Here is a 70811-nt window from a genome sequence, read left to right on the forward strand (position 1 = left end):
CCATGACTTGTCACTTCCATTTGTAGGCCAAATCTTAGGCCATCATGAAGGGTTTTTGGCTTGTCAAGTCTATGGGGAGGTTGCTTGCAAGAAAGAATATAATCATGGGCTAGCTTTGTACTTTGGAAGACTAGAATGGGTTGGCAAGTGGTCAAAAATAGGCTTAAGGCTATAAATGTTGCTTGTGTAAGTAATCAAAACACAAGCACACACTCCACCTCACTCTCTCACTTTCGGCCTCTCTCTCTCTCTCTCTCTCTCTCTCTCTCTCTCTCTCTCTCCTAGGTATATATATATATGTATAAGTACATGTATATATTCATCTAGGAAAGTAAAACCTATGATAGTTAGGCTTAGGACATAGGTGTGCATGCATGGCAAGGCTAGTCTTGCTTCCTTTGGAAGCAAAATGATGGGATTCCATGTATGACTTGTCTTGTTATGCATTTTGGCAAGTCAAATGTCTAATAACCAAGAGACAAAAATTCCCCTAACAATTATGGACCAAAGAGTAAAGGAATATTGGTAATAATTTGATATGACTAGTCATGAAAATCTATTGTCCAAGGGATAATATTTTCCCTAACATTTATGGACCAAAGGTTAAAGTTTTCCCTTGCCTTTATTATCCAATAGGTAGGGTAAGTAATGATGCTAGGTAAAGTGAAATGACTAAACATAGGAATAAAATGATTACTCCTATAGTCTAATGGTTCAATAGGGTTCGGAGGGTTTCATAAGGCTCAAAGACGGTCAAAAAGGTCCATCTAGGGTTAGGAAATTGTAACTAGATTGAAACGGTAATTAGGGTTTTCTAACGAATTGGTTGGAAACTAATTCTACTTGCCAAGTAGGATTTCTAGCCAAGAAATATAATTTAAAGATTTTATTTAACTCACTAGAAAAAAAAATACAAGAACTTCTACAAGCATACTTGTCTTTAGAAAATGACTAGATTGCTCGGCGTGAAAATATATAATTTTATAAATCTCAAATCTAATTATGACGGATTATTAAAATTAAAAAGAAATTTTTAGTAACAAATCCAAGTAATTAAAATAAAATTTAAATATTTAACGAAATTTTTATTTACCAAAAATCAGGGTCGTTACAAATAACCTTAATTCCAAATGAGATTAGGAATGAACAACCCATAAATCTTGAAGATTTTTAAGTGTTTGATGTGCAAATCCAAGGATTTGAGGGAGAGATTGAAGAGAGAGGGGAGGGAGGCGAGAATTAGAGTTTGTTTCGAGGTCTTGGAGTGAGAAAAAAACATAAGGGGTCTATATATAGTTTCTGAATCGCGTGCTGAAAATTTAGAATTTTTGCAGGGTATACTGGTACTGGGAAACTACGGTACAGGTACATCATGGACAGATTTGAAAATTTTTGTCAACGTTCATCGAATCAAACCCCGGTCGCTACCAACACTTCCAAATATCATTTCAACACCGAAACTCAAAATTTAACTATCTACCGAACGTCCCATACATAACGACACGTCAATCTGTGCGATCACATCAATTAAATGACCAAAGTAAACCAAAGCACAATTTTACTAAAAATGAAATTATTGCATGGATCTTCACATAATATTCCCATGAAAGATCCATAAAAAAACTCAACAGACCATTCAATCTCTTTAAGAGACGAGAGAGGATCCCATTCCTATGCTAAAAAAATCATCACCTAAGACAATGTAACGAACATAGACACAAGAAGAGACAGCAAATGATCAAAAGCTTTGATAGTGCACAAGAAATTCAAGACGATTCATCAGACAACAACAAAAAATATTGAAATTTCTTTGTTTGCAATTGAAGACAAACGAATGTTGAGTTGATTTTAGTACAATTTTCGTGTGAGAAATTCTTGCAGAATTTGTTAGGGATCCTGACACGAAGAACTCAATGATAAAATTTTTCAATCTTAAGTAGCCTCTGTTTGTAATCTTTTTGTTTGGTTTTGTGCAGTGTTCCTCGTAAAACTGTTTGTTCTTATTGTTCCGCTATGTTAAGGAAATAGAATCCCACATTGCTTGGGAGTGGAATGGGTGATCACTTAATAACATCTGGGACCTCTCCACTCATTGCCAATTGGTTTTGAGATGGACATAAAGTTTTCACATGGTATCAAAGCGGGGCCCGTTCCACCCCACATTTTAAAAATTAACAATCCACACTCCACGATGACAGATCAGCAAAAAGGCTGCACAATGATAGGACCCAAAAGTGGCCACACGTGACAGACCTCAAATGCGGCTGCACGTGAGGGGGATGTTAAGGAAATAGAATCCCGCATTGCTTGGGAGTGGAATGGGTGATCACTTAATAACATCTGGGACCTCTCCACTCATTGCCAATTGGTTTTGAGATGGACATAAAGTTTCCACACGCTATGCCTTCTTAAAAAATAAGTAGTACTAGTTATTTGCAATTTTTAATGTTAAAAATAAAAGACTTACTAAAATAATTTATTTATGCAATATGGATATTGTTGACAGATCTCGATGAGATCTTTTGAACGATGCATGTGTGGTGCCGGTGCATGAATATTGGGACAGTTTTTTATAGGAAAATTGTCCAGAAAAAAGACAGTGGTGTACAAATCTGTCAAGCACAAGCAAATCTGTCAAGCACGAGCAAAGGAAATAGTAAGATTCTGAATGACAGTGGGGTACATAATTTTCCATGAGAAAATTATGAAAGAGTAGAAAACCAAATGGGGAAATTTACTTCACCGACATATGGGCCAAGACGAGACGACCGAGCTAGAGAGAAAAAGCCTTTGTGAATTTACTTCATTGACATGGTAGCGACAATTTTGTAAATTTATACATGAATAAAAGACCAAAAAAAAAAAGTATCATCAATGAATAAAAAGGGTGTGAAAATCATTTTCTGCGCTAGCAAAACCTGACCGTGGTATAAAAAAGGTCATTGATAAAACAGAATGCGAATTGTTCACATAACTATGAATATAAAATGAAGTTGATTTTATGTGGATATTTTGGTGCGGTCCAAGTGATCGCAGTCATCGGATGATGTTTTTAAGGGTCTAAATTTGTTTTAAATTTATGACCAGTGATAAACAATTATGACCGGTAATAAATTTAACAAATCTGAACCATTAATTTTCAAGATAAACAATTCAGATAGAACTGTACGCCCTTCTCTGCAGTTGACTGACTGCCGATGATTCATAGAGTAATGGTGAGGAGGTTAACCCCACAAACAAAAGGTGGGTCCTTTCAATTCTGATCAACACCCACACACCCACATACACACAAAAAAAAATAAACAGTTGAATGTTTACACAAAAATACAATACAATACAAATAAATCTTCACTAGATGAGAAAAAAGCCTTTTAAGTTTTTACTAGCATATTAGTTTAGTTATACTTGCGCCATCTCTTCCACATGCAATTTCCTTGGCATAGAGTGTAATTGTCGTACTAGCTCTCAAAAGTACTCTTCCTATTCCGATCCTTCCAAATTTGCCAGCTGAGAATGATTCAAAGTAGGGTTTTTCCATGGCACGTTACAATTAATACCAGAAATTTAGACGAAATCCAGTCAACAAAAGAGCATTCCAAGTAGATCCCTGACTTTGGCACATCCCCTGAACAGGTGGTCGATGTCTTCCGAAGAGGCATTAATTACACAAGGATCAGCAGAAGTGATGGGCCTGGACATGGAGGCCCTGAATTCATTCATGTACCTATAGATATCCAAGTAGATTGATTTTTTTCGCATGGAGAAATTTTTGGGTGCCAAGCGGGCACCACGTGGTGCCCGAGGAGTGCATCTAGGTTGTTCATTTCGATTTTAGATGGCTCAGATTTGGAAAGAGAAAAAGGAGAGTGTTTGACGATTTCCTAGTCCTAAATTAATGGGTTGCCCCAAGCGTAGGGTGAAGCCTGACATAGCACAATATCCAGTAAGACCGGAGTCAAATCCACAAAGACGGTGATGAGCGCTGACTAAAAACTCGGTTGTTATAATTTGAACTGGTTCTTAGGTAGCCACCACTTGTCGTTTGATGCTGATATTAACTAAAACCTGGGAAATTTTTTGATTTTTATTTTTTTCTCAAATAATTAAAAGGAGGTACAGTCGTAGGGTTCTTAGCACTCGCACCCAGTCTTGATTAACTTGCTCCATTCAGTATTCTTAAAAACATTCGATTTTAGAGAGAAAAAGATACCCTGAGAGATGCGAACCTTTATGGTCGCCGTTTACCCATACGCAGCGGAGAATAAGTTTTGGTCCCCCATTCTTCCGTTCACATGGGCTGCGACAATGTCCGGGTTCGTTTAACAGATGTTCTTTACTAACCTAAAATTGTTTTTTCTTTATTGTTTGAAAATATGAGCAGTGCCCGAATTGGTCACGGCATGCTAATCACCCTGCAACCCTACCTATACGACTACTCACACATTATTAAGCAAGAAACGGAAGAAACCCTAGTTTGAAACATGCTTTTATTTCGCGAGATGAAAAATAAATAAAAAATATCAACTAATCAAAAACCAACGAATAACTTTTATAAAGAACAAAAATTAAGAACGAGTTACCAAAATACGAGTATTTGAACAAAGCTTCCAATAAAATTTGAAACACAAAGAAATTCAGAAGAAAAGTCTCCACAGCCTCCTCCTCCTGTTTTTCCGTGGGAATCGGTCCTCCTCCCTGTTGTGTCTTCTTTTCTAAAATATATAACTCTATTCTTCTACTGCTGTCAAAGTCGTGGGCCAAGCCTAATTCTTTTACTTAGTCCAAGACTAAGTCAAAATAAGATGTAATGAATAGTAGCCCTATGGCCCATCATAAAAACATGCATAACTTCTATTCTTCTGCTACCAATTACGCTTTCACGATCACGTGCACAATTGGAACATTTTTAAGGCCCAATTCTTGTAGCTTGTAGCTCTAGCCATGATTTGGAATGTATTCTAATCTATTCTTCAGAATACCTACAACACAAAAATTGAGCATTAAAACACTAAGTAATAAAATAAATAGACTTAGCAATAATAAATTATGGGGCACTTATGTGAATATTTACGCGCGTATCACACTCCCCAACTTACACTTTTGCTAGTCCCAAGTGAAGAAAAACAAAATGCAACTAAAAAAACAAATTAACTGATAGTTCTTTTAATACCCCCATGCGGCTCAGGTAAGACGAGTGAAGTCCCAAGGGGGTTTTCAGCAATGATTGCCTACAAAACACCGTGAAACCTTTCCACATGAAACCTAAAAACCTGTAAGATAGCTCAATGATATCTCAAGCAAAGAATATGAAGTCATGGCAATGAGATAACGGCATAGGCAATTCTAGATGATATCAAGTCATAAAAATGAGTCACGACACCTATACTTAGCATGTGTGAACAAGGGCTTCGGTCACAAGTGAAAAATAACTAAAAATTCTCTCTGGATCGAGTCTTGACTTCAAATCTCACTATGTCATGCACTCAACGTGCATGTTAGATACTCTCAATATGTGTGGGCGGACATTATGTAAATGAAAACAAAATACTTAATGACACGAAAAGAACACTCTATATAGTGGACACACGATATCATGAATGGAATGCCAAGTATTGGAAACTCTCTCTATCCACCAATTCATAGCCCATTGCCCCTAGCTAGGATCAAATAGGACTTCAATTCTGGTTATAACGTCAGGTAAGGGAAAATATTTCAAAGCTAGGTAAAATATTTAAGTGTTCGAGAATGATTTACAACAATAGGGCAAATAAAATAATGTGTGCCCTTTCTTTTCTTTTTTCTTTTTCTCTTTTTAACTTCGCCATATCTCTCTTCATAACTCTTTAATACAATCTCATATAAGAACAAATATTTCTCCTTTCCACAATGATTTGGTGTCTTCCATTTTCGCTTTTTTTCCTTATAAGTGCATTCTTTTTGTTTTTTGTTTTTCCCTATTTTTGAATGGAAAAGATCACCACCAGTCAAGCATAACTCTCAACTCTACTCATCTCCTTCTTTTCTCAATAATTCACCTTCACATCATTAACTAGCCCTTCTCAAGATACAAATATATGTGGAGTTCAACAAGAAAAAAGGTTTGCATGCAAGAGGCTCAAACGGGCTCATAAGAGATAAATATATGAAAGAAAGAAATGAACCGGCTCAAAAATAGTAAAGATGACCTATAATCCTTTCCAATGGTACAATCATGCAAATTCCAAACCCAAGGCAATTTAAAATATTTCCAACACTTGACAACAAAAATAATGAGATCAACAATGAACATGCTCTTTTGTGACAAACAACAGTTCATTTGACACAACTCAAAGAAAAGGTAGGCTCTAAGCTCACATGAGCATAAGTCTCCGCTAAACAAGCCATCGAGAATAATCAAGTCACAGCTCACAAGCAACCAAAGCCCAAATAGACGTGAAGTGCAAAGATGCTAGAAATAAATGTCATGACCAATTCTTCGCAACAAGCTAGCAAAAAGAACTAATATGCCACCACAATATCAAAACAATAACTATCACATTTCGAACTCAATCAACCAAGAGCTAATCTCAACCGCCTTCAAGTCTCATGCAAAAAGAATTTCACCATTTATTTTATCAACAAAATAAAGAACAAAGTAATCCATCCCCTCAACTTGAACTATTTAATGTCCTCATTGAAAGCATGAAAAATAAAGATAGGACAGAAATGTAAAAAAAGGTGAGATCACCTCGAAAAGGAGGGGCTAAGCAGAGTAAACTATAGAGAGACGGAAACCCTCCAACTTGGATCGAGCAACCTGCAAAATGTTAGCCTCTAAGACAGCAAGAAAAAAAAACTAAAAGAAATAAATAAGGCAAGAAAAAAAATGAAAGACAAAAAACATCAACTTTCTCCACGCGAAAGACACGGGTACTACTTTTCTCCCCATTTCTCAAGCGAAAAACGGGTGGCTATACCAGACCATCAAAAGGGGAGGGGGGTGGGAGAGATAAAGAAAGAAAGAGTTTATGTACAAGCACCTAAACGCGGGTACCGAATATTTATCATGCCAACGAGAGTTAAGACAATGAACATAACATTCCATTCGATAGCTTTTATCAAGAATTGAATTCGGCTATGCCATAAGATAAGATACTTCGAGTAGCGCATTTGCCGAATTCATTTTAGACATTTAAGTACCACCAAGTATACAGCCCAAACTAGATCAATTTTCAAATTGTTGACAAAATCCACAAAATAGGGATGATAAACTAAATTAAATTCATCAACACCAAGAAAATCAATCAGTTCCACATTTAAAAACTCTTATGAAAGTGGAGACCCAGTAGGAGGGGTGACACCATCTAGAGCTAAGAGTATTTGATTATTCAGTGCAACTATTGGCAATGACTCCTCAAAAAGCATATAGCCTTCACTAATAAAAAGCGGCTCTATTTTCTCTTTTTCCCTCGCATCAGAATTGGTATCCTCAGAAATTTCAGCCAACTCACAAAATTAGAGTTTTTGGGCTAATTCATCTAGGTAATCCCAAGCCTCTTCAGCGTTTTTATCCAGGAATTCGTCAATTGACCTAAAATCAACTTGGCATATTTTAGGATTTAAACTATGGCAAAAAATAGCCAGAAGACTGCCAAGTTCACAATTAAAACTCGACCAAGAGAATACAGAAAATTTAAATCGCTCCCAACACTGCGAAAAAGACCCATCATCTTGTTGATAGAAATGTGATAGTTCTTGTAAAATCATATAAGTCTCATAAGAGGGAGTGAATGTTTTGAAAAATTGTATTACAATCTCACTCCATGTCGATTTTGGACTCAAAAAATTAAACCAATCTTAAGCACTACCACGCAAAGATACTGGGAATACATGTAAAAGAGCCACTTCATCACTAGCAAAAGCTTTCTCAATGTTATCAACATGCAAAAAATGATTTTCTGAGGCCAAATCATAAAATATAGAAAGTGACATTGAAAAATCAAATTGTCTTGCATAACCTCTATACCACATTGCAAAATAGGCCCTTTTGGTTTTTCTTTTCAACAATAAAAAAAATAGGTTAGAGGTGATTGTTGTCATACGATGGAGGATTGCATGCCTCTACCTATTATGACTCAAAACAAAGAACTAAAAGGAAAACAAAATAAAATAACTTCCCGAATTCCTAACACACGTTACTGCCCCCAGCAACAGCGCCAAAAATGCTTGACGATTTTCTAGTCCAAAATTAATGGGTTGCCCCAAGCGTAGGGTGGAGACCGATGTAGCACAATATCTGGTAAGACCGGAGTCGAATCCACAAAGATGGTGATGAGTGCTGACTAAAAACTCGGGTTGTTATAATTTGAACTGGCTTTTAGGTAGCCACCACTTGTCATTTGATGCTGAGATTAACCCTTTTTTTTTTTTTTGAAAGAATGCTAAGATTAACTAAAACCTAGGAAATTGTTTCGTTTTTTTTTTTAAATAATTAAAAGGAGGTACGATCATAGGGTTCTTAACACCCACACCCATTCTAGATTAATCGTCTCCATTCAGTGTTCTTAACGTTCGATTTTAGAGAGAAAAAGATACCTCGAGAGATGTAAATTTTATGGTCGCCATTTATCCATGCGCAGCGGAGAATAAATTTTAGTCCCCCATTCCCCTGTTCACATGGGTTCCGACAATGCCCGAGTTCGTCTAACAAATGTTCTTTATTAACCTAAAATTGCTTTTTCTTTATTGTTTGAAAATAGGAGCAGTGCCCAACTGGTCACGGTATGCTAATCACCCGGCAACCCTACGTATACAACTACTCACTTATTATTAAGCAATAAACGAAAGAAACCCTAGTTTGAAACATGCTTCTATTTTGCGAGGTGAAAAATAAATAAGAAATATCAACTAATCAAAAACCAACGAATAACTTTTATAAAGAATAAAAATTAAAATGAGTTACCGAAGTGCGAGTAATTGAACAAAACTTCCAATAAAATTTCCTACCATATATAAAAAGAGGCAATTTGTGGGTTGATTTTTGCCAATTTGGGACACATTTACCCCTCAATTGCAAACAGTGCACACTTAGGGGTCTGGGTTTTTGGTCTTTTCGATTTGATTAAGAATGGGTGAATATCATTAGTCCACGTTCCCCCCCCCCCCCGGGGTCTGTTGGGTACAGGTGGAGGCATCTGTGGAGGGAGAGAGAGAGAGAGAAAGAGAGAGCAGTAACCTTCTCAGGGTCTCTCCCTTCTCCCACTTCTTTGCTTCTCACTCTGGAGGAATGATAGTCGAGCATCGCCGAGCTATCACAGACAGCAATGATCGCCGCCGCCGGTAGCGCCTGCCACCACCTCCAGTGGCCACCGGCGCATCCCTTCTAGTAAAACGCCTCCGCCGGTCACAACCCTTCGGGACCACCAAGGCTAGGCCTGCCCGGAGCCAAGGTATCCCTCTCTCTTTCTCTCTATTTCTGTACGCTCCTCCTTCTTTGCGTTTGGTCAATTTGCTCTGTCGACGTACGGATGTCTTCGTTGTGCTTTTTGTTTATGATGGTTTCCCTGTTCTCTATGGTTTGGCGGTGTTTGTTTGGGGTTTTTTTTGGGATCAGTGCTTCTTACGCTCCTTCGTTAAAATTCAGACATAAATGGCTATGGTGTGTGGCTTGGCTTTATTTTCGTTATTTTCCCTCAACTATTCTAGCCGGTTTGATGCTTTTTGGCTGTGTATTTGCTGTTTTCGTTTACTGCGTGTGTTGTGCTTTCCTTGTTCTGTGTTTGGGCTAGGTGCTTAGTTCGATTTCTGTCGTTTGCTTAGGTTTGCTTAGGTTTGTGTGTTTTGTTCTTTGTTGAGTTTTTTATGCCCAAAAATGATGCTTGTTATGTATTCTGCATTTTCCCATTACTTTGCGGTATAGGCTCTCTAAGCGACATTTTTTTTTGTGCACGGTGCTGTGAGTTAGTATTTGTTTTCTATAGTGTGTGCAGTCACAGAGTCTACCAATGTGATTTCTGCGTATGTTACAAAATTAACCATTTAGGGAACTTGAACTGAACGTGATCCAATTTGGCTAAAGGGAGCACCAAAATCCTGTCGAGTTGGTTCAGTTATGTAATAGAACTAACACTGTTTGCAAGTGAGCATCGACATAGAATGGCCATTGCATATGAAGTACGGAAAATGAATGCAAATGAGCTTCTTTTCAAGATGGCCAGTGGAGCAGTTTTAGCTTGCTCTCTGCCATTCTTCGGGATCAAAGTAATGCAAATGGAAATAAATGTTTCTCCTTGTTCAAGAATCAACAAATCCTTTGTTATTTGGCTTAGTTTTATAGATCAAAGCCAATTCAAATATCTTTGTGTGTGTATTTGAAGTCTGAAGGTGCGCACACCTGCATGCAGGCAGCATTGTCTTGCACATAGGGATTAGAACACTGAGTGTAGTTGGGACAGAGCTCATCGAGATGCAACTTTTGCAGTATAACCAAGATGTCTTCCAGGAATCAATTTTGTTTGATTATTAGGAGGTAAAGTGTCCATGCTAATTAAATCTTAAGGTGTCTTTGCATCCAGAATTTAGAAGGATGATGTCCAGTTTTCCACGTTCCTAACAAATAAAACGATGCATCTTTACTATTGCAGATGATGAAGAAGCGTTTGATGTTCTATATTGTATAGTTTTCGCAATGGTGGATGCTCAGGGGGCTTGTACACAATCACACTGCTTCGAAACTCATCATGTTGTAGCTCAGTGCATGTTTTCCACCCAGACAATAAATGGCTTCAATTATCGCAATAAATTTTTACTCTTGGGCTTTGAGTTTCAATAATCAATTTTGAAGTTAAACCATGATATCTTACACTTGCAGTTTTGAACTGGTTTATGTTTGCAACACCACATCTTTTCTGTTTTGACAAGAGTTCTAAGTTTTGCCTCACCGACTCCGTTTTTAGATGCAACAATAGTGAATAGGGAGAACTGTTATTCATCGTGTTAGGCTTGGGACATCCACAGATGTAATCTTCTTTATCTGCTATACATTGAAATGAAAACTGAAACATTGAATGAGATTGGTTTGGGAATCAACTTACTCGCAGAACATGGAAAAGTGTTTGAAGATGCCATTTTCTACTTCAATATTGTCCTCTTGTTTATGTGCTTGTATTGCTTATGGTTCTATTGTTTCTCATCGATGCATATTGCTTCTTACTTGATTTATTATCCCTTCATTATTCTAGGTGTTCTTACCAAATTTTAATGTCAACTCCATAATTTAATTTACTTATACTTCTAAAGTTCAAATTATTGATATTGGGGAGCATTACCTGAATTCATTTGTGCTTGATTTTGTTCGGTTTTGTTGTCAGATAGAGAGGATTTTGAGAAAAGAATGAAGGGTGGAAATGTGTGTAGAATTGGAGCCGGTTATGTGTTCTACTTGAGGAATGCTACAAAGAGCCAAAGGTCCCATGTCATTTGCAGTATTGACAAGTGTGATGGCTTTGGATGGGGTAGCTTCCACGTACTTTAAAAGTCATTTCATGATTGTTGTGAGAACATCATTTGCTGATTTTTTGGATGCTAACATTGTGTTCCCGATTTTTATTTCATAACATGTGTATGCTAGCGTTTAGAGAATTCGTTAATATTAGTTTTGTACCCTTTTGATTTGTGCAATCTTTCTTCATCGGTGGAGGAACGAATCCCGTGTCTGTGCTTTCTGGTTTCGACGCTGTGACTCTTGCAATTGCCTTCAATATAAGCATTATGTACTAATGGTTAGACCATAGTGCTATGTAACTATATGTGCACTAATTCATGCAATCCTCAAATTTAACATGGCATATGAAATTCTTGTATCGAATTGATATCATTAGCACTGTAGTTCATAATCTCATAATTCAATGCCACCCTTCACAACCTTCTCCCTCTTTCAGAATTTAAGGCCATCCTATCATTAAAATCGCTTTTCCTACCCGCTTTGAAATGCAATGTTCTAAAATCGCAACTCAGCTGGTTGTGAAAGTAAGCCAGCTTTCATTTTATCCGCTTGTGTTGAAAGGAAAAGAGAAGGTTGTTATGGTTACAATTTTTGCCAACTATGCCCAGTATTTCTTTATACCAGCTTGTGCGCCCAGTATTTCTTTATACCAGTGGCGCACGGTTGCCTCTGGAGCAAATAACATGCACATTCAAATATGCTATTATTTGAACTTCAAATAGTGCAGTTGAAGAGCAAACAGAAAGATTGAACCTCACTTTGAATTTTTGTAAATAAATTACGATTCCAAATTAGACAATTAGAACTTTGATTTTAGGTGAGTAATTTAGATCAATCATTAGTTACTTTCTTAGAACTAATTTCTTTATGCTAACTAGCAACCGATTGTACTGGTTAGATTTGTCAGGAAGGGTGAAAAGATTAGCAACTAGCTATGACTTGGTTTGAGGATGATTTTCAAGTTTTGGTTTAACTTTTGTTCTGATTTGAGATTTTTTCCCTCTTTGCAGATATGATCCTATTGCTGAGTGGCCGTCCATTATACGTCTTGAATTAAGTAAATACATTTGCTTCCGCTTCGTCAATTGTTATACTTCATGTTCGTCTTCTTTCCCCTCAACAAAATGGCGGTGGTGTCTATTTCCTTGTCTTGTGTTTTCTCTGTCATGTCTTTCTTAGCCTTTCTCTCTTCCACTCCTCTTTTGCGAGGGCTAAGAGATCTGGTTGTGCTGCTGTTTATCCATGAGCCATGCTCTTATCAACTCCAAATTTTGTGGAGGGCTTATGTGTCTTGCTGCTGTCAAGGGTCGAGCTTGAGTTGCTAGCCTTTTCTAGCCTTGCTCTATCCTTGGTTAATGTCATTTGTCAATATCTAATGTTGAGGCTGATGTATAACTCATGCTGCATAGGCTATGCTTGCATATCTGCTCCTCAGTTAGCTCCTAATTCATCAAGGTCTAGAGGGTCGTCGTTTGGTTTTTCTTTCTTGTCACCTCTCAACGCTTGGGAGGACTATAAAGTCATTTTTCGATCCCAATTCCAACTTCTAGATGCAAATTTTATAGCTCTGACCCTCTCACAAGCATGCGTTCACTCAATGGAAAAAAAAAATGATGTTGCTGAAGTTTTCCCATTGATGCTCTTTCATTCCTTGTGACTGTCAACTGTTTTTGCTACACCCCTACATTTCCACCCTAACAATCAAAAACAGCATCAATTTCTGCCCTCAAACAAAAAACGTCCTCTTCAACGGACATAATTCTTGTGCCTTGCATGAGGCAGGACCTAGTGAAAGAAAAAGAAACTCAGAAGAAAAGTCTCAGCAGCCTCCTTCTGTGTTTCCGTGGAATCAGTCCGCCTCCCTATTGCTGTCTACTTTTCTAAAATATATATATAACCCTATTTTTCTACTACCTATCAAAGTCGTGGGCCAGGCCTAATTCTTTTACTTAGTCCAAGACTAAGTCAAAATAAGATGTAATCAATAGTAGCCCTTTGGCCCACCATAAAAACATGTATAACTTCTATTTTTCTGCTACCAATTACGCCTTCAAGATCACGTGCACACTTGGAATGTTTTTAAGGCCCAATTCTTTTAGCCCTACCCATGACCTGAAATGTATTCCAATCTATTCTTCAAAATACCTGCAACACAAAAATCAAGCATTAAAACATCAAGTAATAAAATAAATAGACTTAGCAATGATAAATTAGAGGGCGCTTATGTGAACATTTACGCGCCTATCAAAGAGAGAAAGAGGAGAGAGTGGTGGGGTGAGAAGAGAGAGAGTATTTCAATCTAGACGATCCAACATCCTTTTGGACGGTCCAGATACGCCGCTCGGAGACCATGTGGGTATGGCCTCGTAGTAGCCACTCTGACGCCCAAAAATTTCTCAAAAAGAAAAGAATCTTGTAGATATCAAGGAGTCAGATGGGACTATGTATGGCACGATGATAGGTTTGTAAATACACCTATTTACACTCCCTAACTTAGGCTTGTTATGTCCATTTAATACGCTACTTAGGATTTGATACTTGTTAATTGTGTTTTAGGATTCTCGGAACCGATGGTTAACATTTGAAGCTAAAAGCATAAAATCATATTTTACACAAAGTCGATGTCGAACCAATTGATCTAGAGACGACCAAACTACATTGGATAGCGAGAAACACCCAATCAAATTCCTCGCTAACTAATGGAAATTTGAAGCATAAAGTTCTACACGTGGTTAGTGGCTGGGAATTGGGCCATTTATTTGCCATGATTTGTAACGGAACGGTAGAGTTTGGAAAAAGTGGGCCCATTAATTATAATTTGGGAAGGACTTGGGCTGGAAATACAATTCTCGGTGTGCACACACGGCAGCAACTATATATTGAAGGGAAGGGTTTTGTTTCAGGAGGACTTTCACACACGGACGAAACAGAAAAAAAAAAAAGAGGTGGAAAAAGAACGGGGGCTGCCATCAGGAGGATGGGTTCCGAATCTTGATTTTTGCAGCTTTAGAATACATAGTTTTCTTAAGTTCTCTTTTCCTTTCAAGTTTTTGATGCTTTATTCAATTATTCGCATTTCGATAATTAGTTTTAATTTATGTTCTTAATTAAAGTTATTCGTTGGTATTCAATTAGTTATCTCTCATTTATTTTCTTTCTCCAGTATTAGAAGCATGATTCAAATTAGAGTTTCTTCTTTTTCATACATAATGATTAGTGAGTAGTCGTATAGGTAGGATCGCAAAGTGATTAGCACACTGTGGCCAGTTCGGGCATTACTCCTATTTTCAAACAATAAAAAAAAAGATTTTAGATTGGAAAAATACTTTCCGTAGACAAATCCGGGCATTGTCCGAATCCATGTGAACGGGGAAATGAGGGTCCAAAACTCATTCTCCGCTGCACATGGGTAAACGGCGACCATAAAGGTTTGCATCTTGCGAGGTATCTTTTTCAATCTAAATTGAATGTTTTTAAGAACACTGGATGAAACAGGTTAATCTGGACTGGTTGCGAGTGCTATGAACCCTACGACAGTACCTCCTTTAAATTATTTGAAAAGAACAATCAATTTTCTAGGTTTTAATAAATCTCCGCATAAAACGACAAGGGGTGACTACCTAAGAGCCTGTTAAATTAGTAAAACCTGAGTTTTTAGTCAGTACACATCACTTTCTCTGTGGATTCGACTCCGGACTTATCGGATATTGTGCTATGTCAGTCTTCGCCCTACGCTTGGAACAACCCAATAATTTAGGACTAGAAAATCGTCAAGCACACGACTAGACTTGCCCCAGTTTGCTTGCTTTTTGTTACACAATAAATCAACTCTAAATGCTGCCTCCCAAAAGTTTTACGTTCGAAATCTTCTAGGAGCTACCATGTAACTCATTTGGAATCAGTTCATATGGTGTTTTGCTCCAATTTTATTTGGGCTTCCGACAAGTGTTCGGTAAAATGTCTAGAACAGGATGTGGAAGTATTAGCTCAAGTGATGGAGTGTCGTGTGAGATCTCTTCCATTGAATTACATTGGGCTCCCACTTGGTGCTAATCTTAAAAATATGGGGTTCTTGCTGGCCGGCCCATTTTTGTCTCTACATATTCATCCAGCCCACCCCACGTTGAACCCATTCCCCACAAACCCTATTTTAAGTGAGGAACCCAATATACCCCTATTTACTAAACCCGCGCAGTAAGAGATGAAAATTGACTTCTCGGTACTGTAGCCCCTCTCTCTCTCCAGAAATGGCCTAAGTCACCGCCCACCCCGTCGTCTCAGTCCAAACCTTCGACTCCCACATGTCGACCGACAAGGACGCTCTCCCCTTGCCCTCCACCATGATGGCCCCGATCTGGTCCGAAATCGTCACCCACGTCCACTCCCTAGTCTCCAAGAACAACCGCTTGCCCTACGCCAACAACCAGACCTCCGCCGAGCCATGGGGCATCGGCCATGCCGTGGCATGAATCTGAGGGTTCCCGACAATGGGACCCACCGGGTCGGCCAAGGAGCGTTGAAGAAAGAGAGAAAGGAAAAATACAAGTATTTAGCGCAACAAATTGGTCGTTACGTTTTTTTCCAAAATGTATTCATGAATTACTTTTTGCTGGTTTTATAGGCTTGAAATTAGATCACGAATCTGTGATCTGCTTTATACATGCAGAATTGTTGACGGTGATTTTGATTTTTGGTGATTGATTAGGTCATGCGCGATTTTAGATGGAATGTTCTGTGCGGGCCTTTTTTTTGTATTGTGAATTTTTTTTTTTTTGAAGGTGTGAATTTTTTTTTTCTCGAAGGTGTGAATTCTGTCTTTTTCAAAGATGTGAATTCTGCAAAAGGGTATAATATGAAATTATGGGGATGTGAATTATGCAAAAGATTTGAAAAGGACTGCAAATTGATATGTAAATTTTAGGGATATGTGAATTTTGTAAAGGTGTGTGAATTTTGCAAATGGTGTACTAGGGCCAAATTCACACACTCAAGAATTCATATCAATAATTTACCCAAAATTTTGAGGGTGTGAATAGTGCAAAGGAGTGTCAATTAGGGGGTGTGAATTCTTCCAAATGAGTGTGAATTTTGCAACAAAAAAAAAGAAGATGAATAGTAAAAATGAGATGTGAATTCTGTGCGGTGTGAATTCTTTGGGTACGAATTTTGTGAGGTGTGAATTCTGTGGGGTGTGAATTGTGTGAATTTTGTGATGTGTGAATTCTGTGCGGTGTGAATTCTGTGAGGTGTCAATTTTAGGAGTGTTGAAAAGTGACAAGGGTAAAATAGTAAAATCATCTTTAAAAAGGAGCTGAATGGGATAGCTCTACAAAAAATGGTTTGCATGAAACTCCAAGCAAAAAATGGGACCAGCCAAGAATTTCCCGTAAAAAAATTCAAAGTTGGCAGCCTGTGGTAGATAGGGTGGAGAAAAGATTGGCAGTGTGGACACTTATCAACTCTAATACAATCAATCTGCCTATAAATAAATAAATTTTTATGTTAACAATTGACCAAACTTTTTACCAATTTCTTGTGTCATGATCAATCGGGTACACATACCCTCATCTCTCTCTAAATTATTATTATTGTTCAGTTTATCACATTTTCTTTTCTTTCCAGAACAAGATAAGAATCATCAAAATTATACAGAAAACTCTCAAAATGTGCCAGTATTACTATTATATCCAATATGTACTCATGAAAATACAGATACACATTTCATACATATTACCCCCTCCATCTCAATTAATTTAAATGCTCTCTACGGGTGACCATGTAGCTTTGACCTCAAAAAATAAAGTGCTTTTAGAATTAATTTTTAACTTTGTTTTGCATCATTCAAAAGATCTCAATGTATACTTTCAAACGGTAAAAAAAAGTTCCAAAAAAGATTATAAAAAATATGATTTTTTTAAAAGTCAAAATGACACGACTTTACACAAGGAGCATTTAAAAGAGATGAAGAGAGTGCAATAATAGGAGCTTTAAGTACTTTCACATGGTAGTCCAATTAGCAAGACCAGGGAGTTGCAATAAGAAGCAAAGGCAACTTTTTGTGAATAGTGATACCAGCAACTTCACTCACATCCAACTCCACACCATCAGGCAATGCAAAATCAAACTTGTGCACAAGATTTGCGACGACCAACTCATTGACCGCCGCCGCGAACTGAATCCCCGGGCACCCCCTCCTCCCCGCTCCAAATGGAATCAACTCAAAATCCTGCCCTCTAAAATCGATCGGACGGTTCAAAAACCTCTCGGGCCTAAACTCCTCGGGCTCGTCCCACGACGCTGGATCCCGGCCGATCGACCAAGCATTGACAACCACGCGCGTCCCGGCCGCAACATCGTAGCCCATTATTCTGACGTCTTTGGTCGACTCCCGAGGCACGAGAAGGGGAACCGGAGGATGGACGCGTAGAGTCTCCTTGATCACGGCTTTTAGGTAGGGCATTTGGTCTAGATCGTCCTCGTTTATGGGTTGGTTGGGTTGGGTTGTTCTTCGGACTTCGGCTTGGAGTTTTTTCATGGCTTGAGGATGTTTTAGAAGCTCTGTCATTGCCCATTCTAGGGCTGTGGATGTAGTATCAGTTCCACCAGCAAATACATCCTACAAGACAAAAAAAAAAAAAACAAACAAACTCCTATGAGTTTTATTTAGTATACATTTCTTGTTTGTTTATTTGATAAGAAGAACCGTAATGCTACTTGCACATACACTTTTTACACATATCTTACACATACATTTTTATAGGGCCCACCTCAGGTCCGACCAATCTGATCCGAATCGCTCATTATTTTTAAAATAATTTTTTAAGAGTTCCTGTAAAAAATTAACTCGATAGGATATCAGTAAGGATTTTTTTAGAAATCATATGGTGAAACAGTCTAATTCGCACTGCGATTTCTGAAAAAGCCCTTACCAATATCCTATCGAGTTGATTTTTTACAGAAACTGTTAAAACATTATTTTAAAAATAATGAGCGGTTTGGATCATATTGGTGAAACCCGAGGTGGGCCCCATAAAAGTGTATGTGCAATATATGTGTATAAATGTATGTGTCCTTAGCATTTTTGAAAGACGAATCTCTTTGACAGCAAGTTAAGAATCTCTTTGACACCAATTGTACACGGATCCTCCGTGTAGAAGGAAGTGCCCACCAACTTAATAAAAAGAAGACAAGTGAGTGTGGGACAATCGGCAAAAATGGGACAATGTTGAAAAAATGATATTTTGGGATTCTATGGATCCGAAACTTGATTATGAGAGCTATAAAGACAAAATTTAATTATGACTCTTTGGAATGATATGGTCAAAATAAAAAGATTTTCGCACTGATTCAAACGGATTAAAAATTGGAGTGCTTAATTTTTTATCCATATATTTTAATATATGAATATTTCAAGAATATTAAGCACTTTAATTTTCATTCCATTTGAATCAGTGCGAAGATCTTATTATTCTGATCATATTATTTTTAAAAGTCATAGTTAAATTTTGTCTTTATGGCTCTCATAATCAAGTTTTTGCTCCCAAAAAATCATTTTTTCAACATTGTCCCATTTTTTACCCTTTAGAATAATATGATCAGAATAATAAGATCTTCGCACTGATTCAAACGGATTAAAAATTTGAGCACTTGATTCTTAAATCATATTTTCTAATATATAAACCGTTCAAAAAAATAAAGCGCTCCAATTTTGAATCCGTTTAATCTAGCACGAAGATCTTATTATTCTGATTATATTATTTCTTAAGTGTTATAATTAATTTTGTCTATAAGGCTCTCATAATCAAGTATCTGTTCTTTATTTCAAACCCTGTAAAGTAGAAACTTGGTTATGAGAGCAATAGATACAAATTTTAATTATGAATCTTTAAAATAATATGATTAGAATAATAAGATCTCCACACTGGTTCAAAAAATTGAAAATTGGAGCGCTTAATAATTTTGAACGGTTTATATATTAAAAAAAATATGCTTAAAAAATTAAGTGTTCTAATTTTTAATCCATTTGAACCAGTGTGAAGATCATATTATTTCGATGACATTATTCTAAAGGGTCACAATTAAAATTTGTCTTTAAAACTCTCATAATCAAGTTTCTGCTCCATAAGATCCTCCAAAAAAATACATTTTTCAACAGTGTCCCAATTTCCACGCTGAGTTGTCTTCTTTTTATTGGTCCTTCTACATGGAGGGTCCGTGTATAATTTATTTCTCTAATCCTCAACCTTGTTCAGAAATCGAAGAAAGTAATTGAACAAGGATATAAAATAACAAGGCTACTAGACAATTGGTCAATACTCTGAAATAAGGTTGAGCATGTGAAAAAAACTATAAATAAAATGTGAAAAAAATAATAATAAAATAAGGTTGAGCATGAGAAAAAAATAAAATTAAAATAAGATTAGCACGATGTATAATTTAGATTCGAGCTCAACATTAGCCCAAGAGCATTGAACAATTCTTGAGTAAACAGTCATGAAGAAGAGATATTCAGGCCTTACCAAAATAAGAGCTTTGACGCTATCTCTATGAATAGGCATCCCAATCACGTTCTCTCTTTGGACTTCAAGCAACACATCCACAAAATCCTGATCTCTCTCTCCTCCCTTTCTCTCTCTACCCTCATGCTCTTCCACCACACCCTCCAAAAACTCATCCAACTCCTTAGCAAGTCTCTCCGCTCTCCCGTACACCCCATTTACTCTATTCACCCACTTCAGCCATGGGGCAAAATCTCCAATATCAAAAAACCCCAGTAACTCCACGAACTCTCCCAAAACCTCCTTAAACCCCCTCCTGCCCCCTCCTCCTTCTCCACGCATGACGCCGCCGTATTTCCGCCCCAACGCCACCCTACACACCACGTCCCCCGTCAACTCCACAATCAATTCGCTCAAATTCACCACATCAGAACCAAAACCCGAAATCTTCTCAATCATGAGCGTCGTCTCTTCTTCCCTAACACCGCGAAAGGATTGGACTCGCTTGTTGCTTAGTAGTTGGAGGACACAGATGCTCTTCATCTGCCTCCAATACTCGCCGTAAGGGCTGAAAGCCACATCCTTCCCTCCGTACATGATTTTTTCCCAAATGGTCGATTTGGGTCGGTTGGAGAAGATAAAGTCGTGGCTTTTCATGATGTCACGGGCCGCGGCGGCAGAGGAGGCGATCAAGACAGGGGCAGCGGCAAAGTGGAGGAGCATTAAGGGGCTGTGGGCTTGGGAGAGGGAGTGGAGGGAGAGGTGGGGGAAGGGGCCAATTTGGTGGAGGTTTCCGATTACAGGGAGCTTTCGGGGAGACGGCGGTGGATTTTTGTGCGGTGGTCGGGCGGTGATGGAGAGCCATTTGAGAAGGAAAACTAGGAAGAAAAACAGGGAAAGGAGAGAGAAGATGAAGGGGTGTAGTGAGAAATGCATGGCTGGTTGTTTGATGAGTCTCGGCAACAAATTTTGAAAAGCTGTATGCAATATGCATATGTGGTGTGGGTGTGCATGAATATTGGAACAGTGTATACTTTATACCACGGTCGGGTTTTGCGAGAAGAAAATGATTTTCACACTCTTCTTTATTTATTGAAATTTTTTTTGTCTTTCATTCATGTAAATCTAAAAAATTACTCTTATCTCTTGAGCTATTTTTTTCTTTATAAAGAGCTATTTGGTACTTTCTGGTGAATAAAAACAAAAAATATGTCTCAATAATTAAAAGCAGAGCGCTTTTTATTTTTATTTTTATTTTTATAAAGAGCAATCATTTCCTTTGGAGGAATTTTTCAGTGTCGGGTGGATATCACGTGGTGTCCGTTCGGCACATTCGAGTTGTCAATTTCGGTTTTGGACAGTTCAAATTTGGAGAGAGAGAGGAGAGAGAGTGGTGGGGTGAGAAGAGAGAGAATGTTTCAATCTGAGTCGTCTAACATATTTTTGGATGATCCGAATGGGCTGCTCAGGCACTACGTGGGCACAGCCACTCAGTATTCAAGAATTCCTCTTTCCTTTGCCTAACTTTTGACAAATTGGCTAGTTTTTGTCTTTTCTAGATGAGTGTTGGTGATTTCTAGATTACTCCACTATTTATTTCATTTTTCCAACTTTTATACTATTCTTTTATTTTACCAATTTTGTGTTTTTAATATTCTTGAGTGCACACGACATTGTTGAGAGGAATTTCCGAAGAACCCTTAAAGTAGTAAAAAGACAATGAGTGGGAAGTGTATGTACGGTCCAAAATAAAAGGCTAAAAAATGTTGGTGATTTCTAGATTACTCATTACTCCACTATTTATTTCATTTTTCCAACTTTTATAGTACTATTCTTTTATTTTACCAATTTTTTGTTTTAATATTCTTGAGTGCACACGACATTGTTGGGAGGAATTTCCGAAGAACCCTTAAAATAGTAAAAAGACAATGAGTGGGAAGTGTACGTACGGTCCAAAATAAAAGGCGAAAAAACAAAGGAGGAGGCTAACAAATTCAGATTGTGTTTTTGCACAAAACTTTAAAAGATATGTGTCCGAAGACTCTAAACCGTTAGTTGGATGTGGACTCACGTGCATTGAAATGATTCTAAATGTGATTGTGTATTTTTGAGTTGTGTTTTAAGTTGTATGTGTAACCCTGGTCTAACAAAATTCTTCGTAAATTTTTTTTAAAACCAAATACATACACACAAACACCTACACACTCTGAGTGACCTTTGGGGTGTTTTCATTATGGAAAATTTTGCAGAATTTTTTTTGTTGAAAATTGTTTGTTGTTTTCGGTGGTGAATAAGTTGGTAAGAAATGTCAAGTTGTTTTCACTAGTTAATAAGTTATTAATGGGTATATGAGTGAAAAAAACTATTGAAGAAGTTGTTGCTAACAACTTTTTTGTTAGTGGGAACGAGATGGTAAAATGTTGAAACTTGTTGATGACTTGCAAAAAACGCCTACGGTTTTTCCGCTTTTCCTTACTGGAAACACGGCTTATTGGTAATGAATGGAAGACTTGGACACGGGGGGCTGCTGCCTCTCAAGGGCAGCAGCAAACTGCTATGCCTAAAACTACGCCGTTTTATTCCTGACAATGCCCACACCCTTCATGACCCTTAATTCCTGTTTGGCCAATTACTAAACATGCAGCTATGCACTTTTCGAACAAGTAGTTGTGCACCTTTGTAACAAATTAAGTCTAATTTTTTTTAAACCATATTGGTTTTAATTTTTTTGACGGTTTATATTTTTAAAAATATGGTAAAAAAATTAAGTGCTCTAATTTTTAATTCATTTGAACCAGTGTGAAGATCTTATTTTGCTGAACATTTTATCCTAAAAGGTCATAATTAATTTGTCTCTAGGGCTCTTCTAATCAAGTTTCTGCTTTGTAGGATCCCAAATAAAAAACAGATACTTAATTATGAGAGACATGGAGACAAAAATTGATTATGACCCTTTAGGATAAAATGCTCAACAAAACAAGAACTCCTCACCGGTTCAACCGATTGAAAATTGGAGAACTTATTTTTTTAACCATATTTTTTACAGTAATATATAAACAGTTTAAAAATTAAGTACTCAAATTTTTAATCCGTTCGAACAGGTGCGGAGATCTTATTTTGCTGAACATTTCATCCTAAAGAGTTATAATTAATTTATATCTCTAGGGCTCTTCTAATCAAGTTTCCACTCTACAGGATCTCAAATAAAGAGCAATGCTTAATTATGAAAGCTTTGGAGACAAAAATTGATTATGTTCTTTTATGATGAAATGATCAAAAAAATAAAATCTTTGCACCGATTCAAACAGATTAAAAATTGGAGCACTTAATTATTTTTATCATTTTTTTTTAGTAATATGTAAACTGTCTAAAAAAATTAAACAAATATGTAGTTAAAAAAAAATTCGACTTAATTTGTTCCAAAGGTTCACAGCTACTTGTTCGAAAAGTGCACAGCTGCATGTTCCGTAATTATTTTTATCATGAAAAGTGTGGACATTATTAGGCATAAAACGGCGTAGTTTTAGGCATAGCAGCTTGCTGCTGCCTCTCAAGGGCAGCAGCCCCCCGCTTCCGGAAGACTTGGAAGGAGGAGGGAGACACTAGTGAGGTCAGTTTTTAATAACGGAGATGCTGATAGGATTCTTTGCCTGCCAATTAGCACCACGGGTCAGTGCAACGATAAAATTTGGAACTGCACGTACGTCCAATGGAAGGTTCTTAGTGAAATCAGCCTATGTGACTGCTAAAGATGTGGTCATGTGCGACGACGTATTCGTAACAGGCCGCCACGAAGACAAAGATGTTTATGTGGTGCAGGCCGCTCACTTTTAATAGGTGCCCGTGAAGATGATCGGTCCTGTTTGTGGGTTGGAGGTTGAAACCACCTCACACATGCATGCTGTTTAGCCGTGATATATAAGGCGTGTATAATGTGGTTACTATCCCCGTTTTGCTACGTATAGACCGGATCGGAGACAATGGTGGAGGCACGGTTGGAACTTGGGACAAATGTGGATTACGGTAACGGAATCAGCCTCTGGGGCTAAGCGCAAAGAACTGCTGGGTCTCTTTGTTGTTATTGGTTGGCGTATACGGTTGGCACGAAACGCGGCTCTATTTGTTTGGAAGAAAAATATTTTGCCCAGGTATTTGGATCGATGGATACACATGAAGTAAAACATTTTTTTAGTGCAAAATGTTTTACTTTCGAAATTTTCGTAAGTTGTTTTTGGAAATGTGACGAAAAAAGCGAAAAGATGTATTATTGATTGTGTACAAAACTCTAACATGTCTTTATATAGACTACGGGACTTGGTGATTAAGAAACTAACAAATAAAGAAAATACGCATATATAACAAGGAAACCTAACTAATTAGGAAACATAAATAACAATTGGAGGCTTAGCCAAAAATCCCTCATATTTACATTTTTTGAGTTAAAGGACAAGCACCTTTTGCAATCAAATATAAGGACAAATGTGTCTATTAAAGTATCTAAAATCCTATGGTACCTTATGAAAGTGCCTAAAACTCTAGGGGTATCCTATGAAAGTGCTAAATATCCTAGGGTACCCTATATATGAAAGTGTTTAAAACCCTAGAGTACCTTATATATGAAAGTGCCTAAAACTCTAGGGTACCCTATGAAAGTGTCTAAACCACTAAAACCCTATAATAGGAAAGTGCATTCTAAAATCTTATAAAAGAGCTTAAATATGTTTTGGCCTTATGACTAAAAAACTCAAAAAATTGAAAGACATCCACTGAAAACTATTTTGTTGGCGTCTTTCTTCAAAATGAAAATTATTTTACCGTTCTTATGTCTAATTTTCCTAATAATGATCGGCCTAAACAGGTTTAAAAACCTTTTTGATGTACTTGATCATTTGGACGATCAAAGAAGTTACTTTTAGAAGATAACACACAACTTTTGGGTATAACCTCATTCTACCTCCAGCAGCATCTGAGCTGTCACGCCCTCGATTTTTTTAACATAAATATAAATGATTTTTGAAATAAGAATTCTCTCATTAATCCATATGATACCCAAAAGAGTTCAACATTTTCATTTCCATAATTGTATTTTAAAGTCCAATAATTTCCAAAATATTACATCATTGGCTCTACGACCCCAAATTGACATAAGTATCGAGTGTTAAGAGAGTTAAGAGTTTACATATATCCCATCGTCAAAAGAATTATAACTTGAGTTACAAATACATCTTTCAAAAGAAATTTACAAAGATGAATAAATAATTCCTTTGGTTAGCTTTTCAAAAGTAATGTCCACACTCCAAGCACTCCAAGAATGCAAGCTATGATTCTGGATTAGCACATGAAAATAATATAAAACTTAAGCTACACTATCCCAGTAGAAAAATTTACACAAACTCTATATGCAAATGAGCTAAACGAAAGAACAAATGATGGGAAATCAAATGACAACGAAGAAAGCACGTACAACTACCATGATCAAGTGTCCCAATATCTCCAATCCTTCTTTTATTCAAGCTCGTAAGTTGTATTTGTCCAATTTGTGTCTCAGCATATCGTATCTTTTGCGTGTTTGAGCCGAAGCTCCTGCCGGACCAATTATGGGACCCAAATATCCCCTGCCAAACACACACCTTGTAGGTTAGGCCTTGAATATTCAATATGAGCATTAGCTCCTGCCGGGCGAATTATGGAATCCCGATATCCCCTGTCTGCAGGCACCCACCCATCGATGAGCCCCGAGTGTTCGTGCGGCGTTTACATACTCAAGTGTACCGTTTGTACAAATGTCGTGCAGGTAACTCATACTTATCATGTCATAGTTCCATTTATTTGAACAAATTCATTAGATATTTTCCATTGATCAAAAGGACACGCATGATTGCTCAATATTCTTATTATATACCATAAAATAATCATAATAACTCATTGAAATGGCATAAGGCTTTGGAAAGGTGGAATTGCAATGATTGCCCAATATTCTTATTATATACCATAAAATAATCATAATAACTCATTGAAATGGCATAAGGCTTTGGAAAGGTGGAATTGCAACGACACAGGAAAGTTGAGCATTTTACTGGTGATCTATCGGTAGGGGATGGAGGACTACCGGTACAAACCAAAAACAGAAGAAACAAACTTTTGGTCCACAAGAATTCTACCGGTAAGGAAAAAAAATGGTACCGGAATAGAAACACTCAAATAACATATAAAGAGAGGTAGAATTTTTTATCTCCAGTATCCAAGCCAAAAACAAAAAGTTTGAGCAATCCCTAACTTTCAGAATCCAATTAAATCAAGCAAAAATACACCTAACCGAGTTTTATCCAACGCGATACGAGCCAAAGTACGCAAGATGAAGATAGAGTTGAGGTTGATTGTTGTGGATTTTGAGTTTGAAGATGAGTTTTTGGGTGAGAGAGATGGAGAGAGCTGAGAGACGAGGGAGAGAGCCGAGAGATGGGGAGCAAAAATGGAAAAAAATCCCCTGGTGTACACACATATACACATATGCTATATTACACCAACACCCCTATTTTCCCAATCCTTGCATGTCTAACCACCACATTCACTTTTACGTCATTTTCATCCTTTTTCCTCAACTACAAATGTTAAAATTAAATAAAAAATTTACGGGTCTCTACATGAGCAATGATAATAGATCTAACAACAAGAAAGTATGATCAAGACAATCAGAACAAACGAACCAGAGGCTTCAAAATACCGTGCGAGGTTGCATCCTACATCGTGCGGAGTACGTGAACATCGCACGGTGTAATGGGTTTGACACAGTGGTTGTTTTAGTTTCTGAAAACAATTTTTCGAATCATAACTTAACAAAAGGTCAAGCCTGACTACAGAGAGTCCCCTCAGGGCAAAGTTTAGCTTGGCCGAAGGAAACTTATTTTTACCTTTGGTTTCGAGCTTGATCAAGGATGGATGAGTGTAGATAAGAGTGGATGTCGATCTTGAGAACTTAGAGTTTTGGAATATCGAAGTTTCAAAGCAAGTAAAATACTAAGTTTTGAAAAGAAAAAGAAGGGAATGTTTGGTAGAAGGAGGAATGCCTAGAAAATGCTAATGATAACTTTCTCAAGGCTTTGAGGAAAACATAGGTGAAGAAGGGGAATTTCAAGAATCAAAGGGATGTGTGTAGAGGATGGAGTACTAAGTGTGTAAGAATGTAGTAGCGGAGCCCTTTTCTTTTAAGAGGAGGGGTGTATTTATAGGCAAAGGCCAATAATTATCAATGCAAATGGGGGAGGTGACTTCCAGGCCGGCTTTTATTTCCTGCCAAGCCGACTTTGAGCTATGGCTCAAGTGAGCGTGGCCGACAGCTTTCCGAGCCAATCAGAACTTTCCCCAAAACGTCGTGCGGGTTATTTCGTGACCGTGTGCAGTGTAATGAATTTCATTGTCCCGTGCGGTGTAGAAGTATCTCGTGCGGTGTTCCAGGTTCAATCCTGAGCTTTTGGGTTTTTCTGGACTTTTAGGCATCTTTGGGCTTTTTTGGTTTTATTGGGCTTTTAGGCTGTGAGAATCATTATTCAAGCTCTTGAAGGTATTATTTTCTTTATTTTATCATTGGAGAGTTTAAAGAACCTTAGAGGTCCGGATTGGGGTGTCTACAAATATTTAAACGAAAATACAATAAATAATTAATCTTCACTAGATAAGAAAAATGCCTTATGTTTTTAGCGATTTTTATCAGTGGAAATGGGGCCTTAACTTCCCATAGTATCCCGGGATAGAGTTCCTGTAGAGTTTTTGAAAATGCCGTTGAATCCTCCTCCGTCACTAGCTAAAATTATACTAACAGCCATCCGTATTAAGTTTGACACCACCTACACATGGAAATTCCCAGCATAGTGTAATTAATTGCCTTGTAGCTCTCAAAACTCTTCCTATTCCGATCCCTTCAAATTTTCCAGAGAATGATTCAAAATAGGATTTTTCCACGCACATTACAATCTATACCAGAAATTTAGACGAGAAATCCGCATTTATTCCAAAGAACAGAATGTGATTTATTGTTCACATTTATTCCTAGCCGCGTCTCTTCCATCCCCTCTCGCCCCTAGGGTTTTTTCACTACTTTTAAGCGGCAGCAGAAAGGGAGAGCTTTGTCCTTGATGGGTGTTTTCTTCCTACATAATGATGATTTTTTTTCATTTTTAATAACCCCTCCTTTATAGTCATGAGATTTTTTTCCCCGATCTCAAATTTGAGGGTTTTTTTTTTTTTTGTTATTTGTTCTTTTCCTTTCTTCTGACTTCTTCTTCATCATTGAAATGGTGATCAGAAAGCAGTGGTGGTGATGGTTCTATGACAAAGGAAGACAATGGTGGCGGCGGTCCAATGACGAATCAAATCGATTGGTTTGTTGCAACAGTTGTTTGGGTTTCTAATCAGTGTGAATTTTCTTTTGTGCGTAGGAGTGCAAATGGAGTGGCTCATTCTATCGTTAGGAGAGGTAGTCGTGATTTGTTTGTAGCTTTCTAGTCCTTTGATTCAGGACGGATGCTACTTCTAAGAGCAAGGATCCAATGGGAGGGATGTATAGTCATTTTCCATCCCCACATGCAAAAATCAAGCCTCCAATGGAGATGAAAAATGCATTTGATGGATATGGAGATGGATATATCCATTTCCAAATGACTAGAATTATAATTGTCACATCAACCGAACCATTTTACCAGCAAACCAATCAACCCGACTGATTATTTTGTATATCTATGTTTCCTATTAATGAAGCTATTACCATTTCATTTTGGTGGGAAAAAAAGAGAGCATTCCAAGCTATTTCTCAAGCATCTGCAACTTTTCGAAACAAGCCCCTAACTCCCTGACTTTGGCACATCCCTTGAACAGGCGGTCGATGTATTTCTCTCTCAAAATTTGAGCTGTCCAAAAATATAATGGACGGCTCGAAAGCACAGAGCGGACATCATGTGGTACCCACTTGGCACTGAAAAATTTTCTCTTTCAAAGAGGCATTTCACAAAGATTAGCAGAAGTATGTTGGTAAGAGCCCCTGGTGCAGAAGTTATGCCCCTAGCCCTGGACCTGGAGGCCCTGAATTCAGTGGCGGCTCCACATAGAGAGCACCATGGTCACATGACCATCGAAAAAATATATATTTTCTATAATACATGTAGAAATTTTAGGATGGCTCATGCTTTGAAGTAGTTTGAACATCCAATTCATACAGCAATAAACACCCAATTCACAAAATTTTGAACACTCAGTCCATACATCAATGAACACCCAAACGACGCCATTTAAAAGACGGAACCCGAACGGCCAGAAATTCTCCGTCTTCTCTTTTGTTTTCAGGTACCGTTTCAACCCAAAACCTCTTCTCAAGACTCAACTAGGACAGCTATGTCCATCTACCAAAAATTTTCTCAGTCTTCCCGTCGTTTTCAGTTTCTACTTCTGATTTGGTCAGAAAGAAAAATGGAGGGTGTTGATTGGATGAAAATCATAACCTAGGTGGAAAAAGAGAGAAAGATAATTAAACAAACATTACGGAAAAGAATCATTAATTTGTAGATGAGGAAAGTTGGTTTCCAACTACGCATTTAAATATAGGAAAATAATTTTCGCACTCTTTTTTTATATATAAACAAACTCATTTTTTTGTCTTTTAATAAAAAAAATACTCACAAAAACTCCGCTAAAAGACAAAAAAAATGGAGTGCCATTATCAAAAAAGAGATTGTGAAAATCATTTTCCTAAATATACAGGAAGGGTTTTTAGAGTTTGGAATGACGGTAATGACCGAAGATCAGATTGAGACATGCAGTGACTTATTTATTATTATATTTAGGTTCCGTTTTCTACTAATCCTTTTTTTTAAACAACAACCTTTTTTTTTATTTAATTTTTTTTTGCATTTATTAGTTTTCCTCAAAAATTTTATGTATTATTGGTTCATATCAACGAAATGAATCGAAAAGGCAAAAACTCTAGATTTCTACCCATTTTCTTGGAAAATATGCAAGAAAAGGCCCAAATGTTGACTATTTGGACTTTTTCTGGGATATTTCCAAAAATACCCTTGTCAAAAACATAATTTTTTTCTTTTTCGATTCCTCTCATCGGTACGAAATACATAAAAGTTTGGTGCAAAAACTAACAAACAAAAAAAAATTAATAAGAACAAAACAAAAAAGTTGTAGTCCACAACTTTTAGGTTATTTGGAAATTAACACCCCTTCTAGACAACATAAGTCTCATTAGTCACTTTAAAAATCATGTTGAATGGATATATCGAACACATCTATCTTTCAATGAAGTGTTACAAAAAAAAATTCTCCTCAACACCGATTTGTTTTGAAAACAAATCAAGCAATAATACAGTATTGCTATTTTTTTCTACGTGGGCAATGTCCTCATCGTGATAAATCAATTGACGGTTTGCGACTACTGTTCCCATGAAAGATCCATGAAGAACTCAAAAGAACCTTCATTCTATTGATCGAAGAGACGGGAGAGAATTCCATTCCTACGCAAAAAACATCGGCACCTAATTAAGACAATATAACAAACATAGAAGTACGGCAACAAATATTGAAATTTCTTTTGCTGATGACAAACGAATGTTGAGTTGATTTTAGTACAAGTTTCGTGTGAGAAGTTCTTGCAGAATTGGTTAGGGATCCAGACATGAAGAAGAACTCAATGATGAGATTTTTCAATCTTAAGTAGGCTCTGTTTTTTTGGTAAGTAAAGATTTATTTCACCAAAACAAGCACGAAGCTTACAACAAATCAACAGGGGCATCCCCCTGGTAACCAATACAACCAATACATCAAAGGTCCAAACAATGACCAACACCCCAAAGCCAAAACTGAAAATGACCTATCAACAATTGTTAATAGCAAAAATGTAAGAATCTAAAAGCCACTCATCGCACAACTTCCTGTTTTGAGCTAAAAGTCTAACAGAGGACCAAGAGCTAACCTTAGCTCGGACAGAATTGAAAATATCCAGAGCAACCGCACCTTCATTCCTGGATTTACCTTGAAATATCCTCATGTTGCGCTCGCCCCAAAGAGTATAAATGGATGCTGCCAAAGAGAGTTTATACAAAGAGTCACGTAAGTTTTTCCCCTTCCTATGATGGACTACCCAATCCAACTCCTGGGCTAAAGGCTCAACAGGCCTAGCAATCCCATTCCTAGTCAAGACTTGCTTCCAGACCAAAGAAGAAAGTTGACAGTCAAAGAAGAGATGGCTATGCGATTCCATATCAGCCAAACAAAAAGAACAGAACGGGGGAACCACCAGCCCCCAACCAACTAACCTATCCTTAGTAGATAGTCTTCCCAATACAGCCAACCACACAATGAAGCTCCATCGAGGCACTCCCTGACCAGACCACACAACAGAATACCATGGTTGAAGGGAATTCCTGTGCCGACAAGCCTCCCAAGCAGACTTTGCTGAAAACTTACCATCCGAGGTTAAGGTCCAAACAACCCTATCATGAAAAGATGGATTAGGGAGTAAATCCACTGGAGTATGCCTTATAATGTCCATAATAACTCTATTACGTTGCCTAGGCCATTTCCACCGACCATGATCAATGATAGATGACACTTTAGCTTTTAAAGCGCTGCCCCTATGCATACAGAATCCCCAAACCGCTGAAACAAAGCTCCAAAAGGGTGCCAATTATCAGTCCAAAGGAAGGTATCCCTGCAATTACCAATAACAACTTTAATCCAATCTTTATAAAGACATCTCAGCTTCAGCAAATTCCTAATTACCCAAGAAGTTTCATAGGAATCCCCCACAAACTCTGACCTTTAAGAATATAAACATGCACCCATTTGACCCATAAAGTGTCAGCCTTTTGACTGAGAGCCCAAAAGTGTTTCATAATGACAGCTCTATTCCATTGCTTTATGGATCTAAATCCTAAACCCCCCTCATTTTTAGGAACACACAAGGAAGACTAGCTGACTTTGCACCAAAATGCTTCAACTATGTTCCAGACCAAAGAAAGGCACAAAGCACACTTTCAATTTCCTTAGTGATTTTTTGAGGACGAATGAAAATAGCACTCCAATAAGTTTGGATATTGAAGAGGACAGATTGGACAAGTTGAGCCCTTCCTCCATAAGAAAGAAATTTTTGGGTCCAGCTTTGGATTCTAGCCAAAATCTTATCTTTCAACACAGCATAGTCGGATGAGGTGAGTCTGGTACTAATCAATGGCACCCCCAAATACTTTATTGGCAGTTGTTCTTCAGAAATTCCCAAGAGGTCAGTGAAGGCATGCTTATCAGAGGTAGAGACACCAGCAAAATAAATGGCACTTTTAAGCAAGTTAGGTTGCAACCCAAAAAAGCCATGGAATTCCCTCAAAGACTTCAACACAATTTGCTAAGTAGCCTCTGTTTGTAATCTTTTTGTTTGGTTCTGTTTAATGTTCCTCATGAAACTATTTATTCTTATTGTACCGCTAAGCCTTCTTAAAAAATAATAAGTACTTGTTTGCAATTTTTTATGTTAAAAATAATAGACTTACTAAAATAATTTGTTTATGCAATATGGATTTATTGGATAGATCTCAATGAGATCTTTTGAACGATGAAAAAAAATTGAAAAATTATTTTCGTAAATACATTATTTTTAAGTTTGAAAATTATAAATAAGTGCTTATTTTTTAGGTAGGCTCAACCTCTTGTAGATATCTACCAGAAGCACACAAATCAAACAAACAAAGTTTTGTAATAATAATTTACATAATTTATTATGGGAACTAATTTTCACACTCCCCTTTTTTTACAATCCACAACACCCGATTTTGGCAGCCAGTCCTAAACAAGCGCTGAAAAGCCATTTAATTGAAATTCGATAAAATTGGGCCGAAAATAGTGATGTATTGGACTAAAATTAATGGGCCAAGAAAGTGTTAATTGATTGGGCCCAATTAGTTTTAATCCGTTTACAGTTGAAATTCTGAAATTATGGGCTATGGGTTATATTATTATTTAAATTGGAGCCCAAAGAATACAAATTTTGGCCTTGGAAGGTGGAAGTCCATGATGGAATTGCACGAGCAAAAATAGGAATATGTTAATAGGGGATTCTGCCACATGACCATTGACCCAGTCAAAATGGCCCATTCTCTTTCAGTCTCACGAAAATTACCCATGATTGAAGAATCACATGTGCCATATCCTGCCAACTTTCAATAACCACTGCTTAGGAGGGAAAAGCTCAATCATGGGACACATGGCGTCACAAGGAGGAGCCAGCAGATACCCTTACATGCAGAACCGTGGAAGCTTTTGGCCTATAAATACAAGATCCGAAGGAGAAAAAAGGGTTCTCATACCAACCAAGTCCAGCGCTTAACTAAAGTCTTTTCAGCGAAGCAACTATATTAACTTTTTCAACATTCAACTCAATTACTTCTTCAAGTAATTCGGGTTTTTATTTTCCTTGTACCCGACTTTGTTATTCCGATATAATAAAGTCCTTTTTTTTACGTTGCTCTCTTTCCTACACAGTTAGGAATTTACGAAGTCCACGCTCGTAATGGCAAAACTACGAACTGTCACTGTGATCTAGCCCTTAGGCTCACAGCACTTTTGCTGCTACAATTACAAAGTCAAAAAAGGGACATCCAGTCCTTACGTTAGACGCGACAAGTCTTGACACGCCCGCACTCAGTCCTTGAGCCATTTCGTGACCAAACAATATATCTCGCCTTTATCCACATAAATTTACTATGTTACCCTTTTCTCAATACACTTTTGCACCTATGCAAAGTCTCTGGTTCAAATAGATGGATTTACAGTCCGCTTGTAGTTTAACTACTGGTCTACTAACATCTAATGCTGCCTGTGCTGGAAAATATGTTTCGGGTCAGCCCAGTATCACTATTATTAATATCCAATACATACTCATGAAAATACAGACATATGTGTCATGCATACTACCATAATAAGAGCTTGAAGTACTTTCACATGGTACTCCAATTAGCAAGACCAAGCAGTTGCAACAAGAAGCAGAGGCAACTTTTTATGAATAGCCAAACCAAAAACTTCACTCTCATCCAACTCCACCCCATCAGGCAGTGCAAAATCAAACTTGTGCACAAGATTTGCAACCACCAGCTCATTGACCACCGCCGCGAATTGAATCCCTGGGCACCCCCTCCTCCCTGCTCCAAATGGAATCAACTCGAAATCATGTCCTCTAAAATCGATCGAATGGCTGTTCAAAAACCTTTCGGGCCTAAACTCCTCGGGCTCATCGCACGACGCCGGATCCCTCCCAATCGACCAAGCGTTGACGACCACGCGCGTCCCGGCCGCAACGTCGTAGCCCATTACTTGGACGTCTTTGGTCGACTCTCGAGGCACGAGAAGGGGAAGCGGAGGGTGGAGGCGTAGAGTCTCCTTGATCACGGCTTTTAGGTAGGGCATCTGGTCTAGATCGTCCTCAGTTACAGGCTAGTTGGGTTGGGCTATAAGTCGAACTTCGGCTTGGAGTTTTTTCATGGCTTGAGGATGTTTTAAGAGCTTTGTCATTACCCATTCTATGGTTGCAGATGAAGTATCAGTTCCAGCAACAAATATATCCTGCAAGACCAAAAAAATTACTCCCTCCGTCCCAAATTGAATGTCAATTTTTGATATCCGTGCCAATTTCAACTCCTTATATCTTTCAATATGGATCTCAAAAAATATGCAATATGGATCTTATTCGATAGTTCTCGATTAATTCAATTATACAAAGTTTTCAAACTCATGAAAAACATTATAGATTGAAAGATATAAGCGATGAAAAATAACACGAATTTCAAAAATTGTCATTTTTTTTGGGACGGAGGGAGTACAATTTAGTAAATATTGTTATTTGTTTATTATGTATTTGATAAGGATTGAGACAAATAAAGGATAGATAAGAATCTCTTTGACACCAAGTTAATCCTTACCCTTGTTCAGAAATCATTGAAAGTAATTGAATTATAAAATTACAAGGCTACTAAACAATTGGTCAATACAAAAATAAGAGATTCGTGCTCAACATTACCCCAAGAGCATTGAATAATTTCTTGACTAAACAGTCGTAATTCCTAAAGAACAGGAATTCAGGTCATACCAAAATAAGAGCTTTGATGCTATCTCTTTGAAGAGGAATACCATCCACATTTTCTCTCTGAATCTCAAGCAAAACATCCACAAAATCCTGCTCTCCCTTTCTCTCTCTACCCTCATGCTCTTCCACCACGCCCTCCAAAAATTCATCCAACTCCTTAGCAAGTCTCTCCGCTCTCCCATACATCCCATTTACTCTATTCACCCACTTAAGCCATGGTAAAAAATCTCCAATATCCAAAACCCCAAATAACTCCGAAGCCTTCCCCAAAACCTCTTTAAATCCCCTCCTCGCCCCTCCTTCTCTGCCCCCAACGCCGTCGTATTTCCGCCCCATTGCTGTCCTACACACCACGTTCGCAATCAACTCCACAATCAGTTTGCTCAAATTCACCACATCAGAACCAGAATCTAAAATCTTCTCGATCATAAGCACCGTCTCTTCCTCCCTAACGTTGTGGAAGGATTGGACTCGCTTGTTGCTTAGTAGTTGGAGGATGCAGATGGTCTTCATCTGTCTCCAATACTGATCACCGTAAGGGCTGAAAACCACATCCTTCGCTCCGTACAAGATTTTATTGCCAATGATCGATTTGGGTCGGTTGGAGAAGATAAGGTCGTGGGTTTTCAAGATGTCACGGGCAGCGGTGGCGGAGGAGGCGACTAGGACGGGGGCGGTGGCGAAGTGGAGGAGCATTAAGGGGCCGTGGGCTTGGGAGAGGGAGTGGAGGGAGCGGTGGGGGAAGGGGCCCATTTGGTGGAGGTTTCCGATCAAAGGGAGCTTTTGGGGAGACGGCGGTGTGTTTTTGTGCGGTGGTCGGGCAGTGATGGAGAGCAATTTGAGAAGGAAAACTAGGAAGAGAAACAAGGGAAGGAAAGAGAAAATGAAGGGGTATAGTGAGAAATGCATGGCTCTGGTTGCAACAAATTTTGAAAATACGTATACGCTGTATGCATGTGTGGTGCGGGTTGCATGAACATTGGGACAGTTTTTTATAGGAAATTTGTCAAGCAAAAAGACAGTGGCGTACAAATTTGTCAAGCGCAAGCAAAGGAAATAAGACAGTGGGGTACATAATTTTCCATGACAAAATTATGAAAGAGTAGAAAAACAAATGGGGAAATTTACTTTATTGACATGGGCCAAGATGAGACGACCGTGCTAGAGAGAAAAAGCCTTTGTGAATTTACTTCATTGCATAGTTTTAAATCGCGGTATCGGTCGCCGTCGCGGTATCGGTCGCGGTATATTGGTATCGGGACATATCGGTGATACGTCGCGGGAATCGGGTGTCGCGGTCGTAAATTTTTAAAAATCATCAGCAACATGTATAAAACTTGAAAAATATACTTTTGCCCCAAACATTGGCTTAAATTATCACATTTTAATTAATTTAAGACATGTAATAGCCCATTCTCTTCATGTGAAATATCCGATAATTTATCAAAACCCGCAAGTCAATAAGATTTTACAAATATGAGAAAAATGCAACATTATAAGTTTCGATATAATTGACATAAATAGCAAAAATAAGATAAAGACATTAAAATAAACATTGAAGTTTCAATAAGAAATTTTTTTTTTTCCGAACCGATACGAACCGGCCGTACCGGCCATACCGGTCCAAAAATTGGTTATATACCGATACGTATCGGGAACCGGCCGATTCGCCTGTGAATTTCAGTCTCACCGATATATCGGCCCATATCCGAACCGGAAGTCCAAAATACCGGTACGAACCGGCCGATACGTACCGTATCGGCCGATATTTAAAACTATGCTTCATTGACATGGAAATGACAATTTTGTAAATTTACATGAATAAGAGAAGAAGAAAAAAAAGTATCATCAATGAATAAAAGAAGGGGTGTGAAAATCATTTTTCGTGCTGGCAAAACCTGACCGTGGTATAAAAAAGGTCATTGATAATGTCACTCTCAAAGGGGAGACATGTTCGTACCTTTATCCTTGATATGTACTTGATTTTTTTTGTCAGACCGTTTTTCCACCATATATCTCTCCTAAAATCAATTGGTGTAAGGGAGCACTTCAATTAAATCTTTTATGGCATTCAATATTGCACCCGCAAGTTTATTTTTAGAGTGATCATTGGGAATGACATTGTGTAACCAAATCCATACGAACACTCCGGATCCAACACTTTTCTTTAGTCATGTTCTGAGAATACAGTGTGGAAGAGACACATGCAAAAAAATCAATCCGGGCCCAACAGTTTTCTTTAGTCATGTTCGATGACTTCCGAAGAGGCATTACACAAGGATCAGCAGAAGTGATGGCCCTGGACCTGGAGGCCCTGAATTCATGTACCTATAGATATCTAAGTAGATTGATTTTTTTCGCATGAGAAATTTTTGGATGCCAAGCGGGCACCACGTGGTGCCTGAGGAGTGCATTCAGGCTGTCCATTTCAATTTTAGACGGCTCAAATTTGAAAAGAGAAAGAGGAGAGAGAGTGGTGGGGTGAGAGGAGAGAGAGTGTTTCAATTTGGACCGTTCAATATCCTTTTGAACAATCCAGATACGCTGCTCGGAGATCATGTGGGTACGGCCTCGTAGTAGCCACCCAAAAATTTCTCAAAAAGAAATGAATCTCGTAGATATCAAGGAGTCAGATGCGACCGCGTATAGCACGATTAGTCTTGCCCCAGTTGCTTGTTTTTTGTTACACAATAAATCAACTCTAAATGCTGCCTCCCAATAGTTTTATGTTCGAAATCTTCCGGTAGCTACCATGTAACTCATTTGGAGTCAGTCCATACAGTGTTTTGCTTTAATTTTATTTTGGGCTTTCTGCTAGTGTCCAGTGAAATGTCTAGAACAGGACGTGGAAGTATTAGCTCATGTGATAGAGTGTCGTGTGGGATTTCTCCCATTGAATTACCTTGGGCTCCCACTTGGTGCTAATCCTAGAAAAATTCAAACTTGGCAACCTGTGGTAGATAAGGTGGAGAAAAGATTGATAGTGTGGGAGAGGAGATTTATCTCCTTTGGTGGTAAGTTGACCCTTATCAACTCTAATACAATTAATCAATCTGCCTAGAGATAAATAAATTTTTATGTTAACAATTGACCAAACTTTTACCAATTTCTTGTGTCATGAACACTCGGGTACACGTACCCGCATCTCTCCCTAAATTATTATTATTGTGCAGTTTATCACATTTTCTTTTCTTTCCAGAACAAGATAAGAATCATCAAAATTATATAGAAAACTCTCAAAATGTGCCAGTATTACTATTATATCCAATCTGTACTCATGAAAATACAGATACATGTTTCATACATATTACTCCCTCCGTCTCAATTAATTTAAATGCTCCATACGGGAGACCATGTAACTTTGACATAAAAAATAAAACGCTTTCGAAATTAATTTTTAACTTTGTTTTGCACCATTTAAAAGATCTCAATGAATATTTCCAAACGGTAAAAAATAAAAGTTCCAAAAAAGATTATAAAAAATATGACTTTTTTAAGAGTCAAAAGACACGACTTTACACAGAAAACATTTAAAATAAACTAAGGGAGTGCAATAATAGGAGCTTTACGTACTTTCACATGGTACTCCAATTAGCAAGACCAAGGAGTTGCAACAAGAAGCAAAGGCAACTTTTTGTGAACAGTGATACCAGCAACTTCACTCACATCCAACTCCACTCCATCAGGCAATGCAAAATCAAACTTGTGCACAAGATTTGCGACGGCCAGCTCATCGACTGCCGCCGCAAACTGAATCCCCGGGCACCCCCTCCTCCCCGCTCCGAATGGAATCAACTCGAAATCATGCCCTCTAAAATCAACCAGACTGTTCGAAAACCTCTCAAGCCTAAACTCCTCGGGCTCGTCCCACGATCCCGGATCCGGCCCGATCGGCCAAGCATTGACGACCACGCGCGTCCCGGCCGCAACGTCATAGCCCATTACTTGGACGTCTTTGGTCGACTCCCGAGGCACGAGAAGGGGAATTGGAGGGTGGAGGCGTAGAGTCTCCTTGATCACGGCTTTTAGGTAGGGCATCTGGTCTAGATCGTCCTCAGTTATGGGCTGGTTGGGTTGGATTGTTCTTCGAACTTCGGCTTGTAGTTTCTTCATGGCTTGAGGATGTTTTAAGAGTTCTGTCATTGCCCATTCTTGGGCTGTGGATGTAGTATCAGTTCCAGCAGCAAATACATCTTACATTACAACAAAAAAAACTCAAATAAGCCTAAATAAGCCACCAGTTCTGTTTTTGATTGATTATAAAAAGCTATACACTAGAAAAAGGATACAACTAGTAATCATTATAAACTCAAATCCTTTGGCTATTCAATCTTCTGGTTTAATGCAACTCCATTTTGCTTACGATATGCTTCTTCAATCACTTGAGTTGGATTTGGCTTATCTGCGTTTCACTCGGACTCAATTTGCCCCAAATTTCCACATCTCTCTCTCTCTCTCTCAACGCGTTAAGGCGAGTAAAAGCTACAGTATTTATTTAAGAAAAGGGTAGCATGGTCTTTTTACTTTTACCGTTAACGGAGTTAGGAGTTGCACTTTACTCCAAAATCACAGGTGGGCGATGTAGTCTTTAATAAAACTCAGGAGGATCATGTGCCAAACGGACAAACCTCAGGAAGGTAATTCGTATTTTTCCCATTAAAATTTGTCTTTAAAGCTCTCATAATCAAGTTTTTGCTCCATAGCATCCAAAAGAACATTTTTCAACAGTGTCCCAATTCCCACGCTGAGTTGTCTTCTTTTTTATTGGTCCTTCTACACTGAGAGTCCATGTATAATTTATTTCTCTAATCCTTAACATTTGCTCAGAAATCGTAAAAAATAATTGAACTAGTAATTGAAATCGTAGCATTAAAATAACAAGGCAACTAAACAAGTGCTCAATACAAATTTAAGATGATCTAAGTCCAATCTCATAGGCGCGCCAGTCTCTTGTTCCTGAGGACTCGACATAAGATATCCAATATAATACTCTGAAATAAGGTTGAGCATGAGAAAAAGAAAGTGTAAAAAAAAAAATAAATAAAATAAGGCTGAGCATGTGAAAAAAATAAAATTAAACTAAGATTGAGCACGATGTATGATCTAGATTCGTGCTCAACATTAGCCCCAGAGCATTGTATAATTTTTTGAGTAGACAATCATGAAAAAGAGAGATTCAAGCCTTATCAAAATTAGAGCTTTGACGCTATATCTCTATGAATAGGCATCCCAGCCACGTCTCTCTGGACTTCAAGCAACACATCCACAAAATCCTGCTCTCTCTCTCTCCTTCCTTTCTCTCTCTACTCTCATGCTCTTCCACCGCTCCCTCCGACAACTCATCCAACTCCTTAGCAAGTCTCTCCACTCTTCCATACACCTCATTTACTCTATTCACCCACTTCAGCCATGGGACAAAATCTCCACTATCACAAAACCTCCAGTAGCTCCACGAACTCCCCAAAACCTCCTTAAACCCCCTCTTGCCACCCCCGATGCCAACGCATTTCGCCCAACGCCACCCTATAAACCATGTCCCCCATCAACTCTACAATCAGTTCGCTCAAATTCACCACATCAGAACAAGAACCCGAAATCTTCTCAATCATGAGCACCGTCTCTTCTTCCCTAACGTTGTGAAAGGATTGGACTTGCTTGTTGCTTAGTAGTTGGACGACGCAGATGCTCTTCATCTGCCTCCAATACTTGCCGTAAGGGCTGAAAGCCACATCCTTCGCTCCGTACATGATTTTCTTGCAAATGGTAGATTTGGGTCGGTTGGAGAAGATAAGGTCGTGGGTTTTCATGATGTCATGGGCGGCGGCAAAGTGGAGGAGCATTAAGGGGCCGTGGGCTTGGGAGAGGGAGTGGAGGGAGAGGTGGGGGAAGGGGCGATTTGGTGGAGGTTTCCGATCACAGGGAGCTTTCGGGGAGACGGCAGTGGGTTTTTGTGCGGTGGTCGGGCGGTGATAGAGAGCCATTTGAGAACGAAAACTAGGAAGAAAAACAGGGGAAGGAGAGAGAAGATGAAGGGGTGTAAGAGAAATGCACCGATGGTTGTTTGATGAGTCTCCGCAACAAATTTTGAAAAGCTGTCTGCAATATATGCATATGTGGTGTGGGTCAGTGGGTGCATGAATATTGGAACAGTATATACTTTATACCAAGTCGGGTTTTGTAAGACGAACATGATTTTCACGCTCTTTTTTTATTTATTGAAATTTTTTTTTACTTTCATTCATGAAAATTTTAAAAATTACTCTTATCTCTTGAGCTATTTTTTCTTTATAAAAAGCAATTTGTTACTTTCTGGGGACTAAAGACAAAAAATGAGTCTCAATGAATAAAAGGAGAGCTTTTTATTTTTATTTTTATGAAGAGCAATTATTTCCTTTGGAGGAATTTTTCAGTGTCGGGTGGGTACTACGTGGTGTCTGCTCGGCACATCCGGACTGTCCATTTGGGTTTTGGACGACTTAAATTTGGAGAGAGAAAAAGAAGAGATAAAGAGGAAAGAGAGTGATGGGGTGATAGGAGAGAGAATGTTTTAATTTGGGTCGTCCAACATATTTTTGGACAGTCTAAATGGACTGTTCGGACACCACGTGAGCATAGCCACGTGGTAACCTCGGTATCAAAAAATTTCTCTTTCCTTTGCGTAACTTTTGACAAATTGGCAAGTGCTTGTGTTGGTGTTTTCTAGATTACTCCACTATTTATTTCATTTTTCCAACTTTTATACTATTCTTTTATTTTACCAATTCTGTGTTTTAATATTCTTGAGTGCACACGACATTGTTGAGAGGAATTTCCGAAGAACCCTAAAAATAGTAAAAAGAAGACAGCGAGTGATGTGGATAGAACATTATTGGAGTTGTGATGCGCATGTGAATCAGACAAGTACAAAGACAATGAATGGGAAGTGTACGTACGGTCCAAAATAAAAGGCGAAAAAACAAAGGTGGCTGACAAATTCAGATTGTGTTTTTCACAAAACTTTAAAAGACACGTGTCCGAATCGTTAGTTGGATGTGGACTCACCGGCATTGAAAAGAATTTCGAATGTGATTGTGTATTTTTGAGTTGTGTTTTAAGTTGTACGTATGTGTAACACTGGTCTAACAAAATTCTTCGTAAATTTTTTTTAAAACCAAACACATACACAAACACCTATACATTAAGCAGGGTAAAATGGTGAGTGACCTTCGGGGTGTTTTCATTAAGGAAAATTTTGGAGAATTTTTTTTTGTTGTTGTTGAAAAGCTGTTTGTTGTTTCCGGTCGATAAAAGAGATTGTCACGGTTATATATACTATCACTACGATGGGTAATTGGTGACATATAATTAGTTGTCATGGTAGATACTTTTGGTGACAACTTTTATCACAGAAAAATCTCTATTCTGTGACAGCATGGTGTTGTCATCGTTACTTTTCGTGACATAATCACCTTTGTCGCAAAAAGTCCCTCTTTCGTGACACTATATTGTTGTCACTGTTACTTTCGGTGACAATTGTGTCACGGAAAATCTGTCTTCTGTGGCATCAAATTTTTGTTACTGTTTACAACTACACATTTTGTCACCCTTGACTTTCAGTGTCATGGATACAATGACACATCTTCTTGTGTCACCAAAGATAATGGGTGACAAAATTTAGACTTTTGGTGACATTTTTATGTCACCAAATGTGTTTTTTGTTGTAGTGAAGTCAGTAAAAAATGTCAAGTTGTTTTCACTAGTGAATAAGTTGTTAATAAGTATATGAGTGAAATTTATTTTTTTTGAAGTTGTTAGTTGTTTTGTTAGAGTAAACGAAATGATAAAAAATATTGAAACTTTCTGATGACTTGCAAAAAAACGCCTCCGTTTTTTTCCGCTTTTCCTAACTGGAAACACGGCTTGTTGATAATGAAGGGAAGACTTGGAAGGAGGAGGGAGACACTAGCTAGTGAGGTCAGTTTTTAATAACGGAGATGCTGATAGGATCAGTGCGACCATAAAATTTGGAACTGCACAGTTTTAATGATATGCGCTTCGGTTAATCATTGCTATTTCGATGCGGAGAAATTAAGGTGCCAGTGGAGATGATCGGTCCTGTTTGTGGGTTGGAGGTTGAAACTGTTAAAGCATCCAACTCTAAATTAATTGGCCAAGAGACAAGAGTGGAGAGGTCACACAGACTCATATATAAGTTTTGGAGGAGATAATTAACTGATGTGGGACAAATCCCAAAACTCTCCCGCACGTGTAACCTCCGACCCGCACGTGAAGAGGTAAATAAATGATCAATATAACACTTGGATCACAACAAATAACGGTGCACTTATGGCACAAACAAAGGGAAGAAATTCTCCGAAATTCTAGCTCTGATACCATGTTAAAGTATCAAACTCTAAACTATTTAGCAAATAGTGGAGAGGCTGCCCAGACTCATATACTAGTTTTGGAGGAGATAATTAACCGATGTGAGACAAATCTCAACATAAACCACCTCACACATGCTGTTTAGGTGTGAAGAGTGTGGTTACTATCCCCGTTTTCGCTACAGACCGGAGACGATGGTGGAGGCACGGTTGGGAGAAATGTGGATTAGGGTAAATGGAATCAGCCTCTGGGGCTAAGCGCAAAGAACTGCTGGGTCTCTTTGGTTGTTAATGGTTGGCACGAAACGAGTGGGTATTTAGCAGGAAATGGGTTGGAGAACAGCTGATTATTAACAAGACGGCTCTGTTTGTTTCGAAGAAAAGTATTTTGCCCAGGTATTTGGATGGATACACATGAAGTAAATTAGGAGTATGCATTATTTTCATCGAAAAAAAATTAGAAAAATTCTTGGAATACAAACAACATGGTCATATTTATGAGGATGAGTTTTACCAAGAATTTAGATATTTGAAACCATGATATTGCCGTGAAAAGTAACATAATCAATTGACAACTTTGATTCTATAAGGTCTTATTGGAAATATGGTAGTTTCTAAATGGTATGTCTTTATCGAATTTTATTAACTATAACAATCATAGTTGCTACGGTGGAGATGAGCTTTTTGAATTTAAAGTTGATATATGTTTCATACATACTACAATAATAGGAGCCTTAAGTATTTTCACATGGTACTCCAATTAGCAAGACCAAGGAGTTGCAACAAGAAGTAGAGGGAACTTTTTATGAACAATCATACCACCACCTTCACTCACATCCAACTCCACCCCATCAGGCAATGCAAAATCAAACTTATGCACAAGATTTGCGTCGGCTAGCTCATCGATCGCCTCCGTAAACTAAATCCCCGGGCACCCCCCCCTCTCTGCTCCAAACAGAACCAAATCGAAACCTTGCCCTTTGAAATTGATCGGACGGTTCGAAAACCTCTCAGGCCTAAACTCCTCAGGCTCGTCCCACGACACCAGATCCCGCAGATCACCCAAGCGTTGACGAGCACGCGTGTCCCAGCCATGATGTCGTAGCCCATTACTTGGACATCTTTGGTCGACTCCCGGGGCGAGATAAGGGGAGCCGAAGGATGGAGGCGTAGCGTCTCCTTGATCACAGTTTTTAGGTAAGGCATCTGGTCTAGATCGTCCTCGATTATAGGTTGGTTGGGTTGGGCTATTCTTCTGACTTCGGCTTGGAGTTTTTTCATGGCTTGAGGATATTTTAAGAGTTCTGTCATCGCCCATTCTTGGGTTGTGGATGTAGTATCAGTTCCAGCAATAAATACATCCTACAAGACAAAAAAAAAAAAAAAAGAAGAAGTAACGTTGAGCACGATGTATGGTCTAGGTTCGTGCTTAACATTACCCCATGAGTATTGAATAATTTCTCGATTGTTCATAAAGAAGAGAGATTGAGGCCTTACCAAAATAAAAGCTTTGACGCTATCTCTATGAATAGGAATCCCCACAGCGTTCTCTCTCTGGACTTCAAGCAACACATCCACAAAATCTTGCTCTCTCTCTCTCTCTCTCTCTCTCTCTCTCTCTCTCTCTCTCTCTCTCTCTCTCTCTCTCCTCCCTTTCTCTCTCTACCCTCATGCTCTTCCACCACACCCTCCAAAAACTCATCCAACTCCTTAGCAAGTCTCACCCCATTTACTCTATTCACCCACTTAAGCCATGGCACAAAATCTCCAATGTCAAAAACTCCCCAGTAACTCCACAAACTCCCCCAAAACCGCCTTAAACCCCCTCCTGCCCCCTTCTCCTCCTCCTCTACCCCCGACGGTGCCATATTTCCACCCCAACGCCACCTTACACACCACGTCCCCCGTCAACTCCACATGCAATCAATTCGCTCAAGTTCACCACATCAGAACCAGAATTCAAAATCTTCTCGATCATAAGCACCGTCTCTTCTTCCCTAACATCGTGAAAGGATTGGACTTGCTTGTTACTCAGCAGTTGGAGGATGCAGATGCTCTTCATCTGCCTCCAGTACTCGCCATAAGGGCTGAAAGCCACGTCCTTTCTAAATTACTCCACTATTTCTTTCATTTTTCCAATTGGCTTGTGCTTGTCTTTTCTAAATTATTGTTGGTGTTAAATCATTTACTTCGCCTTAAACTTTTGACCAATTGGCTTGTGCTTGTCTTTTCTAGATTATTGTTGGTGTTTTCTAAATTACTCCGCTATTTCTTTCATTTTTTAAACTTTTATATTCTATTTATTTTACCCATTTTGTATTTTAAAATATTTTTAATCTTAACATGAAGAGCTCTGGTACAATCTGGACCATTCATTTTTTTTCATGTTCAGTTTCATGAACCAATAATCATGTATCCTAATATTTCTTTGAAAATGTGGTCGTGACTTTGAGACATGTGTCAAACGCAGAGATTTTGGCGACTGATTTTCATTGGGTTAATTGCAGATTACCCCCTTAATTTGTCACCCCTTTCCATTTTACCTCCGTAATCTAAAAAGCTCTACAACTTCCCCCCTTAATTAATTTATCCTTTAGGATCACTTCACTTCTCCCCTCCCTCTTCCGTCCAAATTTGGCCTTAAACTTTGGATTTGCACATGTCAATAATTGATGACAAAAAATGTTCTGTACTAATATTTTGGTGAAATGGGGCATAATGATCAAAAATTACTCATATTTGCATGTCATCTTGGCGTTTGACGTCCAATTATGGATGAAAAAGTATCTTAAGAGGCTACTAAATGATAGATACAGTGTCAAAGTATGGGATTATTTAGATCAGGGGTAAAATGAAAAAGAGTGTACGGTCTAAATGACAAATTGTTGGTGATTTATGTAACTTCATCTTGTAATTATTAGAAAAGGGGCTTACGTTTGTGCAGAAAGATGTGAAATTTTAGCACTCTAAGAAACAGATCAGGAAAAAATCTTCATAAATGAAATGTAGAGTAGTTTTATTGAATCACAATCCTAAATGTTGAATAGAACTAAAATACGAGTATGTAAGAATTACTATAATTTTACAAAATCGAGAGGGGACCCTTTCCCCGCAAAGCGTGACCCATATGGGTCCATCTGTCCCTCAGTGGCAATTTGAAGAGTGTTCTTTCTCAAACAAAAGCATTATTATGCCATACTGTCCGACAATCAAAGATTTGGAAAAGATAATTAAACAAACATTATGTAGAAGAATCATTAATTTGTAGATGAGGAAAGTTGGTTTCCAACTACGCATTTAAATATAGGGTAATAGTAATTTTCACAATCTTTTTTTTATAAATAAACTCATTTTCTTGTCTTTTAGTGAAAAAAATACACACAAAATCTCCACTAAAAGACAAAAAAAATGGAGTGCCGTTATGAAAAAAGAGTATGTGAAAATCATTTCCCTAAATATATAGAAGAGGTTTCTAGAGTTTGGAATGATAGTGACGGAGATCAAATTGAGACATGCAGCGACTTGTTTGGCCCTGTTTTTGCTAATCCATAAGTTGTAAACAACTTTTTTCTTTATTTATAAAAAAAATTGCATTTATTAGTTTTCCTCAAAATTTTTATGTATTATTGGAAAAGAAAAAAATCCTGATTTTTACCCTTTTTGTTTTGGAAAATATCCAAGAAAAGGCCCAAATGTTGACTATTTGGACTTTTTCTGGGATATTTCCAAAAAAAAACTCGTGTAAAAGACATAATTTTTGACTTGTTCGATTCCTCTCATCGATACGAACCAATGATACATAAAAGTTTGTCGCAAAATTAACTAACAAAAAAAATTGAATAAGAACAAAACAAAAAAATTATAGTCCACAGCTTTTAAATTGGTGGAAATTAACACCCCTTCTAGACAACGTAACTTTCAATATTAGAAATATTGGAAGGAGGATTCTGTTTTGGAAAGATGCTTGATGTGGGGGAAATAATCTCAATTAATTGTTATTTTCATGATTTTTAGAGCTCATCAAGAACATTAGTCACTCTAAAAATCATCTTGAATGTATATATAGAACACATCTATCTTTCAATGAATTGTTACAAAAAAAAATTTCCCGTCAACACGTACAAATTTGTTTTAAAACAAATCAAGCAACATATAGTATTACTATTTCTTTTGTACGTGGGCAATGTCCTCATCGTGATAAATCAATTAACGGTTGGCGACTAATGTTCCAATGAAAGATCCATAAAGAACTCAAGAGAACCTTTAATCTCTTTAAGAGACGGAAGAGGATCCCATTGCAATGCAACAAAAAAAAACATCGGCACCAAAGACAATATAAGGAACATAGACACAAGAAGAGACATGCAAGGTTCTAGCTTTAGTTGACAAATGATCAAAAGTTTTGATAGTGTACTTATTTGTTGTTTTATGAGACAGGTCATTGAAATTTAAAAAATAAGTACTTATTTCTTTTAGCGGAACAAGATCTAACATTGTACTAATTAGCAAGACCAAGGAGTTGCAACAAGAAGCAGAGGGAACTTTTTGTGAACAGCGATACCAGCAACTTCACTTACATCCAACTCCACCCCAGCAGGCAGTGCAAAATCAAACTTGTGCACTAGATTTGCAACAGCCAACTCGTCAATCGCCACCGCGAACTGAATGCCCGGGCACCCCCTCCTCCCGGCTCCGAACGGAATCAACTCGAAATCTTGTCCTTTAAAATCGACCGGGCAGTTCAAAAACCTCTCGGGCCTAAACTCCTCGGGCTCGTCCCATGACGTTGGGTCATGCCCGATTGCCCAAGCGTTGATGAGCACGCGTGTCCCGGCCGCAATGTCGTAGCCCATTACTTGGACGTCTTTGGTTGACTCCCGGGGCACAATAAGGGGACCTGGAGGGTGGAGGCGTAAAGTCTCTTTGATCACGGCTTTTAGGTATGGCATCTGGTCTAGATCATCCTCAATTACAGGATGGTTGGGTTGGGCTATAAGTCGAACTTCAGCTTGGAGTTTTTTCATGGCTTGAGGATGTTTTAAGAGCTCTGTCATTACCCATTCTAGGGCTGTGGATGTAGTATGAGTTCCAGCAGAAAATACATCCTGCTAGGAAAAAAAACAATTTAGTAAATATTTTTATTTGTTTATTTGATAAGGAGACAAATAAAGGATAGATAAGAAGATTCTCTTTGACACCAAGTTAATAGTTACCGTTGTTCAAAAATCATAGAAAGTAATTGAAGTATGATATAAAATAACAAGGCTACAAAACAATTGGTCAATACAAAATAAGATATTCGTGCTCAACATTATTCCAGGAGCATTAAATATTTTTTCAACGAGATAGTCGTAAAGAACAGAGATTCAGGCCTTACCAAAATAATAGCTTTGATGCTATCTCTATGAATAGGCATCTCAGCCACGTTCTCTCTCTGGACTTCAAGCAACACATCCACAAAATCATGCCCTCCCTCCTCTCCTACCTTTCTCTCTCTACCCTCATGCTCTTCCACCACACCCTCCAAAAACTCATCCAACTCCTTAGCAAGTCTCTCCGCTCGCCCATACACCCCATTTACTCTATTCACCCACTTCAGCCATGGGGCAAAATCTCCAATATCAAAAAACCCCAGTAACTCCACCAACTCCCCCAAAACATCCTTAAATCCCCTCCTCCCCCCTCCTCCTCCTCCTTCGCCGCCGCTGCCATATTTCCGCCCCAACGCCACCCTACACACCACGTCCCCCGTTAACTCCTCAATCAGTTCGCTCAAATTCACCACATCAGAACCAGAATTCGAAATCTTCTCGATCATGAGCGACGTCTCTTCTTCCCTAACATCGCGAAAGGATTGGACTCGCTTGTTGCTTAGAAGTTGAACGACGCAGATGCTCTTCATCTGCCTCCAATACTCACCGTAAGGGCTGAAAGCCACATCCTTCGCTCCATACATGAGTTTTTCAAAAATTGTCGATTTGGGTCGGTTGGAGAAGATAAGGTCATGGGTTTTCATGATGTCACGGGCTGCGGAGGAGGAGGAGGCGATTAGGACGGGGGCGGCGGCGAAATGGAGGAGCATTAAGGGACCGTGGACTTGGGAGAGGGAGTGGAGGGAGCGGTGGGGGAAGGGGCCCATTTGGTGGAGGTTTCCGATCAAAGGGAGCTTTCGGGGGGACGGGGGTGGGTTTTTGCGCGGTGGTCGGGCGGTGATGGAGAGCCATTTGAGAAGGAAAACTAGGAAGAGAAACGAGGGAAGGAGAGAGAAGATGAAGGGGTACAGTGAGAAATGCATGGCTCTGGTTCCAATATACCCTGTATGCATGTGTGGTGCGGGTTGCATCAATATTGGGACAGTTATTTATAGGAAATTTATAACCTTACTCCCTTTGCCCTTATTCAAGAAAAGTCGCGCACAAGCAAATTTGTCAAAACTTAGGCCAAGAAAAGTCGGGTTGCGTAAATATTGGGACTGCTTTTTACTTATTTTTTGTCCTTTATGTACATTTTTTCAGCATTTTTTAGTTTTGTATCAAACTTTTGTGACTTATTGATTCGTCTCGGCAAGAAAAATCGAAAAATTAAAAAATTTTGATCGAAACTCATAATTTTTTTCAAAAAAATAAAAATAAGTAAAAATAAGCGGATTTATTGACTTATTTTTGTCTTTATTCAAAAAAATGTGAGTTTTGATCATATTTTTTTTCTTTTTTCGATTCCTCTTGACGAGACGAATCAATAAGTCACAAAAGTTTAACGCAAAACACACAAATGCAAAATAAATTAAATAAAAACAAAAAAATAAGTCACCTAACTTATTAGTCCAAATACATGCACACACCCACTCAAAAGGGAGGCCCACCTCATCATTTTTGTAGCTAATGACACTTCACTTTTTGTTTTGTTTTCAAAATATCAAAAAAAAAAAAAAATTGATGCTCAAACGATGCCATTTAGAAGACAGAACCCAAACGGCCCAAGTCTCTCTCCTTTGTTTTCATTTGCCGTTTTAGCCCAAGACCTATTGTCATGAAATTGTTGCAACATATAAGGATGGAGGAGGATCAACTAAAACATACTCCTAACAACTAAGATTAGTGAAATTGAAAGCGTTTTATTCTAACTAATCGATCTACCCTGCGCTCTATTGGCCTGGCTTCCCTCCACAACTAGTATATCAGGCTATCAGCCGCACGTGGCATTAATGGATGGCTCACTCCCATAGGGTTTGGGTTTGATTCGTACTAACAATGTCCTCTCAAACTTAGTCCTCCAGCGAAGTCCGACTGTGGTCCACTAGTCCTTGACGGGACAGTAGTTGCTATATATGGCTCTTTGCCCATTACCAGAGCCCGCCGTTGATGCGGAGTTCCTATATATGTGCGCTCCGCTCATACCCTAAAAAGGGTTGCTATGTTTGGTCGGCCACCTCCTCCCCCTTTTGGCCTAGAAAAAAAATTCAATAACACAACCAATTAACGTCCATATATATCTACTTGAGGATCCGAAATCTTCCATTCCAGAATACCTTCTTAAAAAATAAGTACTTATTTTATATTTTCAAACTCAAAATTAATGTAAATGAAAAATAATTTTTCGATTTTTTTTGCACCGTATAAAGCTGTTAAAGTCATTTCAAACCAAAGCTACTCAAGAATTTTGTGATGACTTTAACAGCTTTATTTCTGTTTTTAAAGTATTTATCTCTCCCTGAAGGTCAGGAATAGTAACAGGCTTGTGGCTATCTATTTGCTCTAACCTGTCTAAAACATTCTTAAGACTACAAGTCTTATTGGGCATATGGGGTTGTTCCCTCTCTTCTTCCATATTAGAAGAGATACAAGTCTCAATAATTTTCATTTTTAATTGGGGATCCTCAATTTGATCTGTAATGTCCAATAAACCTTGTTGTTTATTGGTGAGGACATTGATACTCAGGCCATTCATTTCAACAATAGTCTTTCAATAATTATCAGAAGTTGAGCATTCAATGCCATTGCATTTGCAATTATTGGATATTACTTCTTCGTCAGAAGTATCATTGTCCTGCTCTTGATCAGATATCTTATTTATCTGATCCTCAAATTCTTCCTGTGATTCAGAATCACTAGAATTCAACATTAATTTGAAGAGTTGTAGTTTTAACCCTTCATCAATCTGAAGCTCATTAAGCTTCTTCTTGGTTTTGCACTTATTAGCATAGTGCCCTATTTTCCCACACTTAAAACATTTCGCTGTGGTTTTCTTTTTGGATTTATTATCCTTTTTTGATTGCGGCTTAGACGGTTTTGAATCAGATTGTTCAAACAACTTCTTGTCCTTTCGGGATTTCCTTTTGGAATATTTTTTAGTAGTTTTATTACTACTCTTCTTTTTAGAAGATTTTGGGTATTGAGTCATATCATACCCAAATTGGTCGCAAAATTGACCTAACTCTTGCTTACCGGTCAAGTTTTGCTTCTTCAATTGGTTGTGTAATTTAATATCATTACACAAGGTTAATCCTTCCTAGATTATAATGGCAATTATTTAACCATAAGTGTAACTATCGTAATTGATAGTCAGACCATTATTTTGATCTCTCATTTTTTTCCTTATTTTCTCCGCAAAGAAATAAGGTAATCCATCAACAAATTTTGATTTCCAATGCTCACTATTAGCATCAGCCCTTTGCATGATTTTTGCAAGGAACAAATCCTTATACCAACGAAAATGAGTTAACGTTGGACATTTTAGATTCTGAAGTAATTCTCTACTTTTTTCTCGTTGGTTATCCCAGTGACCAACAAAGCGTAAAATTATTGATTGAACAAGTGTATAAACAGCATCTTGCACTTGTTCCCCTTTTTCATTAATTTTTACAGCATTTAAAATTTCTGATCGTTGGTTTGCTGTTAGAACATTATCCCACCAACCTTTGATCATACCAGTAAACCCGACTGTTATCCAGCCAACCACCTTCTGATCATTATTGTCATTATTTGACACAAATAGTGCTGTACATCAATATTTGATGAATAACCGCAAAAATCTGGTATTCGGTCATTCCATCTATATTCCATTCATAAATGGTTCTACCACTATAAGACATTTGTTTCTGAAAACTAGATTCCTCATAAAGCATATCTTGAGGAGTCGGTCTTGGATAGTAATACCTATCAGCTCCTGAATAAGGAAACTTTGTTGGGTATTGAATTTTATTAACAGCATCAGGCTGGGACTGGGTAAAAGTATTTTCTAATTCAAGAATCTCCTGATCATCTATACCATCAGGATTCATATCCTCAGATATGGTATTCAAAGAAAGACCTTGCAGTCGTTTCTGCAATTCTTTGACTAAGTCAGTGGTTTCACTTGGATTCTTTAAATTAAACCCAGCAATAGACATAGGCGGTCTAATATTGGAAGGGGAAACCTCATATCCTTCTCCTTACCCTTGGATCTAAGCTCCATAACTTGACCACTAATATGGTTAACCTGTTCTTCAATTCGAACTAACTGGTCACCAATAGTATTAAGAATTAAATTGGTATAGTTATTCTGTTTATGAATCCTACCATTAACATCTGAGTTTGCAGGTTTCACAAACGCTACAGTTTCCAAAAAAGGCTCGAAGTCTGAACTTCGTTCAACTGATAAAGGGATAGTTGGAGGATGCATAGAAGAGATCAGAGTTCCCGTCATTGATCTCCAGTTCCTCTTATAGTCTTGGATAACATTAATTGTTCTATCCAATTTTGTGTAATATTTCCCATAAAACCATTGAGTAAAAGGGATAAAATTTCTTGTATAACTGATCCAGTCATAAAATTCTTCTTTGAATTTCTGTAACTGGTCCTTGTTATACTTAGAGAAATACCATTCTCTAAATTCCTTGTATTTAGGCTGTTGAAATTCTTTATTAATTTCTTTTCTAATTTCAGGATCTATTATTATGGTCATTAATGGTAAAGTTCATTTCACTGGCAGTAGGTGATTCTACTGGGTTATTATAAACTCCATGAGGAATTTGATTCTGGGATATTCTTATTCCTGCTAAATTGATATCTTCAACAGGATGTTGTGACTCGGGAATTTCCGAGACAGAGTGCCTACTAGTAGTAGGAACACTAACCCCATATGGTTGTCTAGTTGCAGTAAAACTAGAACTTCGACTTCTTAGAAGTCTGTTAGGTTGGAAATTCCTAAAGTTCAAATATACAATGCCATCACTGTCCTGAACTATTTGTTCAATCTGATTAACAATGGGTCTAAGTGGGACCGCATTATTAATGACCCAATTTTTTGGGAACGTAATTTCTTCCCAATTTATCAACGTGTTGGTCGCAATATTGGAGGTTAACATATTGGTTTCAACCAATACAGTCTGATCTAGGGGTCTTAATTGACGAACCCTGGGATTAACAGTATTCAAAACTTTATAGCAAATTCTAAACAACAGCTATTACTTCAGATCCAGGTAGGAAATCATAACCTCTAGTTTGGATCCTACAATTCAAAACTTCACTCAAATTTCTATCTATCAGTGACAGAGTTAAATTCGGATAAGCATTAAAATAAACAGGACCATGACACAGACTGGTCTCCACAGCCCCCATTATTGAGACTCTCCAATTATTACACCTGCCATCTCTAAGTGTTACTTGAAGGCAAGTATCCATTCCAAGTAAAGTTAATGGTTTTAGTGTAATTTGCACCAAACCAATATGAACATATTTATATTTGTGCATGTGTGCAACTAGATCACTGCGATCCATAAGATTTATTATCTTATCATTAAGCTCTAGGCTTTAAGTTTTTTCCATGGTTTTTATTGCCATGCTACTTTTAAATTCAAACAAACCATGCCCATATATAGTAAAAGGGCATACTGGAGGAATAGTCCAGTGATTCAATTGTTCTTGCACATCGGCATATTCAATTAATTCTGAATTTTTTATTCGATCATTATCAGATCTAAATATTCTTCTCATTTTGAGAATTGTGTTAGTGCCCATATATATCATTCTTTCATGAATTTGCCTTCTTCTTCTTTTTTAAATGGAAGGCAACATTCTAGATAGCACGTCTGTCAACGATTTACCGGAGCAAGGCCAAATTACCCTTCCCGGGTCCTCATGGCCGGACAAATCCGAACGCGACCTTGGTGACGTCTCACTACCTAAAATGCTTTCTTTCATTTAAGTTTTTGATTAAAATTTATATTTTTATTTAAGGGCATTGATAAAACAAAAAATGCGAATTGTTCACATACCTATGAATATAAAATGAAGTTGATTTTATGTGGTTATTTTGGTGCAGTCCAAGTGATCGCAGTCATCGGATGATGTTTTTAAGGGTCTAAATTTGTTTTAAATTTATGATCGGTGATAAACAATTATGACTGGTAATAAATTTAACAAATCTGAACCATTAATTTTCAAGATAAACAATTCAGATAGAACTGCACGCCCTTCTCTGCAGTTGACTGACTGCCAATGGTTCATAGAGTAATGGTGAGGAGGTTAACCCCACAAACAAAAGGTGGGACCTTTCAATTATGATCATCACCCACACACGCACACACCCACATACACACACACACAAAAAAAACAGTTGAATGTTTACACAAAAATACAATACAATACAAATAAATCTTCACTAGATGAGAAAAAAGCCTTTTAAGTTTTTACTAGCATGTTAGTTTTTTTTTTGAAATGATACTAGCATATTAGTTTAGTTATACTTGCGCCATCGGTGAGGATAAAAGTGAATGCTTCCACATGCAATTTCCTTGGCATAGGGTGTAATTATCGTACTAGCTCTCAAAAGTACTCTTCCTATTCCAATCCTTTCAAATTTGCCAGCTGCGAATTATTCAAAGTAGGGTTTTTCCATGGCACGGTACAATTAATACCAGAAATTTAGACGAAATCCAGTCAACAAAAGACCATTCCAAGTAGATCCCTGACTTTGGCACATCCCCTGAACAGGTGGTCGATGTCTTCCGAAGAGGCATTAATTACACAAGGATCAGCAGAAGTGATGGCCCTGGACCTGGAGGCCCTGAATTCATTCATGTTCCTATAGATATCCAAGTAGATTGATTTTTTTCGCATGGAGAAATTTTTGGGTGCCAAGCGGGCACCACATGGTGTCTGAGGAGTGCATCCAGGCCGTTTATTTCGATTTTAGACTGCTCGAATTTGGAAAGAGAAAAAGGAGAGTATTTGACGATTTCCTGGTCCTAAATTAATGGGTTGCTCCAAGCGTAGGTGAAGACCGACGTAGTACAATATACGGTAAGACCGGAGTCGAATCTACAAAGATGGTGATGAGCGCTGACTAAAAACTTGGGTTGTTATAATTTGAACTGGCTCTTAGGTAGCCACCACTTGTCGTTTGATGCTGATATTAACTAAAACCTAGGAAATTTTTTGATTTTTATTTCTTTTTAAATAATTAAAAGGAGGTACGGTCATAGGGTTCTTAGCACTCACACCCAGTCTTGATTAACTTGCTCCATTCAGTGTTCTTAAAAACATTCGATTTTAGAGAGAAAAAGATACCCTGAGAGATGCGAACCTTTATGGTCGCCGTTTACCTATACGAAGCGGAGAATAAGTTTTGGTCCCCCATTCCCCCGTTCACATGGGCTCCGACAATGTCCGGGTTCGTTTAACAGATGTTCTTTACTAACCTAAAATTGTCTTTTCTTTATTGTTTGAAAATATGAGCAATGCCCGAACTGGTCACGGCGTGCTAATCACCCTGCAACCCTACCTATACGATTACTCACACATTATTAAGCAAGAAACGGAAGAAACTCTAGTTTGAAACATGCTTTTATTTCGCGAAATGAAAAATAAACAAGAAATATCAACTAATCAAATACCAACGAATAACTTTTATAAAGAACAAAAATTAAAAACGAGTTACCGAAATGCGAGTATTTGAACAATGCTTCCAATAAAATTTGAAACACAAAGAAATTCAGAAGAAAAGTCTCCACAGCCTCCTCCTCCTATTTTTTCCGTGGGAATCAGTCCTCCTCCCTGTTGTGTCTTCTTTTCTAAAACTAGGTTTTGGCCATCGTGCGAGCACGAAGATTTCGTGCCCGTGGAATCTGTTAAAAAGGAGAATTTGTAACGCTAAATAGTTTGGAAGTGCTTTATATACAGATTAAGAGGTACTGAATACAAGCCAAAGTGTAGCAGCTGCTTGTGTTGATCAAAATAGCTGCGTACTAAGCAGACAATATTGCAAATCACTTACAGCAAAAGATTTGCTCTATTGTCTGTTGGTAATAGGTGGAGCAAAATATGTGTTTACATGCTAGAGGATGGTAGTTTAGCTAAAATAGACACAGTTGCAAACTATTTACACAAAAGATTTGCTCTATGCCTATTTTCCCGAGACTGTTTGCTAGGATTTGGCATTGGTGTTACTCTTTTTTCTACTTGTGTTTCAGTGGCTGTTCAAATTCGTCGTCTTCCATGTCAGTGCAGTAATTAAGCTGTTGAGGTGTTTTTGGAGCCTTTTGCCTGGGCGCGTTTGCTTGGTGTTTTTGGAGGTTGGGGTTGGGATTGTTGTTCTTGGGATGGTTCTATTTGCAGCAGTTCGTCAGCATTGATTGGCTCGGAGACTGAGTCGATGTTGAAAACACAGCGGTTGATTCCACCGTAGTCATACATGGTTGCTTTTAAGCTGATGTAGTGTTTCTTGGGTGCCGAGAGCTTTTCAATCAAAGATATTGGCAGATTTCCCTATGCATTTGTTTTGATTAGTTTCATTGAGTGTACATGGTGGGAATATTGTCGAAAAAAACTGGAGGAAGTTTTGGGTAGCTTACAGCAGATGCATGTTGAGCAAGTTCTGTTGCGGTCACATCATAGAGGCCCTCTGCTTTTTCTGTGAATATGGTTGCACCTACTGATCCTGTATCATCAGTGATCTGCACATTTAATTTTGCCCTGTAGTTTTTGTGCGAGTGTTAGTTTCTGTGTAAGCAAGAATTCATGAGATTCTAAGCACAGATAGTTACTTTGGCAGTGGTGCGACCTTTTTATTGCAGAAGTTGCACCAGAAATCATTATCTCCATACGCATTGGTGCTTTTATTGCAGATTGAGCAGGCCAAGTATATGAAGTTTTGATTGAAGTCAATGACTTGAATGTCACCTTGGACATTCAGATATTCAACCTGAAAAATAGGTAGCAAGTTAGATATAAATGCTAGAGTGGTGATGATTAGGAAAAAAGCAGATCAGATTAGGTTTTTTTTTTACTTGTTTCTCAGGAAATTGGCTAATTGGTATGAGCAATAATCTAACCTTGTCAACTGATGTTGGCAAGTTAAGTATTTTGACGATTTTCTTTGGATGTGTTGGGTCGTGGATGAGCGCCCGTGCTCCTGTGACTGTAGGGTATGGTAGTTCTCTGATTGTTGAGCTATTCGCTGAGCACCTATATAAATTGGGTGTATAATTGAAGATAAAGTAAGGTGGAAGATAAGTTAGATTATGTCGACATGCTATTAATTGTTACCATGATTGGAGCTCAATTGCCTCTGGAATGGGAGGGCTCAGAATGAAACTTGATGAACCGCGTGTTGCATATCCAAAACCTGTTTTTTTGATGCAGGAGTTCAGTGTGGTAGGAAAGATTTTGTAGTATGGAATGTGATTGCTATTGTTACCATAGTATCTTGATAACTTCAAGCGCAGGCCAATGGCAACGGGGAAATTCCCTCGTAATTTTGCCATTTCAACAGCTTCATACTCACTAAATTGGTCCCACAAGGATATTGTACTTACCACCATTCTGCACAAAATCGTTGGGGTTGTCAATAAATTGGGGTTTGTAATACATTGAATACAATATATTATTTATTTTGGTGTGTTACCCTTTATCTATGACAAAGAGGTCGACAACATATGATCCTCTTGCTTTTCTGCGCTCGCCAACTTCAAGGATATCAAACAAAACATCTGCATAGAATCTATGTTATTTGAAATTTATTGAATGAGCGAAAAAAATAATTGTATTTGGCAAAAAAAAATTGGATGTTACCTAGCTGGGGATCAACTTGCTGAACAGCGTGCAGAGCAGTGATCGGTGTGAAATTGTAGGTCAATGTTCTGATTGATAGGCCATCCACCTCGATGTGTTCGACAGGGGTCTTGGCGTTGACAACAATTTGCTAGATGTTTGGCAAAAACCGAAAACGTTCTTTGATCCTTGTGATGACAGCATTTGTTATTGCGTAAATGTGGTAGACTTTGAGTCTTTTTGCAAAGATTTTAATATTATCACCATATATAATACCTTGCATTTTGTTATCCTGAAAGATTTTAGAGGAATGTAAGGCATTCATATTTTGATGCATGGTTTTCTTATTAATTTATGGGTACGGCGGCAATTTTGGAATTTGTTTTACCTGCGCATCCTGGAAAACAAGTCTTTGATATTGTGATGCTGAGTCAGCTGATTGTCTTGGGATTGCTTTTTCTGTTAGCATGCACCGAACAGTGAAATTCCTTGACTGAGGATGTAATTTATCAAGCGGCAAAATGTTTGGTGCCATGCTAATCTGCAAAATTGGAGAAAAAAATTGTTGCCTAATTGAAGAATATGGGGTACTGTGCATGCCATTGAATAAGTCACAGCGGTTCACAATACAAAATATTGGAAGATGAAGTGCATGCATGTTATAGTAATGATATCTAGTAAAACTGTTATGCTATATATAAGTATCTTGAATGTGCTTGCTAAAACAAAATTTGTAGTAAGGATAATGCATCTATGCTATAGTAGTGATATTTTGTAGAATTGCTAAGTTATATACAACCGGCCTCGGTTAAAAGGTCTCTGTATACGATATTTTCAGTACAGAACATGGAAGTTGGATCAGATTCTGATTGATTGAGCTGAATCCTGATTTTGCTTGCTGTAGTTGCACGTGATAAAGCAACATAGAGTTGGCCATGCGAAAAAACTGGTTCTGGCAAGTACACACCAACAGTATTTAGGGTTTGACCTTGGGCTTTATTTATCGTCATACCAAAGCATATGCGTACTGGGAATTGTTTTCGAGTGAACTCGATTGGGTATTGTTGGGAATTACTTGGTTTCAAGGGTATCCTTGGTATAAAGACCTTGGTTCCTTTCTTCTCACCAACAGCTATTTCGGCACAAATGATATGCTTTCGGAATTCTTTGCATATCAATCTTGTTCCATTGCACAAGCCTCTTGAAGGATTAATGTTTCGGAGCAAGAGTATTGGGCAATTTGTCTTTAATACGAAATGATGCGGTGGCATTCCTGCAGGGGCAATTGAGTTCAAGAAATCAATGTACATTCCTTGGTGAATTGGATTATCAGTTTTGTCAAAGCTCATATATGCTACCTCTTCACCTGAGAATTTAGATATCATGACTTCGTTGATTTCGTCAACTGTGTGATTCCTTGGGGTCAAAATTGCAGATTCAGTAATGGAAAGAGGATCACTTTTTGGTGCTTGAAAGGAAGGAAAAACAAATTGGATTAGTGTCTCTACTGATTGTGGGTTTGAACTTGGTTCAATAATAAGCGACTGTGGAATCTTTATTTGCCCTTTGTGATTCGTGGGCTCCAAACCATTTCCAACACGAAGGAGGTATTCACAAAATGCTGGATCTGTTTTCGCTCGCATATCTTCGGTGAGCTTGAATTTTGTGAGGGATTCCCAAATGTAAGATCTAACAAGACTTGCATTCATACAATCGTATTTGGTTCCTTTTGGAATGACAGGCAATACCTGGCGGAAATCTCCTCCAAGAACCACGACTTTACCTCCAAACAGCATGTCCTTTTCTGTTAGATCTCTGAGCAAAGAATCTAGTGCTTCAATGGTATCTTTCTTAGCCATTGAAGCTTCATCCCAAATGATTAGTACAACTTGCTTTAAAAGTGTTGCAGTGGCTGACCTTTTTCCAACATTGCAACAGAGTTTTCCATCAGCATTTATTGGAATTTTGAATCTTGAATGAGCTGTTCTTCCATTTGGCAAGATTGAGGCTGCAACTCCTGAACTTGCAGTAGCCAAAGCTATGTTTCCTTGTGATCGTAATGTTGCAAGAATTGCTCGATAGAGAAATGTTTTGCCTGTTCCTCCTGGTCCATCAACGAAAAAACTTTTTGGTTGATGACTGAAAACAGCGTCCAGGATTTCACTGTATGCATGTTTTTGTTCCTGGTTTAACAGTGCGACAGCAGCAATATCAATCTCTGATACTGATATGTCCAGTTCATCTTGTATTTCTCTGCATACTCTTTCTTTTGTATCTTGCTTGCTAGCAGATTTGATAGATCAAAATCTGCCAATGACTTTCCCATTGATTGAAGTTCAAGATTAAGCGCTTGAAGCAATTGTTGCGTGCTTGATCTTTTGTGAGGTGCTGTATGGCCACATAGTCATGTGCTAAATCGTCCTCAAAGTTAAGGAACAGCTGCTTTGGATTTGTGGGTGAGCAATAGACAAGTATTGTGCAGAATAATTGTCTCAATGATGTTGGCATACGATACATACATGCTTCTTGCATGCATTTTTCATTGCTATCATCATCTTCCAACAAACCGAGTGCAACGGCAGCTTCTCTGTTTGAGCTGTAGAGAATTCCATTGACAGTTTTCAAGTAATTATAGGATGTTGGTGCAGGCACATGAGCTAACAGCAGTCTGAGGTAGTATATATCTCCTTGGTTAGGATGTACTGCAACAAGTCTGCCAATAACTTCATCTCGTTGCCTTATTTTCCATGTTTTGGATTGAGACAACCACACAAATTGGGAAGGAAAATCTGCATAAAATAGCTTAGCGGCTTTTGCATGCTCATCATGACTATTCATCCAGAAAAATTCAGTTAACATAGTACGTGAGAAGTAATGACTGTCAGCAATAGATTGAAGATTTGTGTCATCTTTAAAATTTACTCTTTGGAAGCCCTCCAAATGAAGTTGCAAAGTCATGACAGCAGGGTGGATTTCAAATAAAGGAAATCTGTAAATTCTCCACATAGCCTCAGGTGGTGATATCCATCTCGCAGATTGGAATTGTTCAATTTCATCAATATCTTCATTACTTTTTGCAGCGACCAATTTGTAAATGATTTTGTCGTGGCCCTTATAAATGTATTTGTACAAATACTTCACCGCTTTGATTGTTGAGCAAACTTCGACATTAATGTGGCAATCAAAACGGGCGAGAAGATAGGGGTTGTATGGAACTACCCACCTATTATTCAACATCTGCCCTCTAATCAAAACTTCATCATTATTTTGGCGCCTCCTATAAATCGGATATCCATCTTCTGAAACTGTTGTCTCTGCGCAGTAATCTCGTGGGTACCGGTACTTGCATTCACCATCTTTCATGCAAGCTCTATTCTTGTCTGGATCACCACATGGACCATGCATTCTGTGTTTGAGCACTGCAGCATATAAGTGTGGTTGGTGCTCTCTGTGTGGAATTTCTGCGGAAATAATGGCATCAAATTTGTCAGCGGTATTCAGTTTATATGGCCTTTTCAAAATAATGAGTAAATGCACATGTGGCAAGCCCCTTTTCTGGAATTCAACAGCATAGGTATATGCTGCTACTGGACCAAATAATTCTTCCTTGATTACTTCTTTTCGCATTTGTTCCAGCTTACTATTGAAGACTCTAACAAGGAGGTCCGGTCTATTTTGTGCTTCCTCATGAGGTTTTAACTCATTTTTGATTTCCGACCAAGCTGGATTGCATGTCATTGTGAGGAATATATCAGGTTTCCCAAATCTTTGAACCAACGCCATTGCATCAAGATACCTCTTCTGCATGTCTCGTGGACCTCCAATAAAAGATCGTGGCAAAACAGTTTTTGTGCCAACTCTTGAACCTTGAGACTCACCTTGGTTAACGCTGTCGACGATTCCTTGGTATAAGTCAAAACGGATTTCCTCTTGTTTGTTTTGGAAATAATCAAGTCTTGAAGTTTCAATCTTGACATACATATCAACGACAAATTGCTGGAGCAAACGTCCACAATTGAGCAATATTGAATTTGTGTCAGGTCTAATCTGTAATCGATATGCGTAAAATTCACGTGCAGAAACCATGGCATCTTGATCTTCAATGTTTTGGTATACTGAAATGCAGAAAACTAAGTTATTGTACGCAAGAAAATAAGTGTGGCTTTATTTTGTAATTGCAAGAACAGAATAAGCATAAAAGTTTCACCTGCTGCTTCTTGTGCAATCAAATTTTCAGCAGTTGTAGCATTGCTTGGGAGAACCAATGTTTGGCCTTGCGAAGGTTGTCCAATACGAATTGGCTTGTTTTTCTTTATCCCTTGGTGCCACCCAGGTTCACCAAGAGGGAACAATAATGGATACTGGACAGGATCATAGCACCCATAATAGTATTGGATTTTTTGGCTATGACCATAATGTGAGTGGACTCTTATGTCTCTTTCCGCTAATTCACCGTCAGGTTCGTCTGGATTCCAGATCGCAGCAACTTGAGACACAACAGGTGGGTTCTGGGTCTGATCTGGTATCTTTGGATTGGCTTTTAGTCTGATATCACAATTTGCCAAGTCTGGTATCTGCGCCAAACTTCTGAAAATTCTTGAATATGGATTTGCATGAAGCAAATGCATTAACCTCTGAATCATGGATTTCTGAAGCTTATCTTTGGAACCCCTTCTATTGTCAACTTCATGATCCGTATCAAAGAAATACAGCTGCAGGTAGGATGGTGTTTTACCAGGGGGCAGAAGGCTGTTTATGAAGTGATATATTTGTCCTTGAGCTCGGAATGTGTAAATTCCATTGACACGATGAGCAAATTCTGGGTCAAGATGGACACCAAATGATGTGAACGCAAAAGCGTCATTGTATGGCTTGGTGTATTTCAAAAAATGAATGGATTCAGGAGTTACTCCAGAATATAACTCTTGCATTGCAGCAGGTATGGTTATTGCGTATAAATTCACCTCTCCTTTGCAACAGCAGAAGCGAACAGTTTCATACGGGAACTTTTTGGCACCACAATATGAACACAGCGGTTGTGGAGCAAATGTGTATGGTTCTGTAGGTATAGTTCTCTGCTGTGGTTTGAGTGCTGGCATCAAAGTGCTGGCTGTAACACCTATGTCATAAATTATTCTTCGATGGATAAGTTATCTGATAAGACTTAGTATACTGTTATTTGGCCCATGATTGGTAGAGATACCTATTGAAATGTCATAGAGCATACCTATATGATAAAAAAGAATAGGATATTAAAGATGTAATCTGGGAATTCATATAAAAGTAGAAATGAAGAAAATAGTTTTGGAATCATACAGAGCTGATCTGCATTGCTATAATTTGCTTGCTGTGAACAACCTATATTTAAACATTACATTTAAAAAGTATAAGTTTTATATTGGCTAACCAACCAAAATGCTGAAATTTATGGTGTGTAGGTTACCTGTTTCTTGCGTTTGCAGCGCAGACTCGTTGGCAAAGGTACTGGCTGTTGCATCATTGGTTGTTGGTGGGCCTCCAGAAAATTTGTCAAGACTTACAATGTTATGGACTGTATTGTCTTGTTCAATATTTACTGAAACAAGCGCATCTTCCATTCTTTTTTTTTCTAATGCCAAGGCTCTTTTCCTTGCATTAATTCTGTCCTTTTCTTCTTGTGGAAGTTGAGAATAAGGTACACTTGGGTATTTGTTTTTACGCATTTTGAAAACTGAATCAATAAGGTGGACAAAATGTAACTGTAAACACCTTTTTATGCGATCTTTTGTTTTACAGTTATTTCCTGATTTTCCTTTAGCAAGTAAAAAGGATGTACACTATGAGCATTGTGTTATGACGGGAAATCCGTAAGAAGTATTAACCCTGGGTCTAGAGTTAAGGATAAACAAAAGCAAACACATAGATATGCAGGTGCAACCGTGCAAGGGAAACAAACATGAGCAACTAAGCGATTAGGCAAATGTAATGGCGTGAAAACAGAACAGCAGCAGTTTTCGAAAGAGTGAGAAGGAAAGCACACACCTTAGAAATGGATTTCTCCGTTGGATTGAGGAAGATACCAAGCGATGAAGTCCAGGAGCAGCAAGGCAGTAAATTTGCAATCCAAAGGTAGAGAGATGGAAAGAACGGTGCAGAGTTGGTGGTTTCTAGGCAGAGTTTCTGCCTTTTCTGCAAACAAACCAAAACTTTTTTTTTTTTTTTTTTGAATAGAACCAAAACTTTTTGAGATGGTGGTAGTACCATGGTTACTGTGGTAACAGTTTTGAGTGTATGCATAAAGGGGAAAAGCTAATCTAACCTTGAGTGGCATAGATGGTACATGCGTTTATGGATTTTTTCAGATATGTGTCATCATTGTTGTATTTTGTTGGCCAATATTCTAAGCTAGTCTTGAGATTTTGAATCAAGTTAGGTGAAAAAATTTGAAGCTCAAACTCCTTAATTCAAAAGACTATCAATAATCCTAATTAATATCGATAGTTATCCAGTGGGGTTTTTTTTTCCGATACTTTTATTGTGGTTAAGTTTTATAAGTTTTATCAGAATTTATTATTATATAGTAATGATAACAACTTAATTAATTTTGTGAAAATATTGAGTGCAGTGAGCTTTTTTTTTTGGGTACTTTTACGGTGGCTAAGTTTTATCAGAATTTATTATTTTATGATGATGAGATAACAACTTAATTAATTTTGCGAAAATATTGAAAGGTTTTTTTGTACTAATAAAATGGGAAAAGGAATAACATGAGGTAGGTGTAAATTCTCGCTCTTTGTTAACATCGAATCTTCATAGTTGTAAAAATATCTTAATTGATGAATATGCAGGAAAGAAATATTTTACAATTTAAAGTGAACTAACACTTTCCCAAAAGTTATCAAGTCATGGAATATTGACCAAATTTTTGTATCTGTGATCACTTATTTGCCAAATTTCTGATAATAACAAATAGATCTTCAGTGACATGCACATGTGTTAGGATTTTTTTTTTTTTTTTTTATGATACGGCAGAAAGAGTAATGGTTGGACCAAACCACATGTCACTTTAGCAAATTTTTATAATATGTCAGCCTTTAGGCGGAGGCCCATGTGATCTCCTATTCCAAAGCCAACCTATGTCATTATAGCCTATGAGGTATTTTTTTAATACACCAGATCGTATCCAGTTTACAAAGGGCAGAGCCAAAGACGTGGCATTCATCCAGAACACAGCGGAAATCTTGCGGCTCAGATAACGGCAGCATGCAGAACCACGGTTTTACGAAAATACCCCCAGAAGATATCCTTGAGCCCCTGCAATCTGGGGATCTAATTGGAAAATCGGACCAAAAATTTCCAACCCTTTTAACGTTCTTTTATTATAAGGTTAGATATATATATAACTCTATTCTTCTATTGCTATCAAAGTCGTGGGCCAGGCCTAATTCTTTTACTTAGTCCAAGACTAAGTCAAAATAAGATGTAATGAATAGTAGCCCTTTGGCCCATCATAAAAACATACATAACTTCTATTCTTCCGCTACCAATTACGCCTTCATGATCACGTGCACAATTGGAACATTTTTAAGGCCCAATTCCTGTAGCTTGTAGCTCTAGCCATGACCTGGAATGTATTCTAATCTATTCTTTAGAATACCTACAACACAAAAATCGAGCATTAAAACACTAAGTAATAAAATAAATAGACTTAGCAATGATAAATTATGGGGCACTTATGTGAATATTTACGCGCGTATCACACTCCCCAATTTACACTTTTGCTAGTCCCAGGTGAAGAAAAACAAAATGCAACTAAAAAAAACAAATTAACTGATAGTTCTTTTAATACCCCCATGCGGCTCAGGTAAGACGAGTAAAGTCTCGTGGCGGTTTTCAGCAATGATTGCCCACAAAACACCGTGAAACCTTTCCAAATGAAACCTAAAAACCTGTAAGATAGCTCAATGATATCTCAAGCAAAGAATATGAAGTCATGGCAATGAGATAATGGCATAGGCAATTCTAGATGATATCAAGTCATAAAAATGAGTCACGACACCTATACTCAGCGTGTGTGAACAAGGGCTTCGGTCACAAGTGAAAAATAACTAAAAATTCTCTCTGGACCGAGTCTTGACTTCAAATCTCACCGTGTCATACACTCAACGTGCATGTTAGATACTCTCAATATGTGTGGACGGACATTATGTAAATGAAAACAAAATACTTCCACACATAATGACATGAAAAGAACACTCTATATAGTGGACACACGATATCATGAATGGAATGCCAAGTATTGGAAACTCTCTCTATCCACCAATTCATAGCCCATTGCCCCTAGCTAGGATCAAATAGGACTTCAATTCTGGTTATAACGTCAGGTAAGGGAAAATATTTCAAAGCTAGATAAAATATTTAAGTGTTCGAGAATGACTTACAACAATAGGGCAAATAAAATAATGTGTGCCCTTTCTTTTCTTTTCTTTTCTTTTTTCTTTTTCTCTTTTTAACTTCGCCACATCTCTCTTCCTAACTCTTTAATACAATCTCATATAAGAACAAGTATTTCTCCTTTCCACAATGATTTGGTGTCTTCCATTTTCGCTTTTTTTCCTTATAAGTGCATTTTTTTTGTTTTTTGTTTTTCCCTATTTTTGAATGGGAAAGATCACCACCAGTCAAGCATAACTCTCAACTTTACTCATCTCCTTCTTTTCTCAATAATTTACCTTCACATCATTAACTAGCCCTTCTCAAGTTACAAATATATGTGGAGTTCAACAAGAAAAAAGGTTTGCATGCAAGAGGCTCAAAAGGGCTCATAAGAAATAAATATATGAAAGAAAGAAACGAACCGGCTCAAAAATAGCAAAGATGACCTATAATCCTTTCCAATGGTACAACCATGCAAATTCCAAACCCAAGGCAATTTAAAATATTTTCAACACTTCACAACAAAAATAATGAGATCAACAACGAACATGCTCTTTTGTGACAAACAACAGTTCATTTGACACAACTCAAGAAAAGGTAGGCTCTAAGCTCACATGAGCATAAGTCTCCACTAAACAAGTCATCGAGAATAATCAAGTCACAGCTCACAAGCAACCAAAGCCCAAATAGACGTGAAGTGCAAAGATGCTAGAAATAAATGTCATGACCGATTCTTCGCAACAAGCTAGCAAAAAGAACTAATATGCCACCACAATATCAAAACAATGACTATCACATTTCGAACTCAATCAACCAAGAGCTAATCTCAACCGCCTTCAAGTCTCATGCAAAAAGAATTCCACCATTTATTTTATTAACAAAATAAAGAACAAAGTAATCCCTCCCCTCAACTTGAACTATTTAATGTCCTCATCGAAAGCATGAAAAATAAAGATAGGCCAGAAATGTAAAAAAAGGAGAGATCACCTCAAAAAGGAGGGGCTAAGCAGAGTAAACTATAGAGAAACAGAGACCCCCCCCAACTTGGATCGAGCAACCTGCAAAATGTTAGCCTCCAAGACAGCAAGAAAAAAAAACTAAAAGAAATAAATAAGGCAAGAAATAAAATGAAAGACAAAAAACATCCACTTTCTTCATGCGAAAGACACGGGTACTACTTTTCTTCCCATTTCTCAAGAGAAAAACGGGTGGCTATACCAGACCATCAAAAGAGTGGGAAGAGATAAAGAAAGAAAGAGTTTATGTACAAGCACCTAAACACGGGTACCGAACATTTATCATGCCAACAAGAGCTAAAACAATGAACATAACTTTCCATTCGATACATTTTATCAAGAATTGAATTCGGCCATGCCATAAGATAGGATACTTCGAGTAGCGCATTTGCCGAATTCGTTTTAGACATTTAAGTACCACCAAGTATATAGCCCAAACTAGATCAATTTTCAAATTGTTGACAAAAATCCACAAGATAGGGATGATAAACTAAATTAAATTCATCAACACTAAGAAAATCAATCAGTTCCACATTTAAAAACTCTTATGAAAGTGGAGACGCAGTAGGAGGGGTGACACCATCTAGAGCTAAGAGTATTTGATTATTCAGTGCAACTATTGGCAATGACTCCTCAAAAAGTATATAGCCTTCACTAATGAAAAGCGGCTCTATTTTCTCTTTTTCCCTCGCATTAGAATTGGAATCCTCAGAAATTTCAGTCAACTCACAAAATTAGAGTTTTTGGGCTAATTCATCTAGGTAATCCCAAGCCTCTTCAGCGTTTTTATCCTGGAATTCGTCAATGGACTTAAAATCAACCTGGCATATTTTAGGATTTAAACTATTGCAAAAAACAGTCAGAAGACTGCCAAGCTCACAATTAAAACTCGACCAAGAGAATACAGAAAATTTAAATCGCTCCCAACACTGCGAAAAAGACCCATCATCTTGTTGATAGAAATGTGATAGTTCTTGTAAAATCATATAAGTCTCATAAGAGGGAGTGAATGTTTTGAAAAATTGTTTTACAATCTCACTCCATGTCGATTTTGAACTCAAAAAATTAAACCAATCTTGAGCACTACCACGCAAAGATGCTCGGAATACACGAAAAAGAGCCATTCATCGCTAGCAAAAGCTTTCTCAATGTTATCAGCATGCGAAAAATGATTTTCTGAGGCCAAATCATAAAATATAGAAAGTGACATTGAAAAATCAAATTGCCTTGCATAACCTCTATACCACATTGCAAAATAGGCCCTTTTTTTTTCTTTTCAACAATAAAAAAAATAGGTAAGAGGTGATTGCTGTCATACGATGGAGGATTGCATGCCTCTACCTATTATGACTCAAAACAAAGAACTAAAAGGAAAACAAAATAAAATAACTACCCGAATTCTTAACACACGTTACTGCCCCCAGCAACAACGCCAAAAATGCTTGACGATTTTCTAGTCCAAAATTAATGGGTTGCCCCAAGCGTAGGGTGGAGACCGATGTAGCACAATATCTGGTAAGACCGGAGTCGAATCCACAAAGATGGTGATGAGTGCTGACTAAAAACTCGGGTTGTTATAATTTGAACTGGCTTTTAGGTAGCCACCCCTTGTCATTTGATGCTGAGATTAACTCTCTTTTTTTTTTTGAAAGAATGCTGAGATTAACTAAAACCTAGAAAATTGTTTCGTTTTTTTTTTTAAATAATTAAAAGGAGGTACGGTCATAGGGTTCTTAACGCCCGCACCCACTCTGGATTAACCGTCTCCATTCAGTATTCTTAAAAACGTTCGATTTTAGAGAGAAAAAGATACCTCGAGAGATGTAAATTTTTATGGTCGCCATTTATCCATGCGCAACGGAGAATAAATTTTGGTCCCCCATTCCCCTGTTCACATGCGTTCCGACAGTGCCCGAGTTCGTCTAACAAATGTTCTTTACTAACCTAAAATTGCTTTTTCTTTATTGTTTGAAAATAGGAGCAGTGCCCGACTGGTCACAGTGTGCTAATCACCCGGCGACCCTACGTACTCACTCATTATTAAGCAAGAAACGAAAGAAACCCTAGTTTAAAACATGCTTCTATTTCGCGAGGTGAAAAATAAACAAGAAATATCAACTAATCAAAAACCAATGAATAACTTTTATAAAGAATAAAAATTAAAAATGAGTTACCGAAGTGCGAGTAATTGAACAAAGCTTCCAATAAAATTCCCTACCGTATATAAAAAGAGGCAATTTGTGGGTTGATTTTTGCCAATTTGAGACACATTTACCCCTCAATTGCAAACAGTGCGCACTTAGGGGTCTGGGTTTTTGGTCTTTTCGGTTTGATTAAGAATGGGTGAATATCATTAGTCCAAGTCCCCCCCCGGTCTATTGGGTACAGGTGGAGGCATCTGTGGAGGGAAAGAGAGAGAGAGAGAAAGAGCGAGCAGTAACCTTCTCAGGGTCTCTCCCTTCTCCCACTTCTTTGCTTCTTGTTGGTCCAAAAGCAACCCAAGAGGGGGGTGAATTGGGTTTCTCACTGACTATTCTCAAATTAAAAATCTAATTGCAAGGTGAAACAAAAACAACGCTTTAGCACAATATTTGAGTCGGACTCAAAACAGACAGCAATACTATAAACAAAGTAGATGGAGTGAGCTCAAAATCTAAAACACAGCAGAAAGCCAAAAACAGAGAACTAAGTAACAGATTTTTAGAGCTTCAATAAATAGGCAAATAACCAATTTATCAATCTATTCTACTCCAAGTCTGTTTTCAGTAATTTATCAATTAGCTTATGCAATATAGAAATGCAAGAACATAAAGGAAAAAGAGTAAGGGATAGAGAAAATTAACACGAGGATTTTATAGTGGTTCGGTCCGCAACTTCACGG

General features: G+C 37.9%; 6 protein-coding genes and 2 pseudogenes across 7 annotated transcripts; all 8 read right to left on the reverse strand.

The window, feature by feature from the left end:
• Positions 1–17149: 17149 nt before the first annotated feature.
• LOC131310689 (cytochrome P450 736A117-like) lies at positions 17150–21052 on the reverse strand. Its single transcript, XM_058337853.1, has 2 exons — positions 20002–21052; positions 17150–18098 (listed from the first exon to the last, which is right to left on the reverse strand). The coding sequence occupies exons 1-2, from the start codon at positions 20914–20916 to the stop codon at positions 17496–17498; spliced, it is 1518 nt and encodes a 505-aa protein (XP_058193836.1). The 5' UTR covers positions 20917–21052; the 3' UTR covers positions 17150–17495.
• Positions 21053–33764: 12712 nt separating this feature from the next.
• Positions 33765–36113, reverse strand: LOC131310690 (cytochrome P450 736A117-like; annotated as a pseudogene).
• A 2467-nt stretch (positions 36114–38580) lies between these two features.
• Positions 38581–41243, reverse strand: LOC131309640 (cytochrome P450 736A117-like; annotated as a pseudogene).
• Positions 41244–44230: 2987 nt separating this feature from the next.
• LOC131309641 (cytochrome P450 71A6-like) lies at positions 44231–45338 on the reverse strand. Its single transcript, XM_058336248.1, has 3 exons — positions 45153–45338; positions 44533–44832; positions 44231–44389 (listed from the first exon to the last, which is right to left on the reverse strand). The coding sequence occupies exons 1-3, from the start codon at positions 45336–45338 to the stop codon at positions 44231–44233; spliced, it is 645 nt and encodes a 214-aa protein (XP_058192231.1).
• Positions 45339–47829: 2491 nt separating this feature from the next.
• Positions 47830–49802, reverse strand: LOC131310682 (cytochrome P450 736A117-like). The gene is made up of 2 exons (XM_058337844.1): positions 48848–49802; positions 47830–48575 (listed from the first exon to the last, which is right to left on the reverse strand). Exons 1-2 carry the CDS (start codon positions 49793–49795, stop codon positions 47973–47975), a joined length of 1551 nt encoding a protein of 516 aa, XP_058193827.1. The 5' UTR covers positions 49796–49802; the 3' UTR covers positions 47830–47972.
• A 6798-nt stretch (positions 49803–56600) lies between these two features.
• On the reverse strand, positions 56601–65779 carry LOC131310700 (replication protein A 70 kDa DNA-binding subunit B-like). Of its 2 annotated transcripts, none has more exons than XM_058337866.1 (10): positions 64521–65779; positions 58888–59040; positions 58521–58791; positions 58354–58438; positions 58147–58271; positions 57996–58074; positions 57782–57914; positions 57494–57651; positions 57302–57422; positions 56601–57215 (listed from the first exon to the last, which is right to left on the reverse strand). In XM_058337866.1, the coding sequence occupies exons 5-10, from the start codon at positions 58268–58270 to the stop codon at positions 56961–56963; spliced, it is 870 nt and encodes a 289-aa protein (XP_058193849.1). In that variant the 5' UTR covers position 58271; positions 58354–58438; positions 58521–58791; positions 58888–59040; positions 64521–65779; the 3' UTR covers positions 56601–56960. The 2 variants fall into 2 exon arrangements, with proteins under 2 accessions (XP_058193849.1, XP_058193848.1); XM_058337865.1 differs by having other exon boundaries at positions 57737–57914.
• LOC131309642 (uncharacterized) lies at positions 58350–60741 on the reverse strand. Its single transcript, XM_058336249.1, has 5 exons — positions 60725–60741; positions 59327–60638; positions 58888–59040; positions 58521–58650; positions 58350–58438 (listed from the first exon to the last, which is right to left on the reverse strand). The coding sequence occupies exons 1-5, from the start codon at positions 60739–60741 to the stop codon at positions 58350–58352; spliced, it is 1701 nt and encodes a 566-aa protein (XP_058192232.1).
• LOC131310680 (uncharacterized) lies at positions 60185–64163 on the reverse strand. The gene is made up of 2 exons (XM_058337842.1): positions 62707–64163; positions 60185–62614 (listed from the first exon to the last, which is right to left on the reverse strand). The coding sequence occupies exons 1-2, from the start codon at positions 63596–63598 to the stop codon at positions 60783–60785; spliced, it is 2724 nt and encodes a 907-aa protein (XP_058193825.1). The 5' UTR covers positions 63599–64163; the 3' UTR covers positions 60185–60782.
• Positions 65780–70811: the final 5032 nt, after the last annotated feature.

This window comes from Rhododendron vialii, chromosome 12a (assembly GCF_030253575.1).
Source record: "Rhododendron vialii isolate Sample 1 chromosome 12a, ASM3025357v1".
In the NCBI taxonomy this organism is placed as follows: Eukaryota; Viridiplantae; Streptophyta; class Magnoliopsida; order Ericales; family Ericaceae; genus Rhododendron; species Rhododendron vialii.

What these genes read in the sequence shown, in the direction of transcription:
- LOC131310689 (XM_058337853.1), bottom strand. Translation starts at nt 20,916, where the DNA reads ATGCATTTCTCACTACACCCCTTCATCTTCTCTCTCCTTTCCCTGTTT. An exon ending in GCGTCAAAGCTCTTATTTTG is followed by an intron (nt 18,099 to 20,001) that starts GTAAGGCCTGAA and finishes TTTGTCTTGTAG; the next exon opens with GATGTATTTGCTGGTGGAAC.
- LOC131309641 (XM_058336248.1), bottom strand. Translation starts at nt 45,338, where the DNA reads ATGGCACCGTCGGGGGTAGAGGAGGAGGAGAAGGGGGCAGGAGGGGGT. An exon ending in ATGAGTTTTTGGAGGGTGTG is followed by an intron (nt 44,833 to 45,152) that starts GTGGAAGAGCAT and finishes TTTGTCTTGTAG; the next exon opens with GATGTATTTATTGCTGGAAC. An exon ending in GCGTGCTCGTCAACGCTTGG is followed by an intron (nt 44,390 to 44,532) that starts GTGATCTGCGGG and finishes CCGGGGATTTAG; the next exon opens with TTTACGGAGGCGATCGATGA.
- LOC131310682 (XM_058337844.1), bottom strand. Translation starts at nt 49,795, where the DNA reads ATGCATACAGGGTATATTGGAACCAGAGCCATGCATTTCTCACTGTAC. An exon ending in GCATCAAAGCTATTATTTTG is followed by an intron (nt 48,576 to 48,847) that starts GTAAGGCCTGAA and finishes TTTTCCTAGCAG; the next exon opens with GATGTATTTTCTGCTGGAAC.
- LOC131310700 (XM_058337865.1), bottom strand. Translation starts at nt 58,270, where the DNA reads ATGGTGGTAAGTACAATATCCTTGTGGGACCAATTTAGTGAGTATGAA. An exon ending in GCAATTGAGCTCCAATCATG is followed by an intron (nt 57,915 to 57,995) that starts GTAACAATTAAT and finishes CAATTTATATAG; the next exon opens with GTGCTCAGCGAATAGCTCAA. An exon ending in TTGCTCAACATGCATCTGCT is followed by an intron (nt 57,216 to 57,301) that starts GTAAGCTACCCA and finishes ACAAATGCATAG; the next exon opens with GGAAATCTGCCAATATCTTT.
- LOC131309642 (XM_058336249.1), bottom strand. An exon ending in TGTTCTGTACTGAAAATATC is followed by an intron (nt 59,041 to 59,326) that starts GTATACAGAGAC and finishes CCAATTTTGCAG; the next exon opens with ATTAGCATGGCACCAAACAT. An exon ending in GCAAGTTGATCCCCAGCTAG is followed by an intron (nt 58,439 to 58,520) that starts GTAACATCCAAT and finishes GATTCTATGCAG; the next exon opens with ATGTTTTGTTTGATATCCTT.
- LOC131310680 (XM_058337842.1), bottom strand. Translation starts at nt 63,598, where the DNA reads ATGCCAGCACTCAAACCACAGCAGAGAACTATACCTACAGAACCATAC. An exon ending in GATTGCACAAGAAGCAGCAG is followed by an intron (nt 62,615 to 62,706) that starts GTGAAACTTTTA and finishes TCTGCATTTCAG; the next exon opens with TATACCAAAACATTGAAGAT.